At 34.8% G+C, this 72,089-nt stretch overlaps 3 protein-coding genes across 5 annotated transcripts in view; 2 read left to right on the forward strand and 1 right to left on the reverse strand.

The window, feature by feature from the left end:
- The first annotated feature begins 284 nt into the window (after positions 1-284).
- LOC145593798 (leucine aminopeptidase 1-like) lies at positions 285-29,972 on the forward strand. The gene is made up of 10 exons (XM_081650162.1): positions 285-607; positions 1,509-1,914; positions 1,998-2,192; positions 2,412-2,634; positions 3,214-3,340; positions 3,539-3,634; positions 11,546-11,623; positions 15,312-15,372; positions 15,777-15,964; positions 29,480-29,972. The coding sequence occupies exons 1-10, from the start codon at positions 383-385 to the stop codon at positions 29,609-29,611; spliced, it is 1,731 nt and encodes a 576-aa protein (XP_081506288.1). The 5' UTR covers positions 285-382; the 3' UTR covers positions 29,612-29,972.
- A 10,409-nt stretch (positions 29,973-40,381) lies between these two features.
- LOC145593799 (leucine aminopeptidase 1-like) lies at positions 40,382-55,204 on the reverse strand. Of its 2 annotated transcripts, XM_081650164.1 has the most exons (12): positions 55,015-55,204; positions 54,500-54,550; positions 54,343-54,416; positions 53,656-54,070; positions 53,365-53,559; positions 52,911-53,133; positions 52,274-52,400; positions 51,995-52,090; positions 50,919-50,996; positions 49,847-49,907; positions 49,446-49,633; positions 40,382-40,600 (listed from the first exon to the last, which is right to left on the reverse strand). In XM_081650164.1, exons 3-12 carry the CDS (start codon positions 54,406-54,408, stop codon positions 40,469-40,471), a joined length of 1,581 nt encoding a protein of 526 aa, XP_081506290.1. In that variant the 5' UTR covers positions 54,409-54,416; positions 54,500-54,550; positions 55,015-55,204; the 3' UTR covers positions 40,382-40,468. The 2 variants fall into 2 exon arrangements, with proteins under 2 accessions (XP_081506290.1, XP_081506289.1); XM_081650163.1 differs by lacking the exon at positions 54,500-54,550.
- An 8,180-nt stretch (positions 55,205-63,384) lies between these two features.
- The window catches only part of LOC145593800 (SWI/SNF complex subunit SWI3C-like), a 12,347-nt gene continuing 3,642 nt past the window's right edge, over positions 63,385-72,089 (forward strand). The window contains exons 1-7 of one of the 2 annotated variants that reach the window (XM_081650165.1): positions 63,385-63,520; positions 63,617-63,694; positions 63,779-64,318; positions 64,611-65,146; positions 67,270-67,633; positions 67,748-67,818; positions 70,049-70,152. In XM_081650165.1, coding sequence (XP_081506291.1) covers positions 63,676-63,694; positions 63,779-64,318; positions 64,611-65,146; positions 67,270-67,633; positions 67,748-67,818; positions 70,049-70,152 — 1,634 coding nt within the window. In that variant the 5' untranslated portion in view covers positions 63,385-63,520; positions 63,617-63,675. The remainder of the gene's footprint in view (positions 63,521-63,616; positions 63,695-63,778; positions 64,319-64,610; positions 65,147-67,269; positions 67,634-67,747; positions 67,819-70,048; positions 70,153-72,089) is intronic. The other variant, XM_081650168.1, reaches the window with a different exon arrangement.

The following is a 72,089-nucleotide window of genomic DNA, read 5'->3' on the forward strand; positions in this document are numbered from 1 at the left end:
ATTTAAATTTGCATAAGTATTGTTGCAAATTGGAGGAAATTTTGGTAAAAAATTAATATTAATAGTTGTTGGAAAAAACAAATGGGGTGAACATTTTGGGACTAAAATTTGCCCATAAAAGACTATCAAAAAGGGACGGAGAGAGTATTATTTAGTGGGAATGAAAAATGAAGAGATATAGACAAGTTAGGGGTTATACTGAGTAATTATGTGAATGAACATTAATTTCAATCCAAATTCATTTTTACTACCATTATTTATAAACCGGCCGTAAAGGGTATTTTTGTTTTTTAAAAAAAAGATTTCGTAGATAGCTCGTTCTTGAGTTGGGAATCGGAAGGTGGTGACTGGTGAGTAGTGCTCCAGCTCCAGAATAGGGATAATGGCGGCCACTGTAGTGTCTGCTGCTTCAGTGGTTGCATCGGCCACCGTAATTTCGAAGTTGCAACCTATGCAAATTATGAGACTATTTACTGCCTCTACTTGCATATCTACTGCACCGTTAGGACTCCACTCCCGCGGAAGGAGGATGATGATGGTGCACTCTCTCAGCAGCAGCAGCCCTACATTAGGATTCACTCAACCTGCTACCCTTGAACCTCTTCAGGTTTATCTCTCTCTATTGGCTTTTGTTTTCGTTTCCTTTAATCACAATTTTATACCCTGTCCAGAGAAATTGATTAGTCGTCGGCGTTGTTATATCAGTCTAGAATCACCAACAACCAAAAATTATTGTCTTTTGTTTTCGTTTCCTTTATTCACAATTTTATACCCTGTCCAGAGAAATTGATTAGTCGTCGGCGTTGTTATATCAGTCTAGAATCACCAACAACCAAAAATTATTGTCTTTTGTTTTCGTTTCCTTTATTCACAATTTTATACCCTGTCCAGAGAAATTGATTAGTCGTCGGCGTTGTTATATCAGTCTAGAATCACCAACAACCAAAAATTATTGTCTTTTGTTTTCGTTTCCTTTATTCACAATTTTATACCCTGTCCAGAGAAATTGATTAGTCGTCGGCGTTGTTATATCAGTCTAGAATCACCAACAACCAAAAATTATTGTCTTTTGTTTTCGTTTCCTTTATTCACAATTTTATACCCTGTCCAGAGAAATTGATTAGTCGTCGGCGTTGTTATATCAGTCTAGAATCACCAACAACCAAAAATTATTGTCTTTTGTTTTTCGTTTCCTTTATTCACAATTTTATACCCTGTCCAGAGAAATTGATTAGTCGTCGGCGTTGTTATATCAGTCTAGAATCACCAACAACCAAAAATTATTGTCTTTTGTTTTCGTTTCCTTTAATCACAATTTTATACCCTGACCATAGAAAAATCGATTAGTCGTCGCCGTTGTTATATCAGTTTAGAATCACCAACAACTAATAATTAAATTAACAGAACATTACCTGATTATGCTCTCAACAAGAAACTAATTCAAATTTGTCACAATCGGCTTTAGTTGACAATAATCAAATTAATTTAATTTACTGTTTGCAAGGAAGATATCATTTGCGGTTAAAGATATTGATGTGGCAGAATGGAAAGGAGACCTGCTTGCTGTGGGTGTTACAGAGAATGACATGAGCAAGGATGACAATATGATTTTTCAAAATTCTATCTTAAAGAGGTTAGATTCCCTACTCGGTGGTTTACTAACTGAAGCTTCTATTGAGGAAGATTTCACGGGCAAGACTGGCCAGTCCACTTTTCTTAGGCTTCACGGTTTTGGATCCAAAAGGATTGGTTTGATCGGACTTGGTTCGAACCCTCCTTCTATCCCAGCATACCGTGCTCTTGGCGAAGCTCTTGCCTCTGCTGCTAAGACTGTTCGAGCTCGTAATATTGCTGTCTTCCTTGCTTCTTCTGACCCCCTTTCCAACCTAAACACTGTCTCTGCCATCACTTCTGGTAACTGCTAAATGCCTCTACTCTTTTTTTTGAAATGCTTGTCCTATTCCTGATACTTCAGATATATTTATCGTCTGTCTCAGGTACTATTCTTGGAATGCATGAAGATAACAGGTTTAAATCAGACTCAAAGAAACCACTCCTTAAATCTTTGGATATTATTGGCCTTGGAACTGGCCTTGATTTAGAAAATAAGCTCAAATCTGTTGAAGATGTTTGTTCTGGAATTATATTTGGAAGAGAGCTGGTTAATGCACCTCCTAACGTACTCACACCTGGTTAGATGCCTGTTATGTTATATCTTATTCGGTTTCAGTTGAATATCTTTCCTTTCTATGTTCAACTACCTAAGAGGGTAGTGCACGATTATCAAATTCATGTCTTATCTGTTGTTTTTTTTGAGCTTGAGTTGGGTTTGGAGGAGGGGATAAGGAAAGAATAAACTACTAAGCTTTATGCCTTTATGACTAACTACACGTGTTCAATTTATTCCTCAGGTGTACTTGCTGAAGAGGCTTCTAAGATTGCCTCAATGTACAGTGATGTTCTGTCGGCAAAGATTCTTAATGTAGAGCAGTGCAAAGAACTGAAAATGGGATCTTACCTTGCGGTTGCTGCGGCTTCAGCAAATCCACCTCACTTCATTCATCTATGCTACAAACCTAGTGGGCCAGTAAAAACTAGATTAGGGATTGTTGGAAAAGGACTGACATTTGACAGGTGGGTTTGTGTTGGGATGGTTTTTTATCATTATAAAATGATGTTTTACCCATTGAAAACAGAGTGGTGCCTGATTTTGGAATTTACTTTAGTCATCTATGAGAATACCGTGGGAGGGGGTGAAGAGATGCTACTTACTGAAACAATAAAAAAAAAAAAAGAGCTGTTCAGTCTGTATGTGACTGTGGATTTGACTTTAAATGTCTCTTATCATGGCATCATGCCCTGGGAGGGGGTGATACTTCTTAGTATGTAAATGGTCTTTGTTGCTCATGCTATTAGCCCCATAAAATTTCTCTGTGCCCACAGTCCCTATTTGTCTGCCCTCCCTCCTTTCAACAAAACATTTCTTTGTCTAGAATTTGACAATTGATGGGGGTTTTTAATTGCATAGTTGCCTCTGATAATCTTCTCCTGAATTATTGACTTTATTCTTCTTACATTTCGATGTGTGTTTTGTAAGGTTCTTTTTCTTACCCATCAAATGTCAAGAGTGGTCTTTATCTGTACTTTCCTATTAGAAGTACATTTGTATTCTGAATATGGAATATTTCTCAGTGTATCACTTTGATTTTGTAGTGGGGGATACAACATTAAAACTGGACCTGGCTGTTCAATTGAGCTGATGAAGTTTGATATGGGCGGTTCAGCAGCAGTTTTAGGTGCAGCAAAAGCAATTGGTCAAATCAAGCCTGCTGGAGTTGAGGTAAGTCACCAAAAAATATTCTCTCACTTATTATATAGGAATAAGTGGAAAACGAAAAAAACAAAAATTCTTCTCCAAATTGTGTAAAGCTAGAATCCTAGAACTAGTTTAACTTTTAAAGCTGTGAATTTGTATTCTTCGTTTATATTTTCGAATACAATTTGTATATGAATCATTGAGGGTCTTGGACATGTGCAGGTTCATTTTATTGTTGCTGCCTGTGAAAATATGATTAGTGGGACTGGTATGCGGCCTGGAGACATAGTCACTGCTTCTAATGGAAAGACAATAGAGGTAGTTTATTGAAAGCAATGGGTTTATTATTAAATAATATGCATTTGGCATATGTGACTAAATTAATTTGGGTATATTCTTTCAAAAAATAAAAAATAATTTGGGAATATCTGTTCTATAGTGAAAACTATATGCTTTGAAAGCCCTAGTGCACGAGCTTTGGATTAGTCAAAAGCTAAGTATTTTACAATAAGATTGGCATCCTCTATCCTTCTGTGTAGTCTGAATGGGAATGTCAAATGTGCGCTTCCTTTTCTTAACAAACCACAGAAGGTGTTTTGTGGAATAGAAAGAAGAGTCCCTTCATCCGTATTCATCCGTATTATCTATTGAAGACTGCAATAAGATGATTTCAATACTCAAAGCAGAGGAAATTCATTGTAGAATCAGAGAGAATTCAGAGAAGAGAAGAGAAGAGAAGAGAAGAGAAGAGGGAGGAATATTTTCTGATTGCTTGAATGAAAATCGGTTACAGCATTACACCTTAATACATGCACTAATCAGTAGGCAAGAATCTAATACATGCAGTGTACCAAAATAACAGAAAGCTAAACGACAAAAAAGGAAGATAACAGAATGCCAGCTCAGCTAAGCACAGCAGCGGCCTAAGCACAGCAGCTCTAAAATAAGCACAGCAGCACTAAAATAGTAATATGCTTTATTACTCCCCCTCAAGCTGGAGAGTGTGAACAAGGAGAAGCTCCCAGCTTGGAAATATGCTTAGAATGCAACTTCACAGGAAGAACCTTAGTGAAAATATCAGCAATTTGCTCGGTTGAAGAAACTTTCTCAGGCTTGATTGACCCTTTTTGGACTTGATCTCTAACAAAATGACAATCAATTTCAACATGCTTAGTGCGTTCATGAAGCACTGGGTTGGCTGCAATAGCAAGAGCAGCTTGATTGTCACATTTAAAAATAGTTGGAGGAAGATTAGTAATGCCAAGATCATGCAGCAGAGCAGTAAGCCAAGACACTTCACAGGTGGTAAGTGCCATTGCCCTGTATTCAGCTTCAGCAGAAGAAAGAGCTGTAACAGACTGTTTCTTGGCTTTTCATGAAACAGGAGATGAACCAAGAAAGATACAGTACCCTGTAGTTGACTTCCTAGTCATTGGACAGCCACTCCAATCACTGTCACAATAAGCTGTAAGTCAGCAGCTGAGTTACTGGCAAGAAGAATGCCTTGAGAAATGGTACCAGCAAGGTATCTAAGCAATCGTTTAGCAGCCTGCACATGAACATTGGTGGGACATTGCATAAACTGAGTAAAAATATGGACAGTATAAGTGATGTAAGGCCTTGTAATGGTCAAGTATATAAGTCTGCCAAGTAGCCTTTGGTAAGGAGTAGGATCAGTAGAAGATCACCCTTGGTTGCTGTCAGCTTGACATGACTATCCATAGGAAGCAGTAAAGGCTTGGTATTCAACATCCCAAACTCCTTTAAGATGTCAGTGACATATTTCTTTTGAGAAAGAAAGAAAGCAGCATCACTTCTGTTAATTTCAATACCAAGAAAGTATCTGACTTGACCAAGATCTTTCATGTGAAAAGACTTAGACAATACAGATTTGAGGCACTCAATGTCATGGAGATTATTTCCACAAATACGCAAATCATCCACATAAATGTGAATCAAAGTAATAGAGGTACTCAGACTTGGATTGAATGAAGCTCATTTGAATCAAGGTGTAAGACAATTTGTGAAACCATTGTCTTGGAGCTTGTTTTAATCCATACAGAGATCTCTTAAGTTTACAGACATGAGATGAGGAAGACTTGGACACCGGAGAGGGATCAGAACATAACTGGATTCTGCTTCCTATTCCAGTATAACCTTGTGGCATTTTCATGTATACATTTTCCAATAAATCACCATGAAGAAATGCATTTGTGACATCCATCTGAATGGCATGCCACTGTTCAATTGCTGCTACATCAAGAAGTGTTCTGACAGTTGTCATTTTTGCTACAGGAGAAAAAGTTTCAGAATAATCAATTCCATACTTCTATTTGCAGCCTAGAATAACCAGTCTGGATTTGTGCCTTTCAATGGATCCATCTGGGTTATACTTGGTTTTATACAGCCATTTGCAACCAATAACCAATGGATTCCAGGGCATCTAGCTCTTTGTTCATGGCCTGAACCCAATGTTCATGCTTAACAGCATCCTTGAAGAATATGGGATCTTTGGCAGTGAGAAGAGCAGATAAGAAACATGTGAAATTTTGGTGGATTTCAGTAATGGCTAGGTTTGAGATGTGAGGTGGTTTGTTGGGAAGAAAATAATCTTTATGCCAGATTGGAATCTTGTGAGGTATGGTTGTTTTTCAGGTGGTGGGGAAGGTGAGGTATCTGAGGAAGGAGATGATGAAGTAGCAGGTGTAGATGGGTTTGAGTGAGAGATAGGGGACTGAGAATGAGTAGGTATAGGTGAGTGTGGAGTTGAAGAATTATCAGCTTGATTTTTTGGTATAACAAAGTCAAAATCAGCATAGATTTTAAGATCATTGTGAGTAACAGTCTCAGGAATAGGTTGCATATAGAATTGAGTAGAGGAAGAGTGTAAAGGAAAAATATGCTCATGAAATATCACATCCCTTGAAACAAAATTATGTTTATTGTTTAAGGTCTGCAGCTTATACCCCTTCTGAGTTGCTAGATAACCTAAGAAAATACAGGGCACTGCTCTAGCTTCAAATTTGTCAGTTGAGTGATCTGGGTTGGAAGCAAATGCCAGGCATCCAAAAACCTTGAGATGACAGTAATCTGAAACTTTATTGAACAAACACTCAAAAGGAGTTTTGTTGCTGAGAATGGTTGTAGGAAGCCTGTTAATGATGTGAACTGCAGTCAAAACACAGTCACCCCAGTATGATAGAGGCAATGCAGCTTGAAATCTTAGAGCTCTAGCCACTTCCAAGACATGTCTATGCTTTCTTTCCACCCTAGCATTTTGCTGAGGTCTCTTTACACAGGATGTTTGATGTATTATCCCATATTTTGCAAAGAAAATTTTGCAGGGACCATCATCAAACTCTAAGGCATTGTCTGACCTTATGACTTTGATGCTTTTGCCAAAAAGAGTATGAGCATGATTATAGAATGTTTCCAGGCAGAGAATTAAATTTGAGTTGCAGCAAGTACACCCAGGTGGTTCTTGTATGACCATCAACAATGGTCAGTATTTTCCTTTTGTGGTGACTCTATAAGGTCCCCATATGTCTATGTGAATCAAGTCAAAAGGCTCAGCAGCATGAGAATCACTCAGATTATATGGCAGCTTGGTAAATTTAGACATAGGACAAGTCACACACACTTTGGAGTTGTGTGAGGTTAAAGGTTTCACACATGGAATGAACTTTAGTTTTGTGAGAGAAGCATGGCCCAATCTATGGTGCCAAATAGCAAGAGAATCATGTGACTGTCAAGATAGTACAGTCCATTCCTCATTTGTCCTGTGCCCCTTATCTTCTGAGTTTTAGTGTCTGTAATAACACAATATGATGGATAAAACTGCACCTGACACTCATTTTCCTTGACTAATTTATGAACTGACAACAGACTTTGCTTGAAGCTTGGCACACACAACACATTTTCCAATCTCAGACCATTTGCAAGAGTAACACTTCCTATATGTGAGATTTTTGATTTCTCACCATTAGGAAGGTTAATGTTTGCAGCATTAACAGTCTTTGTATAATTATCAAGGTGCTGCAGATTAGGAGTCATATGATTAGAGGCTCCTGAGTCTATGATCCATACACCTGAGTTTACAGCATTATTACAAGTAATCATTCCTCAGAAATGTTCCAACTCATCATCAGTATCAGATCCCTTAGCTCGAGACAACAATTTTGGCATCATTTTGGCTATTTGATCAAGTTGTTGTGGGGTGAACAATAACCCAGAGTTGGATTGAACAGTTGCAGCTAGTTTTGGTTTGTGTCCACCTGATTTCCAGCGTTGCTGAGAGTTAGATACACCAGATTTTGGTCTATTTAGAGGAGCTGCAGATTTGTGTTTTGAGTGCCATGGTGGATACCCAATGACTGTCCAGCATCTGACAAGCAGTGCACACTAAGGACCTGTTAGGACAAAGCCATGTTTTCAATCCCAGGCTTGAGGTTTAGAACCTCTCTTTGAGCCTCCTCCTGCTGCATAGCAGCTGCAGCTGTTTCTGCAGATGGCAAAGGGATTCTGAGAAACAATTGGCTTCTTTGAGGGTTATAAACTTCATCCAATCCATTCAGAAATTGGAAGAGCTTTGCCTCTTCTCTCTGAGTTTGGATAGCAGTCAAGAGAGATTGCACTTTAGCAGTTGGGTTAGAAATAGTAGGAAGCAAATTCATGGAGTCCAATTCCTCCCATACAACATTCAACATAGTGAAATATTAATTTACAGGCATGGAGTTTTGTATTTTCTAGATCCATTAGTCAAGGCAAAACGTTTTTCCATATTAAGCCAAATATCTCTAGCAGAAGTCATAAACATGATTGATTTCTTAACAATAGGAGATACATTATGTGTGATCCAGGCAATTACCATGTTATTACAGGTGTCCCAAAGCTCTCCTTTCCGCTCATCATCAGTTGGCCTGAGCACAGTGCCAAGAACAAAACCCAGCTTGCGTTTAGAAGAGAGATTGATTTCCATGGTTCTGCGCCAAGATCTATAATCAGCAGATCCTTGGAGTTTATCAACTTGGACAGAAGCAGCACTGTCAGAGGGATAAAGAAAGAGAGGATTGAGCATGTCTTGGAAGCTGATTCTTCCACTTCCACCAGCCATTTAGAAGATATTAGAAGAAAAGAAAGAGAGATGATAGAATAGAAGAAGAGAAGAGAAGAGAAGAGAAGAGAAGAAAAAGAACACAACAGGAGAAGAAGAAGAAGATGAGAGTAGAGAGAAGAGAGATATATATGAGCAATCAATCTATATATATGAGCAATCAATCTGTAAGAATTTCCAGCACTGCAATGAGTGGCTCTGATACCATGAAGACTGCAATAAGATGATTTCAATACTCAGATGAAATTCATTGTAGAATCAGAGAGAATTCAGAGAAGAGGGAGGAATATTTTCTGATTGCTTGAATGAGAACCGGTTACAGCATTACACCTTAATACATGCACTAATCAGCAGAGAATCTAATACATGCAGTGTACCAAAATAGACAAAAAAGGAAGATAACAGAATGCCACCTCAGCTAAGCATAGCAGCAGCCTAAGCACAGCAGCTCTAAAATAAGCACAGCAGCACTAAAAGAGTAATATGCTTTATTATCTATCATCTTCACTATTTTTTTTTTTTTTTTAAAAAAAAAAAATCAAGTGTTGGTTGAAGAATGAGATCATTAGGAAGAAAGTAGGGGTTATATCTATTGAGTACAAGATGAGGGAAAATCATTTCAGGTGGTTTGGCCCTGTACTAGGAGGCTTGGAGCGTTGCAAAATGTTGGCAGTGGCCCAATCCCGTGGCCAATATATTTTTTTTAATATGGCCCCTGTAAAGTTTAGTACTATTGAACTCCCTTTTATGGCATAATTATTTTCTTGTTTAAGTGGTAAGTAGGTGTAATTTTTACACAAGGGGTAGAGGATGCATATAGGCTATAACGTAATTTTTTTTATTGATGTTTTTTTTGAAAAATTAAAACAATATTAAAAATTAATTACGAAACCATTTCTAAAAACTCCAGACTTCCACTTGCTTTCTAGAGACTTCGACTACTTCGCCAATGTCAGTTCATCTTCTCTTTTGCTTAAACCTTTCTTCAATTCCTCTTTAAATCTTTTTAAATTTCTTGAATCATCACTTATATGATATCAAAATTCAATTTTCTATATACAATTTCAACCCTAGAAATTCATCTTTATTTAATTGGTTTGTTTTCTTTGATTCTTCCTTTATTTTAACTAATTTCATTCATAATTTAGTGTTTTAGTATGATGTATGTGTTTTTTTTTGTTTTTTTTTAATTTTTTTAATTTTTTTATTATTTTCTTTTATAAATTTTGTGGGTAATATTTGTTTAATTCATGACTTTGCCCTTTCTATGATTTTTTTGGGTCTTTATTTATGCATTATGCTTAATTGCTTATACAAAATATTTTCTCCTATTTTTTTCGAGTAATTCTAAGCATGATATATAGTTGGACTATAGAAGGTTTAACAATGATAATTGATGATAATGACAATCACCTTGTATGTGAAAATACACAAGGTGGTAGCTACGGGGGGTTAGTCGGTTTGCCCCGGTAGATTTAAAATCCGGTTACGCCCCTTGGCGTTAGGATTGCGAGGGGTAGGGGAAGATCTTAGAAAACTTGGAAGAGAATGATTGAGATTTGAGAGTGATATTAGTGCTTTGGGGATTCAGGAAAAAATGGTGTTGGATAGGGCGATGTGTAGGGTGAAAATTCACACGTGAACCACGTGTCATGATTATATATATATATATATATATATATATATATATATATATATATATATATATATATATATATATATAGGGGAAGGCTCTCGTGAGAATTTTTCTTATGTGAGAATTTTTCATATGTGAGAACACTCTTTATATTCTAAATTTTTCCTTAGGTGTTCTAAATTAAATCAAATGTTCTAATTTAGTACTCACATGTTCTAAATCATAAATTAGTTAAGTTTGATGTTATAAATTTTAAATAACTTGTTCTAAAATTTTAACTTATATGTTCTAAATTTTAAAACGTGTGTTCTATAATTTTTAATTATATGTTCCAGATTTTAAAGCGTATGTTCTATTTTTTTTACTCGTATGTTCTAAATTCTTTACTCACACTTTCTATATTCTATATCAATTTGTTCTAAATTTTTATTCACATGTTCATAATCTTAAATCAGATGTTCTAAATTTTACTCATATGTTTAAAATTTCATAAAACAAATTTTATAAATTTTTAATCATTTATTCTAACTCTTAAATCAGATGTTCTAAACATATTACTCACACAAATGTTCTAAATTATTACTCATATGTTCTAAATTTTAACTTGAGTCACATGTTCTAAATATTAACTCGCATGTTCTAAATTTTCACTCACATGTTCTAAATTCTAAATTTTTACTCATATGAACCTATTCTCACCATATATATATATATATATAGGGATCCGGTGAGAATAGGTTCATATGTGAGAATTTATACTTATATGAGAACTGATTTAAAATTTAGAACATGTGAGTAAAAATTTAGAACAGAGTTAAAATTTAGAATATATGACTCAAATTAAAATTTTGAACATATGAGTAATAATTTAGAACATTTGTGTGAATAATATGTTTAGAACATATGATTTAAGAATTAGAACAAGTGATTAAAAATTTATACACGCCACTTTATGAAAATTTAAACATATGAGTAAAATTTAGAACATTTTATTCAAGATTATGAACAAATGATTAATTATAAAAAGTGTGAGTAAAGAATTTAGAACATACGAGTAAAAAAATAGAACATACGCTTTAAAATCTGGAACATATAATTAAAAATCTTAGAACACACGTTTTAAAATTTAGAACATATAAGTTAAAATTTTTAGAACAAGTTATTTAAAATTTATGACATCAAACTTTATTAATTTATGGTTTAGAACTTGTGAGTATTAAATTAGAACATTTGATTTAATTTAGAACACCCGAAGAAAAGTTTAAAACATCAGATTTAAAATTTAGAACATAAAGAATGTTATTGAATGAAGCACATGTCATCAATCATTTAAAAAGAAAAAAGATCAATCACTAAAGAGAGTCATGTGATTAATTTACAGTAATTACTGTGTTATTTTATAGAAAGTATTGTTTGCGTGTTTCACTTGTATGTGTTTCAATATCTAACTTCTGCTTTCCAATCATAATCCTGAATGCAGGTAAACAATACCGATGCAGAAGGTAGGCTTACTCTTGCAGATGCTTTGGTGTACACTTGCAATCAAGGTGTAGAGAAGGTATATTTACGTGGTAGATATTGTTGCAAATTGATGATTGAATGGATATGCATGCATGTGCCTGCAAACAAACATTAGGATGGAGAGTTGAAGTGGGTTGCTCCTCTACCCCTCACATCTAGCACAATTCATGAGTGTTCAATTCTTATTACCCCCAACCTTGTAGTGTTTTTGTGTGGATGTTTGTGTGATACTTTTGCTTGATATTTGTTTTCAATTTCATTGTTTTAGGGCCATTTTTAATTATGTCTAAAGAAGACTAAGGAGGTGTTTGGTTCATTGATTTTAGGTATGGGTGATTGGACCTAATCGGAGTTTTCCTCTATATATATATATATATATATATATATATATATATATATATATATATATATATATATATATATATTTATTTATTTATTTTAATTATCATGGTTAGATGACTTAGATCTAAATATTTATAAAAGCAACTTACTTCCTCCGCTCCAAATTAGATGACACAATTTGACTTTGTGCACTATTCACATAACTTGCTTTGCCTTCGCTTTGTGATTTCGTTTTGAGAAAAAATGCAGTCATGTGGGATTTAGTTAGATTTGTCTTAAACATCTATCTTTCAAATATCAAATTTTTATTATTATTGCTAATATGTAATCAAGGATATTTGCATTAGAAAGCATGCATGGACAAAAGTACCTAAATGGAATGTGTCATTTTATATGAAACAGAGGAGAAATAAATATGCAATACATTGGATCCTACCTACGTTTAATGCATTCTTAGTTGTCGCTGAAAGAGAACAAGCCTTTTGTTGAATATCTTATACCCTTACTCTTCTCGGTGGCAAGCTACGCACCATTGTGCGAGCTCGAAGTGATGAATATTAGACTCGCAGCTCACCCAACTCTACGGGATGTTGCATATTCGCTATGAATAGGGTTTGGTTTATTAACTAGCCTTTTGAAGAATACGATAGAAGGCGGCTTAATGCCCGCTATTTTAAGACATGATGCCACTAGTAAGAGATGCTGACATTTATGCTACTTCCAACACCCATTCTCATCAGCAAAATTAGCCATGCATCTCGACAATTCCTCTTGAGGAACTGCAGATATAACTTTATCAAGGGGGTTTTTCCATTCACCATAAATCCTTCAATAAATTTAGAATCTGCCCATTGCCAATTACCCATTAATCCCTATCCTTTAAGTCGAGTCATTGATTTTAGTGCTATTAATAATCCCACACCTTGCAACGATTATAACTTTCAAAAGTATAGAATTTAGAAACATTAAGTTTGAAATTATTGAATTAAAACAAACAAGTTGGAAAAAGGGGAATGTACATTATAGTATTATACATAGTACTTAAATTCCAAAAATGAATAAAGCTTACAGCAATTCAATGAACTAGTATTAAAAAAATCAAAAATTTTTTTTCTTTTATTTAAAACCAAAAATTAATAATTAACATACTTTTGTGGTTCCTACCTATGTTACATGAACTCAGGAACAGGTGTCGAACACGGACACAGGCAAGATCCATAATTTAAGAATTTTAGGACACGGGAACTCTGTCCGATATTTGGACACGTGTACGGGGACACATCAATACATCACTTAAATTTATATTAATAAATTATATGTTACAAAAGCTTTAACATTTTAATTATGTCTACCCTTATTTTTTTTATTTATAATTCTTCCTCAGTAAATTCTCCTAATAAATGGCAATCTTCTTCTCTCCATCTTCTGTATACTAATAATGGTTTTCGAATAGATAAGTTTTTCTTTCATGTTTCTTCTCTTTTTTCCTCTCCTCTCTATGGGAGTGTCCGAGTACACAGTGAAGGATTGGTGTTCGTGTCCGTGAAGTGTCTTGTCGACATAGACACTTTGCGATATAAGCCGTGTCCGATTAACATAGGTTCCTACCTGTTGATCTAAACAACAAAGCAATAATGTAATGCAAATTTTTTTTTTTTAAAAAAATGAATCCCTAAAAAAGGAAATAAAGACGATTATATATGTTGTTGTTATCGGCCCCAAGACCAAAGTAGTGGATTGGTGGCCGCCGGTGTATCCTCGCTAGTAGCCAACAATGTGCACAGTATTGGTTCTTTAGTGTTTTCTCTTCTTTGTTTTGAAAGAGGGAGTTAGGATGAGTGAGAGAGGGATGGTGGGTAGGGTTTTTGTTTTGAGAGGGAGGGAGTGTCTATGTAGGTTTTAAAAAAAAACTTTGTATATGGACCAAGAGGGAAGGAGTGGGTGTCTCCAAACCAGAAACCTAGACCGAAAACCCAAAATCACCTAATTTCAAACCTATTCTAATTCGAATTCAGGTCTCTTTTTGCACACCCCTATGAGGTATTGGGTTGGAATGAGTAAAACTAATACCTAGTTTTAATTTTTTTTTTTTTATAAAATTCAGTTTTAAACCTATACCTCAAACCTACTAGGTATGGGATTCAAAAACCCAAGAGGTGGGTATGGCTCATAAGAGTATTAAGAATCAAGTTCCAACCATATACCACTTTAGTTTTATTCTTTATTCCAAACCCATATCACCTTTTGTCATAAGGGTTTTCGTCTAAGTTATAAGTGACGAGCACCAGAGTCCAAGAAACATAGGTTGTAGAACAATAGAAGTCAAATTTTTTATTTTTAATTAGTTTATTAGAAATTTATGTCTTATCATAAACGGCCTATGCTATCTATTTAGATAACATTTTCAAAATGGTCAATGTTGAATATTATTTAGTCTTGTTAAGAACAGGAATTATGTTAACAACTCAAAAAAAAAAAAAAAAAAAAAAAGAGCACAAACAAAAGAGGACAAGCTTTCCTCTAAACCCTAAAATTTACACCACATCAGATAAATCACACAGAAAGATCAACACCTTCCTTGAAATTGCCATGAAAGGATTACACCATAGCAACTTCTCATTACTCTTGCCAAATCCTCTAAAACTGTTATGTCCTAACTTCTAATCAATTATTTAGTTGAGTTAATGCAAAATTAGCAACAGATTCCTAGCAAGTCTTATCTCTCATTGTTTAGAGATAACAGCAAAATATTTCATTAAATATATTTAATCATAATTGAGTGGGCTTGGAAGGGTTGCATACTTGACAATGTTGTTTGTCCCAACTATTAGGAGTATAGTTAAAAAGTAATTTACGCATAAAATTAGTAACTGCTTTTAGCTACTAAAGACAACTATGACATGTTAGGTCTACTTTTAAAGGAAATAATAACTATTATAGAGGAGAAAAAAGCATGCGGTCCTTGTCTACGTGGCCTCTTTATGTTTCCTCATATTCTTTATTCTTGTAAAAATGCTCACTTATTTTAATGGTGTAATACATAAGACATCACATAATTAGCCGTCCTAACTACTGTGTAATATTATGAAGAACTATTTATTTTTGCTGTTGTGTTAATTTAGTAATTGAGGTTTTTACTTCCCCCGTACTTGTATTGCAAATTGTATTGCCCCACGTTCTATGTAACAATGTGTTGAACTTCTTAGAAGGCAAGCTTACTACATTTTTACTCTTATGCATGGTATAATCCTAACGAGATTGTGAGCTAGGTGTTATGATCGTTTTTTTATTTTAACAGAAAATCCATCTTTGATCAATCCTTTTCTTTGTGTGTGAATTGGCATCCAAGAGATGCGCTTATTATTTTGTTCTATCTTTGGTAGATAATTGATCTCGCAACATTAACTGGAGCCTGTGTTGTTGCTTTGGGACCTTCCATAGCAGGTAAAGTGCATACTTAAGATCTTTCTTTGCCATCAACTAATTTGCCAAACATGGTTGAAGTGGTCTTCAAAGTTAATCAATATTGTTATTGTTTAGGCTTTGTTCTATTCACCTTATTTTTTCTAACCTTAAATTATTTTTGCTATACTTAATTATTTTTACCGATTAAAACTTATTTTTATTCATCTCTATTACATTTGTTCCTTGAACTTGTGGAAATTTACCGATTAAAACTTATTATTAGTTAACTGAACTTAATTTTGCTTATTTTTACTGAAACGATTTGAATAAAGTGAAGAGAATAGGGCCTGATTAGTTCCATAAGGCAAGGATTTCTCTCATCTTGTTGTCTTTGATTGTTGATATGATTCAGTAGCACTCACTCATCCCTGTTTGTTGTCCAGGTGTCTTTACACCCAATGACGCACTTGCCAAAGAGGTGTTTGCTGCATCAGAAGCTACTGGAGAGAAATTCTGGAGGATGCCTTTGGAAGAAAGTTACTGGGACTCGATGAAATCAGGAGTGGCTGATATGGTTAACACCGGGGGGCGTCAAGGTGGTTCCATCACCGCAGCTCTGTTTTTGAAACAGGTAGGCTCAATACTTTATCTTGCTTTTTTATTTTTTATTATTTGAACTTAAATGTTGCCCGTAGTGGTACTTTCTATCACCTTTACGTAAGCTTTTCCCCAAGCCATTACTGTTACAACTCCTTTTTATTTGGCTCTTCTTGTTATCTTCATTTTAGTAGCATTTTGCTCGATTATTGGCACCGATTTAATGATACAATATCGTTCTGCTACCACACATTTCAAGACTTCTTTTTTAATTCCTCTAAGGGGGAAGGTTGACCTTATTGGTTAATGGTGTATATTGTCAAGCATCCATTGTTACCTTATGTAGTTATGTATTTTTGTTGGTTTGTTGCTCCTTCAATTGAGAATGAAGGTAGTTTACCAATCGCTTAATCACCAATTCAAAATTTAATCATATAGTCCACTAACAAGGTAGTTAGGAAGCAAGGTCGAAGGGAAACAACAATTTTCTATTCTTAATCAATTAATATAATCTAAATTATTAAGGAACGAGTATGGTTTGTATAAAGCTAAACTAAAATAGTAATTGAACTAAATAAAATAATCAATAGTAAAAGGCTTAAGCTATAGATTCACCAATGAATAATACTCCGGGGTAAAACATAACAGTCAATATTTTGATTAATCACATTAACAAGCTCTTGCATTTATTAGTCACATAATTTAGAAATAACAAGATTTCGCATTTATTAGATCTAATTTTACTTATTGAAACTAACCTTAATATCAAAATTACATCTCTCAATTCATAAAATCAATATTGCGATACTTGTACAAAATCAAACCTAATTACATAGAATTAAAACAATCAATAGGAAATAAATATGCAACATCAACAATCACATATTATCCCTTCATATTAATCATGGATCCCAAAAACCCTAGAATTAAACTACTTACACTACTTACACATTTAAATCTAAATTAATCATAACAATTCCAGTAAAAATATTGAAAGCAATAACTAAAATAAAGTAATAAAAGGGTTAAGAAATAATGCCAAGCGAAAGGAAATCTTAACTTGTTATTATAAAAAGCTTGAATTCAACAATAAGATTAAAAAGTGCTCTAAAACTAAGAATCTCTCCAAAACTAAAGCTGGAAATTAATTAATGAAAAGCTTACTTAAGAAATTGGTAGTCTTCGTTTTTATAACAATAACAATCAGGCTTCGTAAGAAGACTCAAGTGCCCAATCGGGCAAATGGTCTCCTAACCAGGCATGCCTTTTCTCTTGTAAATCTCTAGTGATCTGCCGAAAACAAACTCGATTTTGCTAGCCATTTTTAGGATATTTGAGTTGTGCCTTGCCATTTAGGGCCTTCTTCAGATTAATTCGTGACTTAAATTATCGTGGCCCTTTTTCTCCTAAAACCAAGCCCTTAATCAGCGAGTCTTTGTATTAGCAATGCAATCCGACTCTAGTATTTCGTAATGGTCCAAAATGATCGGGAATCACCATAACTTTGGAAATTCAAAAATTCATACTATTTCTACAAAATAGCACATATTAGCAGTAAAAATTCCATAGAGCTCAAATTAACATTAAAATGATTGTGGGACGGGGAATAAAACCGTAATATAAATACACACATCACCTTCGGGCGTGCCTTACTTCCCAAATATTAGTGTTATAACTTTGTTTTAGAGGCTTTAGACTACTTAACAAAAATATTTGCGTGCAATTCGAATAGGCCCTTGGTATAATTGTACAAAACCTCACTTATGATATTTATTAATGAAGCACTTAACAATAAGATCAATATGGGTCTTGAGATTTTTGACCCTTTAATGTATCGATGGTTTGAAATAGTGTTAATGAATGAAACTTGCAGAAAGTCTTAGTTGGTAACAATTTATAAGTTTGATCTTTAGAGTAGTGGCCATAAAAGCTTATTAAACAGTTTAGATTCTTAGCAAGAATTCTTTTCAAGCAAATCTTAACAATTTGATTTTTATTTCACTAATCTAATCCAATATATATATAAATATAGGAGGCATTTTTCGGGAGTATTCGACACGCCACATAACCGATAAAAACTTAGAGGAATAAATCATTTTATTATTACAACTTTATCCAATTTACTTTGAATAATCCCAACTTTCAATTATACTGCAATAATCCCAACTTTTATATGCATTTTCTTTTATCAATTCCATCTGGTCATCAACCTATTATATCAGGGACATATATGTCAATACGAGGTTGGTCCAAAAAATAATTTTTTTTAAAAAAAAATCAATAAAAACTAAATCCAAGCACCAGCCCACAACCACCCCCTCCAAGCTACCCAAAACCACCCCGAACTACCCCCTTCCGACCCCTTCCACTACCCCCACACCAAAATCCGGCACCCCCTTCATAGCACAACCCTCGAAACCATCCTCTCTCGAATCTTAACCTTTTAAAACAGACCACTTCCTTCCCATCTTCTTGAAATCGACCCCCCTTCCCCCACCCCAAAAATTGCCCCCCTTTCTTCCCCTCGACCATCTTCAAAATTGGTCCCCCCTTCCCTTTTAACGCACTACATAAGCGGTGTGGCCACCCTTTCCCCATTCCTAGCACCTCCACACCACGTGTCATGTTAATTGGATTAAAAAAATTTTAAAACTAAAATAGATGAAGCCTTTCCTTTAATTAACCTTTTAAAAAGTTTTAGGTAATTATTATAAATAGTGTTTAAACAATTATACTTTAGATGAAGCCTAAAAAGGCAGTTGGCCAAATGGTATACCAATAGAGGTGTGGAGGTGTTTAGCTAAGACAGGTATTGATTGGTTAACAAACCTCTTTAACAAGATATGGAGGGCTATAAGGATCCCACAAGATTGGAGAAAGGGTACCTTGCACCCGCACTATAAAAACAAAGGAGAAGCGTAAATTTGCTCTAACTATCATGGGATCAAGCTTATGAGTCACACTATGAAGTTGTGGGAAAGAGTGATTGAACATAGGTTGAGTGTATGCACAAGCAATCAGATAACCAATTTGATTTTATGTCCGGGAGATATACTATAGAAGATATCCATATGGTAAGACAAATAATGGAGTTATATAGGGCAAAAAAAAAAAGATCTCCATATGGTTTTTATTGATTTAGAGAAGGCAGATGACAAGGTGCCAAGAAAGGTACTTTGGTGGGCAATGTTAAAGAAAGGTATTCCATGAAGGTACGTGGACTTGGTTAATGATATGTATTTGGATGTGTCAATATATATGAGGACATTTGCAAGGTTTTAAAAGATTTTCCTATAACAATTGGATTGCATCAAGGGTCTACATGAAGCCCTTTTCTTTTTGCAGTGGTTCTAGATGAAGTAATTAGGCCAATTTAAGATGAGATTCCATTATGTATGTGATTTGCGGATGATATTGTTTTGGTGGATGAAACTAAAGATGGAGTAAATGTCAAATTCGAGCAATAGAGGCCAATGTTGAATCTACAGGGTTTAAGGGTTTAAGCTAACTTAGAGTAAGACTGAATATTTGGTATAGCGCTTTGGTACACAAATGAGCTTAGTTTTAAAAAGCGTGCCTTAGGAGTGCCTAAGCGCTAGGCTAGGCGCAACCCAAAACGCCTCGGTCTTCCTAAGCAAGGCGCATTGGCGCAACGTCTTGGTCCCCTCATGTTTAATAGCGAGAGAAATAGTAGATATGAGTCAAACAATAACGGAAAATCATTGTTTGTAACAAAAGAAAACCTTACCTGGTCTTTAGGATGCTATTTCGAGCAAAAACCCTCAGTAAATTAGTGTGCGAACATTTACACCCCTAAAAATATTTGTTTATGTATTTTCGTTCATTAATGCTACCGGCCGTTAAAGTTGTGATATAGGGCCAAAATGAAAGTGCTCCTTGAATATGTCTAACTATGGCGCACACGATGCGCGCGTTAGCCGACCTAGTTTTTATTAAGTGTACTTTGCTACACTTCCACGTAAGGCTAGGGATTTGCACTTCATGTGTGTATGAAGGAAAGAAAGGGCGGTTTTACAACCCATATTTTGTTAGCATCGTTTTTGGGAATAGTAAAGTTAGTTATGGTATTTCTTTGCCATGAAGTAGAATGGTATTAGATGGAATTTGTTAGGAATTTGTTAGGAATTTGTCAGGAATGAATTATGATCATTTGTAATGGATAGGGGTACAGAGGAAAGAAAAGGCTTTCAGAATATTGTATTGATACACTTTGTTGCTATACTTTATTACTAATACATCTGCATTCTGTACCCTAATTTTTTCCTTCTTTCCGACACATTTTTTCTCTTAAAGCTTTTGTTTCCATTTCCTTATTCTTTTCTATCTCATTGGATCTGATTTCTAGTATGCCTCATAGGTTCTTATCAAAGAGGTGCGCACCTTACACATTTGCTTTGACCCCTAGGCTTTAGGACCTTTATAGCCTCTATACTTTGAGCTATTTTGAATATCGGGATTGGATATCATTATTATTTGAAATATACTTCTCAAGAATGTGAAATGATATAGCATAGGTTGTGTAATGTTAGAATGTTGAACCTGTAAGTGATGATTCCATGGTTTGGTTGATTTCAGAGATAATGTTATTTGTTTGAGGTGGAAAGTTGGAATATATGGGGAAATTGGCCAACGAAGGATCAACCATTAATCATGGACACTAGACCTTGAGGTGCATCCTCATCCCAAAAGAACATATAGTTAAAAATTAGTTGACTAGGATGTCCACTGAATTGTTCTTTAGAGAAGGAAATCTAGGTTTGCAGGTTAGAGCAGTGTAAGCAAAACAATAATTCTCCCTTTTGTGATGGGATCAATTTGGTTCAATTGACTCGCAATTTTCATTATTCAACACGGAGCATCCAAACGATGAAAGAACATATCTTGTCTTAATCTGCTAAATAAAATCCCTTTCATAATGTATGAACACTGACTAGGAGAACAATATAATGATTGCAACCTACCCTACCTAGAGATGCTTCAACATACATGAAAGAGTAGGCTAAAGAAAATGTGGATTACTTCCTCTATTTTATGATACAAGACTTGAACTCTTTTCAATTCACCTTCAAATATTTATTATGGGAAATAAAACAAAGTTCAAGGCTTCTAAGTTCATATAGTGTAAGACAATATAATAATGACCAAGCACACAAATTATGACTTGTATTTTTAATCCAAGTCATTTGGAATTTCCTTCATCCCACAAATATTGCATCATGGAGGGAAGGATAAGGAATTTGGTAGGAGAGAGCAATAAAATGGCAAAAATGTCCTTGTCTTAACTAATAAGTATATGCAAATAGGGTGGGGGACACTTCACATGGGTTTTAGTAAGGGTAATTTGGTAAATGTACAAGGTATAAGTTTCCTAAAAGGGAAATGGTGTAATAAATATGAAACTTCATAAAAAGGTAAAAGGTGGAATATTTGTGGAAATTGAGGATGTAATTTCTAAACCTCAAATGTGGTCTTCTCGATGAATTCAGATTCAATCCCATCTTTAGTATGTACCACACTTCAACTAACATGACTTTTGCATGGTTTCATTGCAGCCTCAACAATGCTACTCAATTTTACCCTGTTGCCATATGGTGAAGTTACCAAATCTTCTCTTCACACTTTTTGTCCCCAACCTTCTTTTGGTCCAACATCTCCTTCCTAAAACAAAACACTTCCCTTCCTTAAATTTTCATCGACTTCCTTCAACCTTTTCTTTCCCACTCTGCTCCATGAAGAGTTGTTAGAGTAAGTGTAACACCCCCGATTTACTAGCTAATAACAAACAATAAATAAAGGGAAATAGACAACCTTTAAAATAAACCGCGGAAGCATACACCTAAATCAGAGGTATTATCGCCACACTCGACAACCTGTTAAGTGTTAAGGCTTACAAAATCCCAGTAATTACAACCCAACAAATCTAGGTGAGTTATTTATACAACTTTACAAAGTCGATATAAACACACTAATCGAAACACTTTAGCTCCTTTAGCTATGATCACTTCATTAACCTGCTTAGACAAATTGCTCACCATTAAGGACAAATTCCAAAATAGATCGTCGCAGGGCCACTATAAGAAAAAGACATGGCCGCAAACACAAGTAGCACAACAAAACAACACACACGTCTGAGTAATCACCACATATCAGAATATAGAGTATAATTGAATAATTGACAATACTAGCTCAATTAAACAATGTAGTTCGAAACTACATTACACATTGTACTATGAAAAATAACCTTTATCAAATCAACCTCGAATAATAATACGAACCTTTACTCAATCAATTCATATAACCCATAAGTGTGCCATGCTCGTTGTTCTATACCTAGCCTTGGACATGGGTAATTCGAATAACAAACCAACAAGTATAAAAACTTGAATACTCTCAATAACCAGAAAAACACCATAAACCGGACCACATACGGGCCAATTCCCACCGTAGGGGACCAAAGAAAAATAAATAATAAAGAGTGTACCTCATTCTTAACTCATGTTTATCATCCTCTTACCATAACGCCGAGCCTTAAACCAAGAACATAACAATAATTCTCGACCTTTTGATCTCATACTTGATCAAATAACCATTCACAAGCTAGTAAATAATATCTCAATAATAGCACATGTTCCCAATTAATATAACAATTTGATTCATAAACATCTTAACTCTTAGGGAAATAATACTAATATCCCAAATATAATCAAATCTCAACCCAATATAATAATTTATATGAGTAACCCTAAAACCCCAATAATAAAACTCCCTAGAGTAACAACATTAAAAACCCTAGAAAAATAACACGATCAATCAATACAACAATTAAATTTTATAATACAATACACTAATCACATATATATAAATCTTGGTTAAACAAATAATAATTCATAAAATTTATACAGAATAATACAAAGTACAATCAATACAAACAATAATTAATAATCAAATAACTCCAAGACGACGAATGTGATTACCTTCAAACGAAGCAGATTACTCGATCCAATTTGACATTGTATACACAAGAGACCCATTGCAAAACTACTTGTGTATACTTGACCACACTCGAGCCGTAAGCAAAATTCACATTGGAAGGTGAAAATTATTTGATTTACATGATCAAAATAATTATATGGATGATAATACATCATAATAAAAGATTCATCAGCATGTTTGGTTTAGAAATCACACGTAAAAGTGAAGGAAAGCAATTTGGTACCTTCACGGCTAACGAGTTACGAGTTACGGCTGATGATGTTTTATATATATGTATATACATATACATATACATATACAAATAGGGAAGGGATCCGGTGAGAATAGCTTCATATGTGAGAATTCATACTTATATGAGAACTGATTTGAAATTTAGAACATGTGAGTAAAAATTTAGAACATGTGAATAAAAATTTAGAACATGCGAGTTAAAATTTAGAACATGTGACTCAAATTAAAATTTTGAACATATGAGTAATAATTTAGAACATTTGTGTGAGTAATAAGTTTAGAACATCTGATTTAAGAATTAGAACAAGTGATTAAAAATTTATAAAATTTGCTTTATGAATTTTGAAACATACTAGTAAAATTTAGAACATCTGATTTAAGATTATGAACATGTGAATAAAAATTTAGAACATCTAATTTAAGATTATAAACATGTGAATAAAAATTTAGAACAAACTAATATAGAGTATAGAAAGGGTGACTAACGTATTTAGAACATACGAGTAAAAAAATAGAACATATGCTTTGAAATCCGGAACATATAATTAAAATTTTTAGAACACACGTTTTGAAATTTAGAACATATAAGTTAAAATTTTGGAACAAGGTATTTAAAATTTATGACATCAAACTTAACTAATTTATGGTTTAGAACATGTGAGTACTAAATTTGAAAATTTGATTTAATTTAGAACACCTAAGAAAAAGTTTAGAACATCAGATTTAAAATTTAGAACATATGAGTAAAAATTTAGAACATAAAAAGTGTTCTCACATATGAAAAATTCTCACATAAGAAAAATTCTCACGAGAGCCTTCCTATATATATATATATATATATATATATATATATATATATATATATATATAGAGTTTAAGAATATATAAATCTTATAGCTCATAAAAGAGTCAACTAAATGAGATTTTAAAAATTTATAAAAATTTATTAAATAAAAAGATATAATTTAGAATATAAGAAAATTTTAATTTTTATATTTGATAAAATTACAAAATACACGGGTATTACAATCTACCCTCCTTAAAACAAGTTTCGTCCCCGAAACTTAAAATAAGAAAATTTAGGTTAATACAATCTACCCTCTTTAAAACAAGTTTCGTCCTCGAAACTTAAAGTGGATAAATAATTTGTAAATTTGAAAGAGAATATAAACTAAACCAAATTTTTTCTTAATAAAATATATAAATAGAGTGCTGAAATATTAGGTGTATTATAGTAAGATTTTTCAAGGTCTTACCTCTGTAAACAATGGCTTGTAGACTGTTAGAAGAGTTGATGTTCCAACAAGCTTCACCAAGAGAAATTAGAGATTTTTTTAGAGATAAATATATGGAGAAAAAAGGAAAAATTGAAAAGAATAATCTCACCTTTGCTTAACCTCCTCAAAACAAGCCAAGCTATGGAAATTCTACCTTTGCCCCCTATTTTCTCAAAACAGTCTTTTTGCCGGTTTTTAAAATTATAAACTGGTTTTAGAAGGTGACTTGCCACATGTCACCTTCTAATTGGTTTTTATCTTAAAATAATTATTTTGGAAAAAAAAATAAAAGTTATAAAAAAAAAAACCAGCCTGCTGCTCTCCTTTTTCGTTCCCTTTCCCTGCGCTTCCCCGATTTTACTGAACCAGCTCCTTCTCACCGCCGCTGTGCCGTCACTTTCTCCTCTCTTGCAAAATTTTTAAGATCCGGTGGTTTAGGTTGTTTTTGGTGATGGTTGGGGTTTATTTTCGTATGGTAAAGGTTGTTTATGGGGATGAATAAAGAGGTTATGGGGGGGATGAAGCTTTCATTGCTTCCTTATTCTTTAAAATCAGATTTTGTAGGAATTTCAATTAATTTAACTTCTATTAGCATGAAAAATTGATTGATTTTGGTCCCTTTGTTAGGTTGGATTTTTGAATCAGATTTTTGGGTTGTTTTGGGTTTTAAGGTGGTTTCGGCAGTGGGGTTTTGGGTTTTAAGGTGGGTTTTGAAGGTTGGGGTTTTGGGTTTTTGTAACACCCCCGATTTACTAGCTAATAATAAACAATAAATAAAGGAAAAATAAACAACCTTTGAATAATACTGCGGAAGCATACACCTAAATCGGAGGTATTACTGCCACACTTGACAACCTATCAAGTGCTAAGGCTTACAAAAATCCCAATAATTACAACCCAATAAAAACTAGGTGAGCTATTTATACAACTTTACAAAGTCGTTATAGCATACTAATCGAAACACTTGAGCTCCTTTAGCAACGATCACTTGATCAACCTGCTAAAACAATCTTGTCTGCTCACCATTATGGACAAATTCCAAAATAGATCGTCGCAGGGCCACCATAAGAAAAAGACATGGCCGAAAACACAAGTAGCACAACAAAACAACACACACACGTCAGCAAAAAGCTGAGTAATCATCACATATCAGAATATATTGTATAATAGAATGATTGACAACACAAGCTCAATTAAATAATGTAGTTTAAAACTACATTACACATTGTACTCTGAAAAAAAATAACCTTTATCAACTCAACCTCGAACAGTAGTACGAACCTTTTACTCAATTAACTGATCATACCCAATAAGTGAGCCATGCTCGTTGTTCTATACCTAGCCTTGGACATGGGTAATTCGAATAACAAACCTAGAAGTATAAAAACTTGAATACTCTCAATAACCAGAAAAACACCAACCAGAGCACATACGGGCCAATTCCCACCGTAGGGGACCATAGAAAAATAAATAATAAAGATTGTACCTCATTCTTAACCCATGATTATCATCCTTTTACCAACATGCTAAGGACTAAAGTATATTACGCTGAGCCTCAAACCAAGAACAGAATAATAATCTCAACCTTTTTGATCTCATACATCGATCAAATAATCATAAACTTGATGATAAATAGTATCTCAATAATGGCACGACTTTCCAAATTACATGACAATTCGATCACAATATCTCAACTCTAAAAAAAAATACTAATAACCCAAATATAATCAAATCTCAACCCAAAAACATTACTCTGCATTAACAACCCTAAACCTTGAAACAATACTCCCTATAGAAACAACATTAAAAACCCTAGAATAATAACACAATCAATCAATATCACAAAATAATACGGCAATTAGAATCATATTATACCACACACTAATCATGTATATATATATTATGATCATATATAATTCACAAATTATAAAATATACACATAACAATACGAAGTACAATTAATACTAACAATTTATAATCAAACAATAAAAAAAAAAAAATTAATTACGGCAATGTGATTACCTTTCTTATTGATACCCACACATAGGGACATATTAATAGCCGGAAAAAAGAGAACCTACAACTCCAAAATTCGAGGGGCAAGCACTGACGACAAACATTGTGGATATCAATGATGATCAAATTAATATAAATTAAATCATATGATAAGGGTACTGACAACATGCATAATATGGCTAGCAAAATATCAACATGCATAAATAAAAATAACTATTTTTTTTATAAAATATAATATATTAAATCATAAAATATTACAGTTTTAGAGAAGTTTCGAGGTGGGGGAGTAGGAAAGGGTGGTTTTCTAGGGTAAAAAGGCTTGTTTTGAGAATAGGGGGCAAAGGTTGGCTTGTTCCCAGAATTTTCAAAACTTGGCTTGTTTTGAGCAAATTGAGCATAGGCGGGATTATTCTTTTCAATTTTTCCAAAAAAAAAATTCTTATAATTCTTTTATCTTCAGCCTGTCACAAATTGGCACATATGTTATCCATTTGTTCAAGCATTTTCTTAATCGTGTATGCATTGTTGAATGAGGACTTGTTAACAAACACCTTTCGTAGAACATAGCCTTCCATACAAACTGACTTTTTTCTTCCCTTTTTTTTTATTTTTTTTTCCTTTTTACTATTGCCATTTCTCACTACAAGGAGGTTAGAGGAGTTAAATCTCTTCTTAAGAGGAGAAATCATAAGTAGTATCCGATGTCATCCATTGCCTATACATTCAAGATTTTTTAAAAAGAGATTTGGTTTGACGAGAGTAGTTGGGAGACAACACAATTATGCTCTTCTTGATGTTTATTCTTAGCCAAGATTTGAAAAATAATATCAAGGAGTGCTTCATGGCTAGTTGTACGTATCTTGACGGAAAACAAGAACTTTTTTTTGTGATAAATGAAAGGGATTGATGTTATCGAAGGTCGCAAGCAACCAATGGAAATTTAGTATCCTCTTTAAGTCTCAGGAACACCCAAAGAATGTATTATTGACCTATATAGCCTAATAACTAACCCTTACAACTTGGAACCTACCTATACTATAAGCCCAAAACACCTAAAAATGATATCCATTAATAATAAAGACAAATTAAAATCCCACTTGTAAGAGCCCTTCTTCAAGAGTAAGGTAAAACTAAGAGTTCCTAAATAAAGTTACAAAGATAGTTATTAGGAGTCTCGACACTTCAACTAGATGGGTGGGCTCGTTCCTACTTCAAAGAGTATGAGATTCAAAAGGGATGTGGAATGTGTTGACATGAGATGTAGTGACTTGAAAGGCATGCCTACAAGCCTTTAGAATCAGGTGGGAGATAGTGCCCATGCAAATAAAGCGTAATGGAGATATGGAGTCTCCTTACCTGATACCTGGAGTCTAGAAAGAGTTTGAGTGTTTAGCCATTTCATGAGAATTGGAAAGAATATAGAAGAGATGCAGCTCATAATAAGCTTTATTGAGGTTTCATTAGAGAATTATGGCAAATGTGCTGTGATAAAGTCCAGATTTAACCTTCATGGGCTTTCTGAGAATCAGTAATAGGGTAAAAAATCCTTTATTTTCCTTTTAATTGGAATTCATAAAATGCAAGACATCAAAGGTCATGATATAAGTTACGCTCAGTCCCCCTTCCATGTAAAGAAATGATGCCAAGGACATGATACTTTCTTATGTGATCTACAGGTGAGGAGATGATCCCCAGGATTAATCATGTGCTTTTTTGGATGAAAATGAAGTCGATTATTTAGATATGTTTTTGAACTCCCAAAGAGCTTATGTTAATAAGGCTTGAGGATTCTTAATCACTTCCAAAAGACTGTCAGTCCTAAACTGTTTTCAATTGCCACTCTTTGAAGTCGTAACCCATAACCAGTCCATGGTACACCATGGCATCCTTCATGCTGAATGTTGATTGCTGGAACGCAAAACTAATGAACTCTAGAGCTTGCCATAATGAGTCATGTCAAACTACCGCTTAAGGTGATTTCACAACCACTATTCAACAAAAAGGTTTCAAGGCATAAATTTAATAATTTAATCACTGTCTTACTGCACATAATGCCAGAAGTGTCTTCTCTTCACTTCTGATCATCTGGTCTAATTCTAACAAGATTAAGTGCTATGAAGGAAATTTCAAATAAGGTGACCATAAATCCATAACATAGCCTAAAGTCGCATATTGTTGGTCATTGACTAGCACATGATACATTTCTAGGTGTCATGTGGTTGTGTCAATCAATCAATCCATCAAAGCCTTAATCCCATAAGGAGGGTCGGCTACATAAAACAAAAGTGATTATTCCATATAGTCATCCACAAAGATCTTCCTCTATCCCTTACAATCAAATACCTCATTCTCATGCAAATCTATTTGCTTCATATCCTTCCTAATTCCTTCCAACCAAGTCATTTTCTGTCTCCCTCTAGTTCGTTTAAGCTCTCCATGATCCCACTCTTCTACTCCTGTACCACTGCACCCTGGGGTCTCCGTCTTACATACCCGAAACATCGCAAACGATTCTCCCTTAGTTTGTTTGCAACGCCTGCAACACCCACTTTCTTGCGATGTCATGTGGTTATGTCCAAGTCAATATTTTTTCCTACTCTATATTCTATAAATATTGCCAATTACATATCTGGTGGTTTAGGAATATGGAACTAAATGAATCCTTAGCTGAGGTAGCAGGCCAGCTGCCTGCTGGTGGAACAATTGTTACTTTCCTGCTTGTCATAACATGATTCAAGACGTGTTTCCCTATATATATGTAGGAAGTTGGTTTAATGTATAGATGATCTTTTTAGTTTAAAATGTCCTGCTCATCATAACATTCCTTAAGACCGTGTTTCCTTATTTGTATATAGAAAGTTGCTCTAATTTTTTGCTGTTCTTTTTTGTTTAACAAAGATCCCGGTTCAATATTTAAGATTTATTGCAAAAAAATCATACCTGATTGTATAATATGTTCTTTTTGTTTATCGCTATTGATTTTCAATCCTGACTTTACAAGTACTTTTCAGTTTGTGGATGAGAAAGTTCAGTGGATGCATATAGATATGGCTGGCCCAGTTTGGAATGAAAAGAAACGTTCAGCAACAGGATTTGGCGTATCTACATTGGTGGAGTGGGTTCTGAAAAATTCGACCTCATAGCGGTATAAAAGCGTTACTAGAATGATACTTTGGAGTAACTCACAGTTCAAGAGAGTTATTTTGCTTTCAGCATGACCATCCCTCAATATTACAAGTTGGTTGGAATGCAAGCAATGCAGCCCTTCCACACCCTAATTTTCCGTTTTTTTCAATAAAATTCATTTGTACTGATATTTTATGAAACATTTTTTTTCACAAAAAGTGATTATTTTTTCGTGCTCCACAGAATTCCAAAAGAAAATAAGAAGTTAATTGGGGTCTTTGAAAAGCAACAATCTTTTATCCCATAACTTGACCCACACAATATATTCTGTACTAATTCTCACATGTACTTAATTTTTTAAATTTTTATGCTTTATAATTTTTTAATTGTTTTATGCCTTATAATTTCATGCACTAAGGTGAGCGAAGGCTCAATAGTGGGGAAAAAACCATAATAATGACGTTCAGAAACCCTTATTTACTCCAAGAGTCCACCTCCGCCACCTGGTTAGACATCTCTATTGCCTTCAGGAAATGGCAAAAATATAAGAAAAGATGATTTTGACTAAACTACAGCAGTCAAATTTAAAGCTCTCAAGTGTGAGGTTTTGATGGTTAAACTTAACCATCTAGAGTTTTCAGGGTTATTTTTAACCAAATAAAGCCATAATTGAAAAAAAAAAGGTAAGTTTAGGATTTAAAATTTGAGGGTAGTTTGGGTTCGCGATGGTAGTCGTTGGTGGTGACTGGTAAATAAGGGTGGAGAGGATCGTGGTGTTGACAGGTTTTGATGGGTGGGGTGGTGTGGGACTGTGGGTAATAGTTTGTGGTTGTCGTTGGTAGGGGGGTAGTGGGGGTAGTGGGGGTGGGAGTTTTGGTTAAGGTGTTGACAGGCTAGTCGTTGCATGACGCGCGTGACTGCTTACAGCTAGTGGGAGTTTGTGTGGCAGTAGGTGTTGTGTTGAGTGCAGTGGTGATGTTGAGGTGATTATAAGTGCTATTGTTGGTGGGTAACTAGAGGGGATGTGAGGTGGTAACTGGTACTGAAGGTAGTGACGGGGATAATGGAGAGGAGAGAGAAAGAAGCTGACAGAGGAAAAGATAGAAAAGAGGGGGGGATTTTTTAATTTTAATTTTAATTAATTACTATTAGGATTTAAAAATTAAAATTTACTTCTAAGTTAAAAATAAAAGTAACAAATAAGAAAGTGACACATGACTTAGTAACCGGTTTGATGGGTAGAGTGACTTGTTAGGATTGGTAGAAGAAAATCGATAGCAAAGGTTAAATTATCTTATACTTCGTATATAATTGTAGAGTCAATTCACCACAACCCCCCCTCCAAATCCCCAAAACACAAATAGCATGCATTTGAGTTTTTTTTGCTTTTTTTAAAAAAAATAAATAAAAACCAATAACGACCAAAGTACCCATCCCACTATATTTTTATTTATTTTTTAACTTTGAAAAAAAAAACATCAACAAGGACAATAACTACTCATCCCACTTTTTTTGGAATTTCTTCAAGGGAAGGGACAATTAATACGAAGTAAAAATTTAATTTTTTTTTTTCCAATTTGTGTTATTTTCTTTCGCGTATAATATATGTCTTGCATTAGCACAGATATACAATTCCTTTATCAACAATCATTCACTATAGCATTGTAAATCCCCACCTTTCAATCATATGCATATTTTTTGGAGACTATCCTACAAACAATTTCCACTTCTCTAATCATCAAAACAAGACTGGCCTCACCGAATAGCTACTTACAAAAGATAAAAAAAATATACCCATGACACTAAGGGCCTGTTCACATTTACTTAATTTCAATTCAGTTCGGTTCAGCTCCAATTATTCAGTTCACTCCAATTCAGTTCAATTCAGTTCTAGTTTCCTTCTCTTATAAAATATTTATTTCAACTCAGTTCAGTTCAGCTCCAATCAGTTCAGTTTAGTAAATGTGAACAGACCCTAACTGAGTAACCCATATAACACAGAACGAGTAACCTCAATAGATTTAACAAAGTAGCCCCCATAATAGCTGATCACATTGTGTGGCCACCCACATATAAGACTAAGTTATAGAGTTTTTGAGCAAAGCAGCGAATATCAAATTTCAGCAGAGTAGAACAAGTATCGGCAGATTACTAATACTCAATCGAGAAAATTTTAATAGAGCATTGTAAAGCTGATCAGACCACAGTAAGTTTTAAAAAAAAAAATGGCCTAAGTTACTACATCAAATCAATTTCCCTTTTTGAAATGTATTTTTTCTTATATTATACTCTATCCGTTACGTAATGTTAGTCCCATATGGAATCAATCACATAAAATAAGAAAACAAATATATTTGGAATCTAACATTAAAGTACAACATAATTCATAATTAATTTACCTTATTTAACTTTTTTTGATTTTTTTTTTAAGCACAAGTCATAATTGCAAAATTTAAGACAAAAATTTCCTTACTTAGAGTCATGTCATCAATCCACAATCAATTAATTCCAAAAAAGAAGTTATAAATGAAACACACTCAAGATGGGTAGATTTTTTTGAAACGCCCAAAATAGTATATGGGACTAACATTATGAAACGGAGGGAGTATTTAATTTTTTTTCTAATATAAAATATATTTTGTGCATTTTGTATTGGTATACACTAGTCTTACATATAATTTGAGAGACGTTCTCACGAGAATGCTCCAAACTCCCAATCCTAAAGTCAATAACTACCATCCCACTATTTTTATTATTTTTATTTTTATTTTTTATTTTTGGGGGGGGGGGGTATTATAGACTACTACTAATATTACACTTTTTTTAGAACACTAAAAACAATTCACTTTGTGTTTTTTTTTTGTACGTAGTATAATTTATGCCAGTGACAAGCTAAAGTCATAATCACCAAATCAAAAGTAAACTTAAATCCTCTAACTATGTAGATAGGGAAGAAGGGTCAAACCACAGGGAAACAAGTCAATTTATTCCTAATTAATTAAAAATAATCTAAATTATCAAGTAACAATTTGTTGTTATTAAAAGGCTATACTACGAAGAATATGAGTAGGGAGAACAAAATAGGAGGAATCAAATAAAAAAAAGACCTAGGGCATAGGTTCACCAATAAATAATATTCCAGGGTAAAACATAACAATCAATCATCAATGCATCAATTAATCAGATCATAAAGGGCTTTCGCTACGTATTATTATCACAAAATTAATTTACCGGTATTAAATCTCATCTCTCGAATCCGACCTAACCATTTATAAATTAGTCCGCCTATTGAAACTAAGCCTAAACATCAATTCTCATCTCTCGAATCTCGAATCAATATTGCTAAACTCATACAATTAAACCAGGCCTAATCTAATTGCATAGTATTAAATCAATCAATAGGAAATTAAATAAGCATTGACAATCAACAATCATAAAATTACCCCTTTATATTATTTATTGGATCCCATAAACCCTAGAAAGAAATCTACTCACACATAATTAAATCTAAACTAAACAAAGAAAATAAACAAGTCATGAAGGAATAAAGAAATAAAATTGCTGAAATTAATAAAGAAGAAATCGTTACCAAAATTAACGGAATTAAGGAGTTGAGTCAAGGACAAGAGTAAAGTTGTTGAGAGAAATCTAGAGAGAGAAAAATAAACTAAGTAGAGAGATAATAGAGAGTAAAGACAGTACTAAACTTGCTTAACAAAATCATTTATATTAAGCAAGAAATCCTAAACTAAAACAAAGTAAACGACGCTTAAAACATCTATCAGGGACACGCGCCCGGTCAGGCGCCACACCGCCCGGTTGGGCATGCCTTTTTCTTCCAAGGAGCTTCTCTCGCGTCCGGTCGGGCGAGAGCTCGGGCAAAGGATGCTTCGAAATTGGTTCCGCCCCGCTCGGCCGGGCGCGCCTTCGGGCGGAGGCATCTCTGACCGGGACGCACACTGTAGGCATCTTGGTCTTCGATTGGGCTTCAATTCTTCAGCCCAATCCGTATTTCCTCTTCGGGTCTTGATTATTCGGTCCAAATGCATCGGAATCTCAATTGCCGGGCACTAAATCACCGGTTCGATGACTCTATCCCGCCTTGGGCTATAGAAGATGGTCGTGCTCCTCCAATGCTCGTAGTCGCTCTATAAAATTCCGAGAAAATGCTCCAAAAGTGCAATCCCGTACAAAAGTCAACAAAAACTACGAAAACACTAGAAAACACCAATTAGTAATAAAAGTGGCTCTAAAGAGCCAAAAACACTACTAATTATGACCAAGGGACGGGGATACAATACTATGTAAAATAGACACATCGGCCACGCAGTAACATGGGTATACAGTTCATTTATCAACAATTCACCATAACACTCAAAATCCCCAACCCTTCAATCATATGCATTTTTTTATTTAAGAAATACCGTCCAAACAACTTCCACTTCCCTAATAACCAAAACAAAAAAAAAATATACAACACGTTTTTTGCGGTACCGGCCTCACCGAATAACTGTTTCCAAAAGAACAAAGTAACTCCTACATCACTGAACAAAGTTACCCATGTAACACTGAACCGATAACCTCTATAGCTTTGACAAAGTAAACCCCATAATTGCTTGCCACATTGCGTGGCCACAGACAAATAAGAGTAAGACCTTCTGTTAACCTTCTGAGCAGGGTAGAAAACATTAGATTTTAGCAGAGCAGTCAGCACGGAAAAACAAGTGTCAACAAATTACTAATATTCAGTAGAGCAGATCTGAACACAAGTCCACAACAGACCACAAGAACAGGGTCTAAGTTACAACATCAAAATCAACTTCCCGTATTCTAAATATATTTTTTTTTCTTATATTATACATTTATCTTTATATTATAGTATATATTGCGTGCATATTGCACGGTACTCTAATCTTATACTATATAATTTAAGAGAGGTCTTTAAAACCCCAATGCTCAACTCTCATGCATTTAGGGTTTTTTCTTTTTTAATATATGGATTATTTCACGAGAATAATCCAACCTTTGTCTCATTCTCCCAAAATAATCCAACCTTTCGATTAACCCTAGATAATCTTAAGTTTGCTATTTATTCTCTCGCAGCAACCCTACCAGGTCACCTTACTCATTATAGCCCGTTGCAATCCCTGTGTCACTTTCTCGTTGGTTATTTTATTTATTTATTTTTATTTCACAAATTTTGATATTAAAATAATAATAATTATAATAATAATAATAATCCTCCTTTCTTCCTCATCTTCCTTCCATGGCCTTTCCTCCAACCCCTTCCACCACCTAGGCCAACAACATTGTGGCGCCACCCCCACCACCACTACCACAAACCTCAAAACCCCCACAACTTGACAACCAACTTATAACTCCACCCCCCCAACCACGAACAATCCCCATCCACGACCCTACAATCAGACCCCAAAATGTTCAAATCCCCCTCCCCCCCTTTGACCTCCCATTTCCTTTCTTTATGGCTGCTTTCATTGGGGCTTTAATTCCAAGCTTCCCATACTTCTTTAATCATCATGAATCAGCAACAATAATATAATCTACCCATTGAATCAGGATGAAACAAATTAAGCCATCCAAAATCGTCAATTCCATACATATGGTCAGTGTCGATACGGAGATGTGGGTGCGTTGCGGTGCTTTAGATTGGTGGTCCGTAGGTGGGTGGTGGGTAATTCATGTGCTGCTGTAGTGGTGTGATTAGGTGGTGGTTTCGGGTTCTAGGTAAGTGGGGTAAGGATTTCGAGGTCTGGGTACTTGGGGATGGGGTTTTTGGTGGTTACGGGGTCTGAGTGAATGGAATTGGTGGTTTCAGTTTGGTGAGGTGAGTGGTTTCGTGACTGGGTAGCAAGGGGTGGTGGTGGGGTAAGTGGTGGTTGAGGTGGTGGTGGCAATGGCGAAAGGTTCAAGGAGGTGATGGAGTTGAAGAGAGAAGGAAGGAAGGAAAAAGAATTAAGAGAAAAAAAAAATACCTGAAGTTCAGGTAACTAGTCAAAAAGGTTCGCTAGAAGATAATAAGTACTTCCTCCGTTTCTTTTTACTTGCAACACAGCCTTGAGGCACGTGTTTTGAGGTCGGGTTTATGTAATGTAAACGGATAAATTATTCATTATAATTTTTACAAATGATACTTAATCTTATTCTAATCTTCGTGTAAAAATTATATTGATAAAATCGCTCGTTTATTATCACTAATCATCTCCTAAAACTGCGTGCCTAAAAGGTGTGTTGCAAGTAAAAGAAAACGGAGGAAGTATTAAACTTAAGATTATTCTAGGTTAATCGAAAGATTGGATTATTTTGGGAGAATGAAGCAAAGGTTGGATTATTCTTGTTAAATTTTCTTTTAATAAATGAAAAAAAAAACTAACCATCCCACTACTTTATTTTTATTTTATTTTTTTTTTATCATATTTTTAAAAAATCAGTAACTACCCATCTACTATTTCCTTTTGAGAGTAAGGTATAGCTCAAGTAGTTACAGATCCCCTTCCGATTTCAAGAGATCTTGGGATCGATTCTCATCACTCGCCCTTGTGGCTCTCTAAACACCAAAAAAATCTAATATTTCCTTTTTATTTTCCATTTTGTTTTTTTTCAAGGGACTACTACTAACATTTCACTTTTTTTTTTTTTGTTCGTAGTTTGATACTTCCTCCGTTTTCTTTTAGATGCAACACACACTTTTTTCACGGTATTTAAGAAATGTGGAGTTCACATGATATAATACACTTTAAAATGGGATGAATGGTTGTTACTTGTTAGGAGTGTAATTTAGTGGGTCATGTGTTTTAAATAAGGAAATAATTTAGTTTTTCCCTAAAGTAACTTACCTTTTATAGTGTGTTGCAAGTATTGTGAAATTTCCTTTTTAGGGAAGTGTTGCAAATAAAATAAAACGGAGGAAGTATATGATATGCATTAGCACGAGTATACAGTTCCTTTATCAACATAGCACTCAAAATCCCCAATATTTCACTTTTTTTTTTCTAAAATACTATGTACGGTTGTACTAACGTTGGTACGTAGTATAATATATGACATGCATTATCATACAGTTCCTTTATCAACAATTTACTATAGTACTCTAAATCCCCAATCCTTCAATTATATGCATTTTTAGGGACTATCCTCCAAACAATTTCCATTTCTCTAATCATAAAAAAAAATTAAAAAAAATAAAAAAATAAAAAGAATTAAAAAAATAAAAAGTACAACACGTGTTTGCGCGACTGGCCTCACCGAATAACTAATTGCAACAAAACCAAAGTATGTAACTCCTAGAACAAGACACTACTAACCCATATGACACAAACCGAGTAACCCCTATAACATTGAACGAGTAACCTCTATAACTTTGACAAAGTAAACCCTATAACTTTGACAAAGTAACCTCCATAGCTAACTTTGATAAAGTAACCTCTATAATAGCTGGCTACATTGTGTGGCCACCGTCATAAAAGAGTTAAATCCTATTTTTTTACATACTTCTAAGCAAAGCAGAGAATATCATATTTCAGCTAAGTAGAGCAGGGAGGGCAAAACAAGTGTAAGGGATTATTAATACTTAGTAGAGCAGCTAAGCAGGGTTCAACAGAGCCGACCAGTCCAAAACTAACCACAGAAGCCTCAAGTCTAAGTTACAACATCAAAATCAACTTTCCGTATTTTAAATACTATCTCCGTTAACTATGTAATCCCCCGTAATTTTGGGAAATTTAAAATTAAATTTTAACATATTTATGTGAATATTCAGTAATGATTATTTATTTAAAAAATTTATTTTATATAAGCAAATAAATTTAATGTTTATAAAGTTAATAAAATTATTTTATTAAATTATTTCTCTACCCTTATTTTCAATTATGAATGATTATGCAAGTTCAATCCACTATTGTAGCCCACTTTAGAATAAAAAAACCTTGAACTTTTATTCTAGCCCAACTCTTTAATTCAACTCTTACTTAAACTTATAAACCAAGCCATATAAAACCCCCAAAAACCCACAAACTTCCTCTCCCTTTCACGTGAAAACAAAAAAAAAAGAGAAAACCCCTCACTCCTCTACTACGTGAAACAGGAAAAAAAATAAAAAATCAAACCTTGTTGCTGCCGCTGCCCCAGCCACACACACCACCTCCGCGCCGCCCTGCCGCACCATCGGCCACCCAACGCGCCACCTGCAGCCCCCCTTTGATAGTAGTCTCATTCTTCCCTTTTTTTTCTCACTTATCTTGTTTTGTTATTTTGATTTAAAGCTTCAATTTTTATTTGATTTCAATTCTAATTTATTGTTATTATGGTTTGATTTTATATATAAGTTATAAAAGATTATAAATTTATGAGTTTTAGCATGTTTACTTTGTTATATAAAATTTCAGATTATATATGTTGTATAATTTGGGGTTTAAACCTTGATTTTTTCATGTTTTAGGGCTTGATAACGTGCTAATCAAGTTATCTAATTATACTATGTTTAAATTACATCAAAGTATGATTATTTTGATTATATATAAATTTTCAGATTATTAAAGTTTCAATTTTTATGATCAAATTGTGTTAGTTTCATATTTTTATGCTTCTAATATAAAAAAATTGATGATTGTGGGTATTTTATGATTAAAAAGCTTTAAACTTTAAAGTCTAATCTTAAGATTAAATTTTCAGATTCTATATTTATTATTTTAGAGCCTCTAATTACATTGAATTGGTGTATTTTTGGGTTTAAAGCTTACTAACTTAATCTATAATACAGATAATTTCAAAAATTACTATAATTCCAAGATTTTATGCATAAAGTTAATTTTCAGATTTTTATAAAGGTGTAAACTTGCTGTAATTTCATGTATAAGGGTATATTTTAAGGTTTTATGAAGGAAACTTAAAGAACTATATATAAGTTTTTGATTTTAATAAAAGGGAAGGTTTTAAAATGTTGTTTAATTTGATTTTGAAGGTTTAAAAGTAAGTTAGTATTGCTGTAAATTTGGTTGGTTGAGTATTGATTGAAATCTTATTGTTTGGTTTAGGAGAGGTCTTTATAGGAAGTGATTTCTAGTTGGTTAAGTGGCCAACCAATTCGTTTACTCAAGGTACGTACGAGTTACGAAACCTTGCCTTTAGAAGCATGTTTAGGAACGAAACAAGAACTTAGTATCATGTATAGAGAAGACTGGGAATAATTGTTTGGTTATACATTGTGATTTCCGAATGATGTGCACTATTTTACGTGGCAAATATTATTTATGTATTAACTTTGCAAGGTGCAATTAGAGGCAAAGGTATGTAAGTATGTGGAATGATTTATTTATTACTCATTCATGATTATTGAAATAGGATGAGTAAAGGAAGAATTCAAGTCTTATAAGACGAGGTTAAGGATTTGGGGTGCCCTATGCACTCAAGGTGTTTATACACCGAGGTAGTTAAAAGAATAAATAATAAATGTTGTTTGTCACTCATAAATCAAGAAATGAAATTGAAAACTTGTTTTACTTGATTGAATTGATATTGGATTTATTGTATTGTTTGCATATGAGTCATCACCAAGTCTAAACCTGTAAATCACGTAAAGTGCAAGATGGATGAGCAATAAAACTCTGGATTGGTGCACTTCTGGAGTAATGACAATCAGGGGTTGGGTACATGGGGTATTAGCCGTGTACTTTTCTCGAGGCCGTCTGATCTACGAGTCTCTTATTTCAAATATTTTTCTTAAAACTAGGAGTTAGGTGAGATCTCATACTAACTACGGTCACGGAGTCGCGCCCGTGGTCGTTGGATGTTTATTGATGTTTCCGAAAAGGAGGCATGGGTTTTTCTTTATTGATGTTCTAAATAGAGCATGGGTTGGACAACCTTGTCTATTGCTTAATCCAATGAATAAATTGAAATGAGTTAGCTATTATTACCTAGTGAAGTCTTAATAAAATTGATAATTGAGTCGTGTGTTGAGTCTATAACTTAATGATGCATGAGGATTGATAATTAGTAGCATGTCATGGATTTCTTATTCTGTTTTGCAACTCATATGTACTCAGCTTTGCTGATTGCGTGCTTTTGTGTGTGTCTTTCTTTGGTCATGGCCTTCGCCTTTCAATGACCCTGTGATGATCCAATTTTTACACTTGTAATATTGGGGAGCAGATTAACCACAGGTTCTTACACATGCAGCATCCGCATCAGGGTTGTGGGGTTTTGAGTAGAGTGTTGGTTATTTTGCACAATTTATTTTGCTACTACCTTTGAATTTATTTTTAAACTCGGTTTTAATTTTGTTCAATTTCTAGTTTGGATTTTGAATAAGGGCCTTAATGGTTCCAACTTGTAATACTTAACTTGGTTTTATTCATTGGTTTTGAAATTTATTTATAACTGATTTAGTATTTCCGCTGCTAATTTCTGATATAGCCTTAACGTTTGAACACGTGGCGGTAGCACGCCAGTAATTCTCTTGGATTTTGTTCAGGTTATTCACAGGTTTAAAGAGAGAATTATTGGGGTGTTACAAACTATTACTTGTATTTGCAACAAAGGGGTATTATTTGTGAAATATAAAATATTCCTTTGTTGCAAATAATAGTTAACGGAGGTAGTATATTTTTGTTATATATCCCGTGCATTTGGATACACTCTAGTTCTAGAAAAATCAAAAGGTAAAATATTTTACGAGAATCGACCAAAGGTTGATTATTGTTGTTAAATTTTCCAAAAAAAAAAAAAAAAAAAAAAAAAAAAATTGTCATACATTGAAAATAAAACAGGGATGAGATGTTTTAACTCTTACTAGAACTATAAAATTATTTTGAGCATTATCCTGGCATGCAATACAATCAGTTTCAACTGGTCACCAATTATGAGGTTGAGTTTTTCAAAACCCACTCCACTAACGTTGATACGCCAAATCCTGTAGCTGAACGTTTCTTCTCATTCCAAACTGGACCAGCCATATCTATATGCATCCACTGAACTTTCTCGTCCACAAACTGCAAAAAGTAACTTGTGAAGTCAGAATTGACAGTCAATAGTTAAACAAACAAAAACGAACACTTTTCACAGTTAGGTCTGATAATTTTACAATAATCCTTGATCTTAAACCTGTGAATATGAAACTAAATAGGATCACCTACATCAGAGAAACTCCCTATGTGCACAATAGGGAAACACATTGAAGTATTGTGTATTGCTTCATAGCCCGCGAAATAGGGTATTCACATTAAGGACTTTCAGTTTGGGGTAAGATAGCAGTTACTTCAGGCAATTAAACGAGGGCTTTTGCTCGAAACTGTAACGTGGACTGGACAAAAATTAATTGGAAAAACTCTATAAATTTAACTCTAATTGTTTATCTTGAACAAATTTAACCTCGGTTTTCTAAGGTTCACTTGTTCACTTAATCATTAGGATTACTTCAAGTCCATTTTTATACGAATGAAGATATGTTCTCTCTATGCCAATTCAAATTTTATGCAGATGATGAATGCTATCCAAGATCAAGACTTCTTCCCATGGTATTCCTTCTGTAAATAACAAAATGGTTACCAAGAAATCACAAAGCTTTCATAACTTAAGAGTTCTCAAGAGTGAATTTTCTTTTTTTGGTCGGAGGGGAACCCAGTACAACTCATATACTACCTCCGTTTCTTAGTATCTGCAACTTTTACTATATATGGACACTTCACATTATGTGCAACATTTACCAAACTTTCCTTGTTTAGTAAAAAAAAATTAATGAAATGACAATACTACCCTTGCTTAAAATTTCTTAATTTGAATTACAATATTTAATCAAAACCTATTACTATAATAATTTAACTTAATTAAACTAAGCAATTCCACCCAATTTCATTCAACCCAAACTAATTCATTCAACTAAATTCAGTTAATCAATTCCCCAAATCCATCAAAATATTCATCTTTCACCATCTTTCTCTCTCCTCCATTAGATCTACTCATCATCTGTTAGATCATTCATTGTCAAAATAATCAAACCCACTTCGGTGCCGACTCCAACGACCTTACTCCAGCGCAATTAACTAACCTTCATGACTCCATCTTTGATTGATTTCACCCCGACTACAGTGGTACCGTTGATCTCGAGGAATTTATATATGAAATGAAGAAGAAAGTCCTTGTGGTACGTACTTTTTTGGCTGAATCTTTCATCTTTTTTGGGATGTTTTCAAAGACTGGTACAGTGGTACCATTGGTGGTCGGGATGGGATTATGGTCGTGTCATTGAGTTTCTCCGAGAGTGTGGGGTGATTTCGTGAGATTGGGATATTTTTTGGTGCAGTTATGGTGGTTTTAGAAGTGTTGTATATGGTGGGTTAGTGGTGGTGAAGGTGAGTCTCAGTGGTGGTGAAGGTGGTGTAGGTGGGTCTCAGTGGTGGTACGTCGGCAACGGTGATGGGGTGGGTGAGAAGGCGGTGGTTTATGCTTGAGTGAATTAGTCTTCCTCACTTTCTCTCTCCTACCCTTAATTACATATAGATCTGGCAATCCTGACCCAAACCCAATGACCCGACCCATGACCCGAAACCAACATTAAGAAATTTTGACTCGGAGTTAGTGCCAAGCCCCAAAATTGCAGATAATAGGAAACAAATGTAGTATATCATGATGAATTTCCAAAAACATCAACATCAAACCCATCTTCTGGCGAACCACGACGGTTGTTGGAGACTGATTGCAAGAGAGAATGGCAAAAGGGCTGTGATGTGATGAAGGGTGGGCAGCGGGACATCACCTTAAAAAAAAAAAAAAAGAAGAAAAAAAAGGGGGGGGGGGGATTTAAATGTCTTGCTATTCACGAAGAAAGATGGTACAGCACAGGCGGAGATCCCTGTATTCGATGATGGGGATGTTGAAACCTAAAACCATGAAGGTATTGGGCCCTATTGGCAGGTCCGTGAGAGGGAAGTGGTGATAATAATTAATTCCCAGGCTTAGCATAACTCATCTCCACCAATATCATGACGTAAGCCTGAATTATAGCCAATTAAGGTAAGGAATTAAGAGTATTGTTGGGCAGTGGCGTTTTCACACAAGAAAAAGGGACCTGCCAAGCGGTACAAAGTACAATAGCCGCAAAAACTTGGGCCAGGAACTCTAACCACTAATTGGTTCGAGTAAAATCATAAGACACTGGCAAAACAACATTTCAAACCCAAGAGGGGCACTGCAAATTCTTGGTGACGTCCTTTGGCTTAAATTATGCTCTGACAACCTTACAAGCTCTCATCAATGATGTATTTCAGCCGATTTGAGGAAGTTTGCTAGTCTTTTATGATAATATTTTGATCTATAGCGCTACTCAAGAAAGCCATCTTTGAGCATATGAAACTGGTCCTTTCAAAATTGGGAGAACATCAGATGGCTGCATATCAAAACAAGCCCAAATTTGGGAAGGAACAAGTATTTCATAGAGTGGAGTAGACATGGAGAAGATAAAGGCTACGGTCGAGTGGGTTGTCCAATGAAAACTAAGGGAGTTAGAGAAAAACTAGGGTTAACCGGGTATTACCGAAATTCTTCTCAAGAAATGCCTATATTCCACACTTATTGACCGAGCATAATGCAAAGCATATTACGCAAAATAGTAGGAGAGCATAATGGAGAGATGAAAACGTATTTGCGAGTGGCAGCCGGATGGAATTGACCGTGAATACGTAAGGATATTGAAGCTTAGCTGAAGCTAAGCACAGCTTGATAGAAAAATAAATAGAAGGTTTGCCATACTAAAAGTAGTAAATACGATAATGTTAGTAGTGGAAAGAACATCAAAGTTTGTTCACTTTAAAGGTCTCAAACATTGAAATTTATGCAAGAAATAGTCGAATCCATTGGTTTCCTTCATTGTGTCGAATCGAGATCAAGTGTTGTTTAACTTGCAAAGGACAGAGCTCAAGAGAAACACATAGATGCATATTAGGAAGATACTAGTAAGTATATCTTTTGGGTGGTTATTATAGATAATATTTAGTTATTATTTATCTTTTATTATGATAGATTTAGTTTAGAAATTAGTTTATCTTTAGATTTTAGATTATTCCATAGTTTATTTTGCCTATATAAAAGGCTTTAGGTTGTAACGTTTTTGTTAGAGATTTGAGTTTTGATAATCATATCAAAAACGTGAGCTGAACTTGGGTTTATGGTTTGTTTAACCTTGTCGTTGTCCTAAACTTTGATATTTCAACCTGAGCCTTCAAATATCACCTCTCCCTGGGAGTTCTATCATTGTGTCACAAAAATTCTCTAGTTCGTTTTTCTATACAACTACAATCATTTAAAGATTGTTTTTTTTTTAATTCAAGAAACTCAAAATACCTACATAAATACGCATCACACATACCATCCCAAACAAATGGACAAACAAAAATATCTAGAGCCGAATTTCCCTATCATAACTCTTAACTACCTCGATCGACATGACACAATTTAGGGTAGTGTATGGAAAGGATCTCGCAAGCCTCATCAAGATTAGCAAAGGGCGGACAAGCAAAGAAGGGAAGAGAAATTTTAGCTTGGATCAATGAAGAGCTTCACATGAATCTACTTAAGACGCTAATAGGGGATGAAAAGCAATAAGGACAAGCAAAGAAGGGAAGACGCATTTTAGCTTCATTTAAAGCTAGAGGATGATGTGTACTTAAAGCTAGACGATGAAGAACAACTGGAAAGAACTCCCAATGATAGCTACATAGGAAGAGGCCTCCCTCATCAATAATCGTTTTCCGTCGTTCACTAAGGACAAGTTAAAGCTTCATAGAAGGGGAGATGCAATGAGCAAGGACAAGTCTCGATGTAGCTAGAATACTTACGACAACCAGGGTTGGGCAAATAATCTGATCTAATTGATCCATGATCCAGTTTCAAGTTTTTCGGATCGAATTCAGATCACTTATTTTGGAAATTTGGATATCTGATCCAATCCAGTTCTCTTACAAAATAAGAAGTAATAAAGGTTTAAACAAAAAAAAATCCAAATGAAACAAAACCCAAACCTCATTATGTTATTCACCTTCCCTGCCTCCCTTAGCCCTCACCGTCACCGCCCAAATTCAGCCAGCCCTCCTCATCGTGAGTTGTTAGTTCGTCACTCTCACTCGACCATCTACACTCATGAGTCATCCCTCTCACTCGACGGTTTATACTCTTTATCTTTTAGGTGGTTAGATTTTGGAATTGTTTATTGGGTTTATGAGATTAACCGGATTATGTAGTGATAGTAATATGATAATTATTTTGTGAAATGTGATTATGGGATTTTAATTGAGGTTTATAGATCTATCATCTATGTTATGTAGTATTTTTGAAAGTATTGTTATATAAAATGAATTTATGTACACATTTTTGTTATAATCTACTCGTTTTTAATTTGATAAAAAATAATTTATTTTGGTCTATTTTGTTTTAAAAAATGGTTTTTTAAATTAAATCAATGGTACTACAGTACAATATGAATTTATTTATGAACAGGTGCTGCTGTCACTGCCAAAAAAGTATGGTTTTTTTTTTCAATTAGCCGGTGATTTCTGGATCGAATTCAGATCGGTTTTTTTGCCGATCCAAAATCAGATCGGATCGAATCATATATCCGAAATGGCCAGCCCTCGATGATTACAAGCGAAGGAAAAAAGAATGACTAAGAAAGGCATTAGTGGAGCAACAATCATCATAATAGAAGAAGACAAACGATTAGTAGGAGGGTAGGTAGGATCCCTTTGATAGCATGAAGAAAGGGGAAGGGGAACAAACAAGAGTAGCTTATGAGTGAGTGAAACAAGAGACTAAGAGAAGGTGACCTAAAGTTACCAATTTAGACAGTAATCAAACAACCTTTCCTAGCTCTTTTTAGCTTATTTTCTTTATTAATATGTTCATCGTAAGCAACTAGAGAAGTAAATAGTTACACTACGATAAAAACTTCAAATTCGCCATACTTTAGTATGGAAAGTACCGAAGATGGATATAAAAGTTATACCATTACGATGCAAAGAATTTGATTAAAAGTTAACTAAAAGAGGTTAGATTATACACAAAGGTATGTAAAATTTGTCTTTTGATTATTATTATGAGTTCAAAATTTGTTATAATACATATTTTGCAAGCTTTATCAACATTATATTCTCTTACCTTGTCTTATACTTCCTTTGTAATTTTTTACTTCAAACACTTAGTTAAAATGAAAATGCCACAATACTTACAACCTATGTTACTTGGACTCGGGTACCCATGTCCGATACGGGTACGTGTCCAAGCGTCCGACTCGGCTTTTTTGTGAAAAAATACCATGATTTTGAGCTTAAAGTGAAGTGTCCGGGTGTCATACCCATGTCCGAGTGTCAAGAGAGTCTGACACGGGTACATGAGGTGAAATGAAGAGTCCGAGTAACATAGCTTACAACATAATATAAATGGAAAGCTTTTACAACAAACTTACAAATTTCCCCTTATTTGATCGAACTAATATTATTTTCTTATTACCCGCTCTCATCCTAATTCCCCGTCCTCTTTTAACAACTTTCTCATTCTATCTCTTCAACCTACTTTCACCATCTTTTGCGGTTCAACACTTCAACCCACCATCTTCACTACAACCACCACCATCCTCACTACAACTACCAACCATTCTCATGGAAAACCACCGGCACCCTCACCACTATTATCAAAACATCCACCAACTCTACAATCACTACAACATAGGCAGCCGCAACTGCAATCGCCTCCGCCACACAACTCTCTATATCTACAACTCATCTCACCACTACCCTAATTCAAACCCCCAAATCATCACCACCTACCGTACCTATGCAACTTCACCATTATCTAACCATAGCCATAACCATGAGGGTGATGAGTTCTCTCTCCTCTAGCCTCTCTTAGCTTTCAATTTTTTTAACGTAGATTTTGATTATGTTTGTTTAGATTTGAATTTCACAATTTAAATCTGAACTTTCTTATATATGCTATAAATTAAGATTTTTCATTAATATGAAGATGATTGTGAGCATTTGACGGAGGTGGTGACGGTTTATTTGTGGTGGTGACTTTTGCAGTTGAGGTGAGTGGTTGTAAAAAAATGACAAAGGTGACATTGATTAGGTAGTGATTGTGGTCGTGGTGGTGGCTTCCACAATGATTGAGGCGATATCGTGGTGCCTTATACTATGGCAGGGATGCGATTATGAAGTGGGTGAGTACCGAGTAATTAGAAGAATTAGTTTAAGTGTTTAAAGTCATGTGGGACCAAATTTCTCGAACAGTGTGAAAAAGGGTATGTTGCAAGATTTAATAATTAATAACAAAGGAAGTATATCATATTAGCCCTAAACTTAGCTTTGTTTTGAGGAAATTTATGTTTATTAGGCTACTTATCCATGTTGACTAAATATCATTCACCAAAGGTGATTGCAATCAATAAATTTTATGAACCTTATTAATGTCCTTTAATTTTTTTTAAATTAATTTATCAAATCTCATGTTATTTATTTATTTGTGTAACTTTGTGGCATTCGTTGTCGCTCTTGGATAAATGAGGGATAAAGGAGAGTTGTGGTAGGTCTATGGCACTAAGCATAATAACTTAGTCACATCTTACGGACATGAATCGAAATTTGGATATATTGGGGCGTTCCTTTCTTGGCAATGTGTTACAATTCATAGGCATGGTGTAATTGAAAACATGGGAGAATTTCCATCCTAGTGTCAAATATGCATTTCGTGACACAAAATATCCGACCAAGAAATTGATAAAATTAATAGAGGTTAGGAAGAGGAAAAAATAACATTATGTGCGTAAAAGTGACTAAGTGACTTAGACACAACGCAATATATATAGCTCTAAGCGATTATAAGCTTCGCTAAATGGGAATGGATAAATGAGGAATATAGTAGGTATCATATTGATCCAAAATATGTGTGATCGAGGTGTCTAGAAAGACTGGTCAAATTATGAGCATTAAGCAAGTGATACGGTGGTAACTATTATAAGTTTACATGCATCACAAATAGGATTGGATGACTTATAAGACACGAATTTTGGGAAGTTGGTGAGTAATTGGACATTGGTAATGATCTCAACGAACATGTGGGTTTTATGAGGGATAGCTTTGAAAGTATTCATGAAGATTTTGTTACAACGACAAGAATTGAGTTACATTTGGATTTGCATTAGTATATCAATTGGGTGAAATGAACACTTGATTTGATATCCCACCTAGTGACTTGTATCAGTGTAGATGATGCTAAGTCAAAATGACTTCTTTTTGGTAAGGAATGCTTGGAGAAAAAGGTGTTTAGATTTCTATAATAGGAGATAAATAAGAAACTCGTAGTAAAACATGGTCGATGCAAAATTAAATTAAGTTTTTTTGCAAAGACTAGATTTAGTGTAGAGTAAAATGGAGTATAAGATTAAGGAAGTAGCGAAAGAGGTCGTAAGAGAATCTAAAGGAAGCATGACACTAAGGACAAGTTGAACAAAGAAGTGCAACAAGTGAACGAGAATTGCTATAAAATGTTTAAGAAATGCAGAAGTGCAACAAGGGAAGCAAAGAAGCTTGTACGAGATGCAAAAGTAAAGGTGAACCGAGACCTATATGCAAGCTTGGATACGAAATATAGGTGATAGGGATATAAAGACTTGTTCACATGAAAGATAGAAAGATGCAATACATTGAAAAGGTTTAATGGTTAGAGACAAGGAGATAACGGATAAATAGAGGCTTAGTTTTAAAAAGCGCGTTGTTGAGGCGTAAGGCGACGCGAGGCGCAGGCCAAAACGCCTCAGCCAACGCGTTTGCTTCCTCAGCGTACAAGCTTCTTTGCTTCCGTTGTTGCATCTCGGTTAAACGTTGTACGCGTTTGCTTGGATAAGTGATTTTAAGTTGCAAAGCAACCCGTAAATTAGGGTTTTCAAAAATTAGGGTTTTAAAATTAGGGGTCAAATTGCAGTGATATTGTTCAATTAACAAGGGGCTTTTGCTCGAATTATCTTTCTAAAGACTGGGTAAGCTTCAATTTGGAAAAAAAATGTATTTTTTTATACAAAAACTGATCCAAAGCCCCTTTTCTCACGCTTACGCGTTGGCTGAGGCGGTTTGAGGCGCGCGCCTTCTGGAATGCGCTGAGGAAGCAAAGAAGCTTGTACGAGATGCAAAATCATTACCTTCTAAGACTATCCTTGAATTTTCCACAATTGAAATCACTTGAAACCTTCAATTTTGGGGCATCAAGTCCCATAGTGAAGGAATATTATTTCATTAGTAGTGCTTCATTTATAAACATCACAACAAAGTTTTGTACAAAGTACAATTAAATCATGAGCCTACACTTTTCTTCACGAGGAAATATCTTTTTTACAAGTCATTTGAACTAATCTAAACCCAAATATTACACTAAGATTAAATTGGGGGAAATAGGGTATGTCCTTCAATGGCAAATTTTATCTCTCAACTCAAATGAAGTATCAACAGCAACCCAACGATTATGAATAGACAAACCCACGTGATATTGTACACCACTAACCAATAAGATCAACCTTCCCCCTTAAGAGGAATAATCAAAATAGTAATCAAAATATTTGTGATAGCATAAGATATTGTAGTGTTAAATTGGTGCAGGATGCTACTAAAATGAAGATAACAAGAAGAGTGAAATAAAAAGGAGTTGCAACAGTAATGGCATGATGAAAAGCTTACTGAAGTGATAGAAAAGTACCACCATGGCCCAACAGTGACTTTCAAGGTTGTTTTAAAGATTAAAAATAAAGACAAAAGAGGGAAGGGGGGGGGGGGGGGGGGGAAGATAAAGTATTCACTCTACCTGCTTCAAAAACAAAGCTGCTGTGATGGAACCACCTTGACGACCCCCTGTGTTAACCATATCAGCCACTCCTGATTTCATTGAGTCCCAGTAACTTTCTTCCAAAGGCATCCTCCAGAGTTTCTCTCCAGTAGCTTCTGATGCAGAAAGCACCTCTTTGGCAAGTGCATCATAGGGTGTAAAGACACCTGGAAAACAAGCAGGGATTGAATAAAAAAGCCAGTAGGATGGGAGAAACTCTTCTATTTTTTAAAGATACAATGATTAATGAAAGCATATTTAACTGATATCCTCACATTATCAGGCTAAACAATAAAAATCTTGATGCACTATGATGACAACATCAACCACAATAGGCAAATTAGCTACTGGCAGGGAAAGATCATAAATATGCATTTAACCTGCTATGGAAGGTCCCAGAGCAACAACACAGGCTCCAGTTAATGTTGCGAGGTCAATTATCTGCCAAAGAAGGTACATCATGATGATTAGTGCATCTCTTAGATATAAATTTTACACAAAAATAAAGGTTTGTCAAAGATAAGTTTTTCAGTACTACTGTATAAAAAGTCTTGACTTGACTTGATGTGTGTGTGTGCTGTTACCTTTATTTTATCTGTGTTGTTACTAATCAAAAGGGGTTTAAAGAATTATCTCGAGGTAACTCTTGTATTAGCTTAGCTTAGTAATGGATTTTCAACTCATTACATTGAAAAACCTTTATCTTAACCCTACTCTCCAAAATGGGGGCTTCCATAAGTTTCTCGTGGGGGTTTTTAGTATGGTAATAGTCTCTCAAAGGTACCCACAGTGAAGGGTACTGAGTCACTTGTAAAGGTAACTCTGTTGTGTCTTAGTCGTCATAATTTCCTTCCCCTATTGCCTAACATTCAGCTCGTTTAGTTATAAGCCAAACCTTACTTCTTTGTGTTTTCTTATTCAATTCCCAAGTTCAATGCAATATGGGATTTATGCAGCATGTTCGTAGGGCTTCTTTGTGTAGTTCTTCGAACTTGCTTCGTAGCTTGTAATTTTTATTCTCATAAAAAAAAAAAAAATGAGTCTTGTTTGGATGTTTTCATACATTATGAAGTGGCAAGTTACCATTAATATAGTTTATTTAGTTTACATGAATAATCAATCATGCACTTTTTCTTTAAAATTATGAGGTGGCTAAAGATTTATTTTCATATGTTTCATTGTCTTTTATTTGTTGTGATACCCAGTCTTTTATTCATGATGGGCTAAGGTAGCAAGGGGCTTCTAGGATTACTCAAAACGGGAAGTTAACAAACAAGAGTAAATCACGCACAAAACCATTTCGGATGGTGATGGTAACATTTTGAGTCGATTAAAGGTACGGGAGCAAGCCACTTCAACTCTCCATTCACATATGGTTTGTGTGTGCGTGCACTTGTTCATCCATTTACTAATCATTTTCATGATACATAAATATTGAACACCTAACTATACCTTCTCTACACCTTGATTGCAAGCATACACCAAAGCATCTGCAAGAGTAAGCCTACCTTCTGCATCCGTATTGTTAACCTGCAATCAACAAAATGATTGACAAGCTGAAGTTAGATAAATAATAAATTAAAAAAACATACATGTGACACATCAATACAACCTAAATGTTTATAAGGACACTAGACAATCATATCAACTCTTCTTAGTGCATATCACCAATGCAGAAGTGCAACATACAAGCTAATTGCCAAGACACCCAATCTTTTTCACTTTGAAGGTGTTTGTCAGAAAGACAACAATCCTCTCCACACTGGATGCATCAAGATGGAAGAGACCAAAACAAGAAATTAAGAACCAAGAGACGACCTAATGATTCACTGGAAAATCCAAGATGAACCCAGTCTTATTAATCCTGTCAACCTTCAATTGATGCAAGATTTCAAGTCATAACAGTATTTAGGTTGGACAACCAGAATGTCTGAGCTGTCTAATTTTTTATAAATAATTTGTTTCAATTGTCTTCTTAATTTACAAAAACTCCCTCCAGTTCCAACAATTGTTAAGAGTCCCTCACTCCCTCTGATTAGGAAGCTATTACCTAATTATCCAAATTCCAAAATATACAAACAATATTGCATAAATATTTTTAAACAATAACAAAATAAAGCATTGGTAATACAAGTGACAGGCAATATAACAGTAAAAAAATAAATAAATAAATAAAAATAAAAATAAAAATAAAATTAAAAAGTTACAGATGTGGATTGATAATATGTATGAAGGGAGTATTCATTCAATGTAGGAGATCCACAAACACACTCTCTGCTTAGTAGCCTTAGAAAAAGGATGTACACATTTGACACTCCCATTCTTAAGACCTCTTAATTGAGAAGTCTAGACAGGAAGTCAATGTTGTTCTAAAATCCTTGGTTTGACAAACTATCCCAAAATCCCATTGATGAGCTTTAAAGGCATATAACCCTCACTAAAGAGCAGATATACCCAAAAAAAAAATAGTCACATAGGCCAAACTAATATTTTGATACAAAGAAAATCTTGTCACATTCCAAAATTACCTCGATGGTCTTTCCATTAGAAGCAGTGACTATGTCTCCAGGACGCATACCAGTCCCACTAATCATATTTTCACAGGCGGCAACAATAAAATGAACCTGCACATGCCCAAGATCTTCAGCATTTCATACAAAAACTGTATCCCAAATGGAGAGTGCAATTTCACAGCTGTCTTTAAGTTGAACTGATTCTAGGCTACTAGCTACACTCAAATTTGAATAGCATTTTTTTGTTCTTATTCCTTTATATGTGATAATGTGAGAATAAGTTTTGAGACTTGCCTCAACCCCAGCAGGTTTGATTTGACCAATCGCTTTTGCAGCACCTAAAACAGCTGCTGAGCCACCCATATCAAACTTCATTAGCTCAATTGAACAACCAGGTCCAGTTTTGATGTTGTAGCCCCCACTAAAAAATCAAAGGGAAGCACTTAAGAGCATGCTAATATCAGCATCCAAATGCACTTCAACAAGAATATACAAATAGAGACAACTATTGACCAACAATCAAAAAAAGAGATAACCTAAGTAAACAAACAACATCAAAACATAAGAAGTACAACATTAATCATCCTGAAGAAGAAAAGTATCAAAAGCACCTACACACTGAAACAGCCCAAAATTGTGGATTTATAGGTAAAGAAATGTAATAGAGGTAAAAGCATGGTCAATGAAGGAAATTAACATACGTACCATCACCTCCCAAGGTATGATGTCATGAATTCATAATAAGAATCATCTAGAGCTAAATCCCCACAATCACATACAGGATATAAAATCAACTTATTTAAGTAGCATCTCATCATCCCCTCCCATGATAAAACCGTAAATAACTAAAGTTGACTCTGCAATCAGACACAACTCAGTTCCAAAGGGTGAAGCAAAATTTAATCATATCAATTCATCCCCACAAACTCACCTGTCAAATGTAAGTCCTTTCCCAACAAGCCCTAATCTGGCTTTAACTGGACCGCTAGGTTTGTAGCACAGATGAATGAAATGTGGCGGATTTGCTGAAGCTGCACCAACAGCAAGGTAAGATCCCATTTTCAGTTCTTTGCACTGCTCTACATTAAGGATCTTTGCTGAAAGAACATCACTGTACATTGAAGCAATCTTGGAAGCCTCTTCAGCAAGCACTCCTGAAGAATATATTAAGAACTCTTGTATTTAGTCCTAGAGGCATAAAGCTTAGTAGTTTATTCTTCTTATCCCCTCCTCTAAAGCCATCTCAAACTCAAAAAATATTTAGATAAAAAATGTACCATTTGCCCTTGGAAATTCAATAAACTTGCACCAACCTCTTAGGTAGGTGAACACAGAAAGAAAGGAAGCTCAATTGGAACCTAACAAAATATAAGAGCCATACTAACCTGGAGTAAGTACATTAGCAGGTGCATTAACCAGCTCTCTTCCAAATATAATTCCAGAACAAGTATCTTCGACGGATTTAAGCTTTTTCTCTAAATCAAGCCCAGTTCCAAGGCCAACAATATCCACAAATTGAAGAAGTGGTCTCTTCGACTCTGATTTAAACCTGTTATCTTCATGCACTCCAAGGATAGTACCTGTCACAGACATTTCACTACATAAATATAAAGTATCATGGACTGGACAAGTGCAAACGACAAGCATCAAAAAAGGAATGAAGTTGAGGCATTTACCAGATACGATGGCGGAGACAGTGTTAAGCTTTGACTCTGCTGAAAGCCCCTCAGAAGAAGCAAGGAACACAGCAGTAGCACGAGCTTGAGCAGCCTTTGCAGCAGTGGCAAGAGCTTCACCTAGACCACGGTATGCTGCCAGAGAAGGAGACTCAGAACCAAGTCCAATCAATCCTATCCTCTTGGATCCTAATCCGGGAAGCCTAAAAACAGCAGATTGGCCAGCCTTGCCCGTAAAATCCTCCTCAACAGAGGCTTCAGCTAACAAACCACCTAGTTGGGAATCTAACCCCTTTAAGATAGAATTTTCAAATTTCATATTGTCATCCTTGCTCAAGTCTTTCTCTGTAACACCCACAGCAAGCAAGTCTCCTTTCCACTCTGTCACATCAATATCTTTCACCGTAAATGATACCTGCAATCAAATTTCAACAGTTAAGAGTTTAGAATCTACAAGTGACACTTATATTCATAAGGAAACACTAACTAATATTTAAGTCTGCTAAATGAGAGATCCAACCAGCAAAATAGAGCACGGTTTGTGATTAAGAAGCAATATAAAAAAAAAAAAAAAAAACAAAACAAAACAAACAAAAGAAAGTGGATAAGAGCAAACTTTAAAAATGCAGGCAAAGCACAAAATGCAAATGAGCTTCAAAATTTTGCTGATAATGATGAGAAATAAACCTTAATAGGTTCAACGCTGGTAGGTTGAGTGAGTCCTAAACTGGCTTGACTGTGAGAGTGTGCCATTCAGCCTCCTGCGTGATATAGGCAACATAAAAATAATTTAGAAGGCGTTAATTGATAAAATTTATAAAGCAGTGGATACAACGATGGCCACCTGTATTGTAGCCAGTGACAGATTTGAAATTTTAGGAATGAAAGACCACCACTGACCACGTCCCATAGTGCCAATTGTCAGCCAAAACAAGAAAGCAAGGTAAAAAAAATATCATATCATACAGTTTTATTCAAAAACACGTAAATATTCAAATCACAAAAAAAATTTTACAATTGATTTAAACTTTCATAGTTTGGCACAATCTACAATAGCATCTTTGCTACATCCAAAAACAAATCTCTCCAGATAAGTTTAATTACATTATAAAATACATCCTCTTTTCAATTTTGATTCCAATTACAATTCACATGATTTGATAATCACATTTATTCTAACTTCAACAATAAGATATAAAACAGCTCACTGATTTACCAAAAAATCCGAAACTATATTACAATTTTATCCAAAGTTGGCTAAATTTCTAGGATCAACAACCAATTAAGCAAATGCAATCAAAAGCATTTCAGGAAACAAAATTTATGAACATGAACTTTTTAATTAATAGAAACCCTAACCTTTTTCAAATGATGATGAGCAAAAGGTTGTCGCCTCTCGGAGAGCTCCCGCCGACTCGAGGACTTGTGGTGGTGGTTACGTGGTTGTGACAGGCAATGGTTGCGGTCAAGCGGGAGACGTAGGTCGGCAATTCGGTAGCTAGTTGAGCCCGAGAAAATCCTGGGAGACAAGGGAAATGTAGAAGTTACGAAGTACAAGTAGAGTAGTATTTTTTGAGGAATAGTTACGGAGTACTCGTATAGTCTTATAGTGGGTTACTCGTTAGAAACCAAAGTAATTATACTCCCTTCATTTTGCGTTAGTTGTAACAGTAGGCTTGGCTTATAGTTTAAGAAAATTATAAACTAGACTTAGGGCTTGTTCTCATTGACTGAACTGAACTGAAATGAATATTTTATAAGAGAAGAAATTTAGGAGCTGAACTGAACTGAACTGAATTGAGCTGAACTGAACTGAATTGAACTCAGCTGAACTGAATTTCAACGTAAGAGAACAGGCCCTTATTAGATAAAGTTTTATTAGTAAGAGATAGAATTAATAAAATAAATTAATAATAATAAAATAAAGTAGTGTGGGTGGGGTTGATAGGAAAGAGAAATAATAAAATATTTGTAAAAGTGGAGTTAGTGGGAGAGAAAATTATAAAAAATGGTGGATCCTTTTCAAATAAGGAAATAACAACTATTCTGGAAACAAGGGGGCACAGTAGAATGGAGCGAAAGACAACAACAATAATAATGGGAGTACCAAGTGAAGGCAGGAGCTGTATGAAAGTTGAATGTAATGAGTAGGCATGAAGCTGATTCCACGAAAGATATTACAATTGATACCTTTTCCAATCAACTCTATTCTTGTTAAAGTTTTGTTTGATTCTCGTGCAACTTTTTCTATCATTTCAAAGACCATTGTTTCAAAACTATCAAACTGTTTAAAACACAGCAGATGTGGTAGACTTATCTATAGTTATTCCTACGGGGGGGGTAGATAAGTGTACCAAAACCTTTAAGGATGTGCCTTTAGAAATCGAAGGAAAAGTGTTTCTGTCTGACCTGGTCGAGTTTGGATTGAGTGATTTTGATGTCATCTTGGGAATGGATTGGTTGAGCAAGTATAGTGCAGAAATGTTGTCGATCACGGAAAGTAAAAATGAGTACAAATATGCAAATGACTTGGTAACATGTTGGATGCATGATGAGACCAAGTGCCCAAGGATCATATCTGTGTTGAAATTGGCAAAGTACATTAAGAAGGGACATCCAGTGTATTTTTGTAGTGTGAGGAACATGGAACATGAAGAGACAACTAAACTGGAGGATATAGAAGTAGTGAATGAATTTTTAGATGTGTTTCCAAAGGAGATCCCTGGAATGCCACCTAAAAGGGCAATTGATTTCACAATAGAACTAGTCCCAGGAACAGCACCAATTTCCAAGGCAGCATATCGAATGGCACCTCCAGAATCGAGTGAGTTAAAGGAGCAATTGCAGGACTTATTAGAAAAAGGATACATTAGACTAAGTGCATCACCTTGGGGGAGCGCCAGTGTTGCTTGTGAAGAAAGATGGGAGTATGAGATTGTGTATTGGCTATAGAGAGTTAAATAAGGTCACCATATAGAACAAATACCCGCCCATTGCCAAGGATTGATGACCTGCTTGATCAGCTGAGAGGCGCAACAATGTTTCTAAGATTGACTTAAGGTCCGGTTGTCATTAGCTTAGGATTGCAGATGGCGACATTCCCAAGACTGCATTTAGAACAAGATATGGACATTATGAGTTCACAGTGATGCCATTTGGATCGACAAATGCTCCAGCAATCTTTATGGATTTGATGAATAGGGTGCTCCATCCATTTATGGACAAAGTTGTTGTAATACCCGAATATTTTATGATTTTATAAATAGTTTATATTTATTTATTAAATAACTTTCCTATTCTCATATTTTTATTTTAGAGTTCGGAAAGTTTTAAAACCCTATTTTAATTTAAATATGACTCTTTATTTTTTTAAGCGTATACACTACAAGATAACACGCAAATAACGACGGAAATTTTTCGTCGGAAACACCGTGTTTTCCGTCGGAAAACCCGTTTCCGACGGAAATTCCGTCGCAATCGGTTGTCGCAATACCCTTTGTCGCAAAAACAGCTTTTTCCGACGGAAATTCCGTCGGAAAAATGGTAATTGGCACCGCTCAATGGCCACCGGTTTTTAAAAACTAGTGGGTTAAAAAAGGGGGAAAATGAGCTGGATTTTAAGAAAAGAGTATTGCCACTGGTTCAAACCGAACCTGTAATCCCCCGTATGTTTAAGTATTTTATAAATGAAATTTTATTTTATTTATCATATTTATTTTTATTTTTCCATAATTTAATTAAAGTTTCAAATTATTAATTTGGGTCAAAAAAAAATTATTTTATGAACCTATATCCTACAATCCATGATCATAAAAACAAAGCCTAACCCATTTGTTTATTTAATTGGCCCATTTTTTTCATGAGGCCTAATTCTATTCTACAATTCTCTCCTATAAATACTCCATGAATCCCCAAAAATTTCCTACACAAAAAGGTTAGTCTTATTTTCTTTCTCCTTTGTTTTATTAATTTGTGTAATTATAATTAATATTGATTTATGGGTTTTGATTTTATTGTTTGAAATTAATTTAATTCATATCAAATTGTATTTTGATGATTGAACTTTATAATTTCAGATTTCATAAATGCCATAATTTTCAGATTTTGTAAATTTTATAACCTAGGGTATTTAATTATTGAAAATCATGATTTTAGGGTTTTTATGAACAATTAATTTGGGGCTTTTATAGTAATGATGTTTTAAAAGTTTGGTGATTACAATTACTGATTAGTTTAACTTAATTCCAAATTATTTTGAACACGTAAATTCGTATTTTAATATTTACATTTTCGTTCGTTAATATTAATCCCGTTTTAATCCCGATCAGGTTCTGAACTCATCCTATTTTGATAAAAAAAGTAGTGTTTTCCATATGGATGAGCACCACCCTTTTGTGGCCAAATTCAGCCACTAAATATGATTTTTGAGCAGTTTTTGATTTTTAACGAAGTTTTATTTTTTTTTTATGCTTAAAATTTTATCCTTGAGTTTGATGAATAAAATTAATTATGTTTAAATTTAATTAAGCATAAATATATGTTTTATTGAAGTTTTAAGAGGTTTTTTTTATCATATTATATTGTTGGAAATTACTTGGGTTAGTAATATTAATTGTTGGTTTTTTTTAGGAAGTGATAATTTCCTAGAAGACTTTTAATTGAGTATAAAAGTGACGTGTTAATAAAGTTTTGAAGGGTTTTTAATTAATTAAAGTGCTGGAAATAGTTTCTAAGTACTACTTTTGATGTTTTACAAAGAGGGTTTAATCACCCATTAAAAAGGGAGATTATTAGGGGTTTTTAAATAATTTTCAGATTTTTATTAAACTTTAAACTTGCTGTAATTTCATGTATAAGAGTGTATTTTAAGGTTTTTATGAAGAAAATTTAAAGAACTATATACAAGCCTTTAATTTTGACTAAAGGGAAGGTTTTAAAGTGTTGTTTAATTGGATTTTGAAGGTTTTTAAGTAAGTTAGTATTGCTGTAAATTTAATTGCTTGGGTATCGATTGAATTATTGTTGTTTGGTTTAGGAGATCGAGGACTTTATAAAAAGGTGATTTCTAGTTAGTAAAGTGGCATACCAATTCGTTTACTCGAGGTACGTACTAGTTACGAAACCTTGCCTTTAGAAGCATGTTTAGGGGTGTAATGAGAACCTAGTATCATGTATAGAGAAGACTAGACACAATTGTTTGGTTATACATTGTGATTTTTGTATGTTGTGCACTATGTTGCTTTGTAAGTATTATTTATGCATTTATTTTGCAAGATGCGCTCAAAGGCAAAGGTATGTGAATATGTGGAATGATTTATTTATTACTCATTCATGATTATTGAAATAGAATGAGTAAAGGAAGAATTCAAGTCTTATAAGACGAGGTTAAGATTTTGGGGTGCCTTATGCACTCAAGATATTTATACACCGAGGTAGTTAATGGAATCAATAATAAATGTTGCTTGTCACTAATAAATCAAGAAATGGAATTGGAAACTTGTTTTACTTGATTGAATTGATATTGGATTGATTGTATTGTTTGCATATGAGTCATCACCAAGTCTAAACTTGTAAATCACGTAAAGTGCAAGGTGGATGAGCAATAAAACTCTGGATTGGTGCACATCTGGAGTAATGACAATCAGGGGTTGGGGTACACGGGATATTAGCCGTGCATTTTTCTCGAGGCCGTCTGATCTACGAGTCTCTTATTTCAAATACTTTTCAAAACTAGGAGTTAGATGAGATCTCATACTAACTACGGTCACGGAGTCGCGCCCGTGGTCATTGGATGTTTATTGATGTTTCCGAAAAGAGGCATGTGTTTTTCTTTTATTGATGTTCCAAATGGAGCATAGGTTGGACAACCTTGTCTATTGCTTAATCCAATAAATAATATAAAATTAGTTAGCTACTATCAACTAGTGAAGTCTTAATAAAATTGATAGTTGAGTCGTATGTTGAGTCTAAAATTTAATGATGCGTGATGATTGATTATTAGTGGCATGTTAGGGATTTCTTATTTTATTTCGTAGCTTGTATGTACTCAGCGTTGCTGATTGCGTGCTTTTGTGTGTCTTTCTTTGGTCATGGCATTCGCCTTCCAATGACCCTGTGACGATCCAATTTTTACAATTGTAATATTGGGGAGCAGATTAACCACAGATTCTTACACATGCAAACATTCACATCAGGGTTGTGAGATTTTGAGTAGAAAGTTGGTTATTGTTCGCAGTATATTTCTTTTGCAAGTTTGAATTTATTTAACTCGGTTTTATTTTTATACTACTTCTTCTAGTTTGGATTTTGAAAATGGGCCTTAATGGTTCCAACTTGTAACACTTAATTTTGGTTTTATTCGTTGGCTTTGAAATTTACTTTTAACTGATTTAGTTTTTTCGCTGCTAATTTCTGGTATAGCCTTAACGTTTGAAAACGTGGCATTAGCACGTCAGTAATTCTCTTGGATTTTGTTCAGGGTACTTACAGGTTTGAAGAGAGAATTATTGGGGTGTTACAGAACCGGTGGGAAAAATATTAATCCCAACGGTTTTGAACCGGTGGCAAAAGATAAAAAAAACCCCTTTATAAACCCCATAACCCTAACCTCCTTTTCTCTCCGCCTCATTCATTCCTCCTCTCCCTTCTATCTCCTCTCCCTTTATGCCTTATTCTCTCGTCTATTCTCCTTCTCTCTCCTCTCGTCTGATCTCCTTCTCTTTCCCTTCGATATCCTCTTCGATCTCTCTTTTCGATCTCCTTTCTCCTTTCTCCTTTCTCTTTTCGAGCTCCTATCTCCTTCTTTCTCTATTTGAGCTCCTCTCTCCTTCGACATTCTTTCATCTCCGCAACAACACCACCACCGCCGCAAAGCCACCACCACCACCGCAACATCACCACCACAAAGTTCGACATCAACAACAATTTCGTCATATTTTTCGCACTTTCGCTCCCCTCGTGATGAAATTTAAGGTTTTCAGGTCCAATTCAACCGAGTTTTCATGGTCGAATTCGACCTTTATAACCCAAATTCAAGCTAATTTCGGGGGGTTTTGGTGGAATTCGAGGTAAGTTCACTCTATTTCTCATTCTTATTTTGTTTTATGTTTAATTTTGTTTAAATTTTTTGGGTCTTTAACTATGTTTTAGGTTTTTGTTTCCTGGGTAATTTATGGGTTTCTTTTTTCTATTCGATCTCCGCTCGTCTTTTTTTTTTTGGTTTTTGTTTTATGGTTTTATTTTTCTTTTTTCTTTTTTTTTTCTGGGTTTTTGTTTAATTTCTGGGTTTTTGTTTTTATTTTTGTGGGGGTTTTTTTTTCTGGGTTTTAAAACTGATTTTAATCGATTTTTGGGTACATGCATAGTGTTCTGGTTTTTTTTCGCAGCTTATTTATTTTAATCAATTTTTTTTTTGTTTTAATTGATGCATGTGTATTGTTTTAGATGTTAAATAGAAGAATCAAGATGCACGAATATTGATTTCGATGTTGTATGGGTTTTTTTTTTTTATTTTAATGTGGTAATTTTTTTTAATGATTTATATTGTAAGTTTTTTTTTTTTTTTTTTTTTTTTTTTTATATTTATATGTTGTAATTGTTAGATTATATTGATTTATATTGTAATTTTGATGCCCGTAATTGTGATCTATATCGAGCAATTAGTAGATTAGAAAACCGATCAGTAATAAAATTATGATTTGCGTTCTTACATTTAATTGTTTGATTTTTTGTGGCTTTTTTTTTCTTTGAGGAAAAACGAGCACTCATTAATAGCAATCAATTTGATTATATTTCAAGTGAATAAAACAAACAGAAAAAAAAATTACATAGACTGTTGCCACAGGTTAACCGGTGGCATTAAATTTAATATAAAAAAAAAGAGACGGGAAGTGAGTATTAACCGGTGGCAATAATAGTTTTTGCCACCGATTTTAAACCAGTGGCTGTTTATTAGATTATTGCCGCCCCTTAAATGCTAGCGGTTCAAAACTGGTGGCATAAGGGGGTTTTGAACCGGTGGACGTTTGTGTTTTTCTACTAGTGAAAGTACCCTAAATCATATCAAATAACAAGCTATCAACAACCTATTATATCACATGTCAACAGGTTCAAAAGTACCCTAAAATCATAACAACTAAACTAACTTTTAATTATGATTTTAATTCCTATGTCAACTGGACGCAATAGAAGCCCAAGTCCTCTCTTTCTCCAACAAACGCCGCCGTATTACCATCGATACAACACCAAAATCGGAAAAACAGAAACCTTAATCGCCGAATCAAACGAAGAAGAAGAAGCTGGCACTACAGCGCTCAAAGGAAGCAAGAGTCTCACATGACAGAAACATCAGCAAATTAGCCTCACCGGAGGAGTCACTTAGTCTACTGTGGCAACCACTGTAAGCGGCAACCGAGGAGAGAGAGTGAAGAAGTGGTGGTGGTGGTGTGGGGATTTCAAAGCCGTCAATAATCTTGTGATTCCGTTGTCTGCGGCGGAGACATCACCGCGTGTGGGGATTTTGAAGCAGGTTTTGTTGACGGGATGAAGATGAAGTTGAAAATCTGGGTTCTCAAGTCTGGACTCATCGTGAGTACGTTCTACCCTACAGTTACCTAGACAAATTAATCATTCCTTTTACCCCTCCTATTACCCCCATCTTCCTCTACTTTGATTCCCCAACCCCCTAAAAAATCACTCATACCCCAATTTTCCTCTTCACCCAACCTTGACCACCCTTACCACTACCTTTAACCAACCTAGAAAATACCATCCACCACTTAACACTACTACCCAGCCACCAAAATCGCCGACCAGCCACCATGACCACCACCCAGCCGCCAACTCCACTTCTAACCGCCACCAAAACCACCACGAAACCCGTTGTTCACCAAAAATCATCCTAGACCCACTTGAAGAACCCACCCACATCCAAAATCGCCCAACACCACTCGGAAAAAACCCAACCACAAACACCAAACACACTACAACAACCACCTCACAAATCCTAATTTTCTGTATAAACACCCCTAACTACCCCATAAATACTCCCTTAAGTACTTAACAAATTACAAAAGTTCACCGAAGTAACAAAATAATCTAGGGTTAGACTGGTTTATTTTTTTTTTTTTTTTTTGGTAAGGAGAAGGGCCCTAGCGGGCTGGAACTTCTCATAACTTCTCATAGGTCCTCCTAGCCCGGGTTAGCGAGCTAGACAATTTAGAAGAGTGGGGGGAAGATAAGGAAATCCCACTCCCCCAAATTGTCACTAGTGAGAATTGAATCCTAGCCTTATGATTGGAAATTTGGAATGCACTCTCCCTTCCACTAGCCCAAGTTTGGTTTGGTGGACCGGTTTATCTATACTATTATGGTTTGATCTAGATTCGAACCCGCAACCTCTAACAAATAAAGTTTTGCACTTACTATCGAAACCAACTTTTATTAGTGTTTTAAGTTTCACATAATTAACATTATATATTCCTTTCAAATTAGAGGTTATTTAATTTATTTATTTTTTCACAAGATTAGAAAATAAATACATATGAGGTAAAAAAACCATAACATTTGAGGTAACACCCGAATCACACCCAGTTGAACATAATTATCAAATTAAAAAAGTTCAAAGTACAAAATAGCACTCCGAGGCATTACCCGGGACACACACTAGTGTATGACTAAAAAAACGATATACCCCTTTTACTGTTGATGTATACGATTGACATGCGTGTCAACAATTTTATTTTTCCCTTTTGGAGCTTTTCACTTTTACGCTGTACCCCTTCTCTCTCCTCCATTGAAGCGTCCTCTGAGTTCTCCATTGAGGCGGCTTTTGAGCTTTCTCTCCTTCATTGAAGCAGCTTCTGAGGTAAACAAAATTTTTTTCGTCTGTAATCATCAAATATGAATTTAGCAAACCTAGGGTTTAGTTTCACACATATTGTTGATTTGGTTGCCAATAAAGTCAATTTAGGGTTCTTTTAGCGTGGATTATTGAACTATTGGCCATAATTTGCTGCTACAATGCCAACTTCTCCATCAGGTAAAGTAAATTCACTCCATTTCATTTCTCTTTTGTCTGATAATGCTCTATTTTTTATATTATTGTTTCCACTAATTTGTGCAGACGCACGGCACAAAAGGCGGAAAGCAAGGGGGCCAAAAACCATGAAACGGCACCGTAGCGGTGATGAGGAAGAAGAAGACGAAGAAGAAGAGAACGAGGTTGCGGCAGAGGCAGATGAAGACGAGGACCTCCACCCTAACCCTAAGAATGCCCAAAATCCCAGAATTAGGGCAATATCTGGACCTGAAGTGATCTCTGGAAGTGGCATCCGAATCTCGGACTTCCCTGCTGCCATGAAGTATGATGTGAACAGGCCCCATTCGCTTGTGCTAGAAATTGCTGCTGCTGAGAGAGAAAGAGAAATCAAGGGGCAGGGGCAGTGTTTGGGTGGAGGTGCCAATTTGGAGAATATATCGTACGGGCAGCTTCAGGCATTGTCTGCTGTGCCAGCAGATAACCCTGCTCTTTTGGGTTTGGGTTTGGGTTCAGGTTCAGGGGACCAAGAGAGTTCAGTTGTGATTACTCCACCTCCCATTAGGGAAGGTAGGGGTGTGGTTAAGATGTTTTGGGACAGGCTTCATGTTCTCCCCTTTCACGCAGGTGTATTTCTTGCCTTTCTTCTCTCCAACAAAGTATCATTTTTTTTTTTGTTTGAGTTGCCTCTATGATCTATGTTCAGATGTGATTTCACTATTTTTGTTTTGGTCGTTTCCTCTATGATCTATATTAGGTTGTAATTTGCTGATAGGTACTCATCACTATTTGTTAGCTCAATAACAATATTATTCTAGCTAACCCAAGTTATTGCTTGGTTTTCTATGAAGTTGGTTCAATTGTTTATCACAATTCAATCTCATTTGTTGTTGACCTTTGGCTTCTTCTTCATCGACAGAGTGGTTTCAACCAACAACAGTGCACAGGTTGGAACGGCAAGTGGTGCCTCATTTTTTTTCTGGCAAGTCTGCTGAACACAATGCGGATAAATATTTGGATTGTCGTAATCTAATTGTTGCCAAATACATGGAAAACTTGGAGAAGAGGTTATCAATTGGGGATTGTCAAGAATTGGTTGTTGGTGTTGATCACGAAGATCTCAGCCGAATCTTCCGTTTCCTTGATCATTGGGGGATCATTAACTATTGTGCTCCTTCGCCTCCTCAGGAGTCTTGGAGTTTTGAGTCGTATTTGAGAGAGGATTCAAATGGCGAAGTTCATGTGCCATCAGTTATGTTGAAGTCCATTGATAGTTTAATCAAGTTTGACCTTCCAAAATGTAGGTTGAAGCCTTGTGATTTGCCCTCGTCATTTCCCTCAACTTCCCCTGATCTTGCTGACTTGGACAGTAGAGTACGGGAGATGTTATCGGAAAGTGACTGTAATTTTTGCTCTCAGCCCCTGTTAACTGCATATTATCAGTCAATTAAGGAGGTAAATTGCATTTTTTTCATTTTTTTTTGGCTATCATAGTTACCTTGCATTTATAATTTCTGATTTTTGGCAATCATGGTTACCATTTATGCTATAATGAGGCACAATCTTTCAATTTTATTCATATGCACTTTAGCTTTGCGATTTTATGCTACTCCTTTTATTAATTGAAAGGTACAATACGTACTCTTATTTTCTGTTACCAAAATGGAGGAACTCCTTGTGAAAAAGTATCTATATCATAGCCCTATTATGTTAATTGGTCAAAATATAATGAGGGATGGACTTTGTTAAATCATTTAATATAGTAATTAAAGAACTGCACTTGAATTTGAGTCATCTGGATGTTTTTTGGTCCATTTTGCTGACATTTGTAGCAGAATTTAGAATAACTAATTCTAAGTTTTATGTCAAATCAACTTTAGAAAGATAGTAGTGAAAGGGAATGTGACATATATATGATAAAAAGATACAATAAATTCCAGCTGTTTGATTTAAGGGGGTGTCTGGTTTCACCTTAAGAATGTAATCAAGAAATGGAAACAGATGAAAACCCTTCCATTATACATGTTGTATGTTGGGTATTCTAAGTAAATAGGAATTATTGTTGTTTGGTTAGTGTAATAATGATCCCCCCAACAAAAAAAAAAAAGTTATCAACCATCCTTACCTAGTACTCTCTCCTCCTCATCTTACCTGTCAACTTGATCAATGCTTACACCAACTTCAATGCTTCCGCTGGAATTTTTTTCACAAGATCCAGATTGGTCATTGTACATCAAACATCAGACTGCTGATTTGCATATGGTGGCTTCTTGCCCTCTAATTTTAACGAAATAAATAGATGAATAGTTGTTTGATAAATAAAGTTTTCAACTCTTTTTTATTTCCTTTTTAAAAAAACTCAGAATAAGCATCTACATCCAAGCACTGAGCCACTGACCATGGTTGATTAAGAGTCCAAGTGGGAGGGATACTTGAATACATTTTATTGATGAAGGAAGGGCTTGCATTAAAGGAGGGAAAAAAAAACATCTTTGCGTATTTGAAGTCATATTGATGTTAATGATGCTTGTTTTAGTTTCTTTGGTTTAGTGTTTGACCCACCTCGATCTCATGGGGTACCCATGACTTGGTGTCGCCAACCAAGCTAACATGAGCTGTTTCAACTCTCACCTCTTTATTATACTCCACGAACTATTCCATGTTCAAGATGGAGTTCAATTATTTATTAAATCCCATGACCTTTACATCTTTAATTACCAAAGTGGTGCATATACATGTGCATGCCATTGGGTTGCTTGCTAGTTTTGTTTTCTAGGGTCATGCTCCCTTGACTTTCTTTAAATTGACTCTTTTGTTGTGAATAAAGAAACCCCATAATTTAGACTATTTCTATAGGGCTATGCACCATGCTAAGCTTAGTAAATGGTTTAACTGACCCTAAAACATAGACATGCTTTTAGAAGCCTCAATCTGTTTTGGCTATACCCTGGATCTGCCAGGGACGTATTGAGGAAAAATGGACTAGATGGAAAAAGAGTTATCCCAAGCTTTAGTGCTTGTAACCTGTCCTCTTTCTAAACTGGTGACTGCAACATACTTTTCGGTACTTGTCCTAGAAGACTTAGAAGCATGATTATGGGGCTATAGATTGTGATTCATTGCTGAACTCTACTGTAATGTGAATTGTATCAAGGAAGAGGCCTATTATAATCTATGGTTCAAGTTTTAAGATAACAAAGGTGAGTTTTGTATTACAAAATGCCATGTAAAGGGAAAGGAGTAATAATTTATCACTGTAAGCCTTGTCCTTAGCAGGTCACTAAGTTGAAAGAAGCTTCCTGCATAGCAAGTTATGGCCTTGTACATATATCTTTTACATTTCTAATTGCTGGTTCTATGTGGGTAATGAATTAGAGAAGAGGAAAAAACATGATGAGCCTGTTTCTTTTTACTGGCATGTTTGACTTAAAGATATGCCTGATATATTATCTTTTTTAAATTCCACTTGATGAATCCAAGACCCTTTATATCCGTGCCATTTTTTCGGAGGTGGCATGGCCTTGTTGTTTGTCTTAGTTTCATGCAATTTTCTTCACCTAATAATCTTTCGTCAACAGGGTGATACAATGCTGTGTTCTAATTGCTACCATGAAGGGAGGCTTATTATTGGTCATTCAAGCATGGATTTCACTAAGATAGATCCTTCAAAAGAATATGGTGATCAAGATGGAGATACTTGGACTGATCAGGAAACACTTCTACTTCTTGAGGCACTTGAAATGTTTAATGATAGCTGGAATGAAATAGCTGAGCATGTTGGAACTAAGTCAAAGGCACAATGCATTCTTCACTTTCTTCGTTTGCCCGTAGAGGATGGCTTACTAGAAAAAGTTGAAGTTCCATGTTCCTCTGGTCAAACTAATGGGTCGGTTATGGACAATCATGGTAGACCGTGTCTGAATGAAAATGGCGTTTCTTCAGGTTTTTATACTCCTTGTGTATTTCCTCATGTAATCATTGCTCTCTTGCAATATCTGCATTTGTTTTGTTTCATGAAACTCAATGTTAATACACACCCATATGTCATCGGTTCAGGACCTCAGGAGCATGATTCTTCTGAAAATAGGTTTCCATTCGTAAATTCTGAAAATCCTGTCATGGCCATGGTATGTGCATACTGTTCGTTTTTACTTGCTTTAGTTCTGATTTTTCTTTCTTGCGTAACAATCAAAATACAAATGGCTTTCCCATACATTATTCTGTGCGCATATTTCATTCTTATGGATTAATTTGCATGTATATGCTTTAGGGAGAAAGTCTCCACCCCCGCTGTCCCCCCCGCGGAAATACTAAATGATTTGATCTAGACCTATTTAATGGGGCAGGTCAGGGGTGTGGTCAGATCTTAATGGGGCAGGTCAGGGCGGGCCTTGATAAACATTTAAATAGATCTGGGCAGGTCTAGGGTCATCTGCCCTGTCCTGTTTTGGACTTAAATAGGCTTCTTGAATTGTTATAAAAACAAAAAAAAACTTTTCAACACCTAGGCCCTATTCACTTCACCTTAAAAAAATAATATACAGTACAGCAAAAATAATTTCAGTGCAGTAAAAATAATTTCAGTTTAGTAAACTTAAATAAGAAATATAATAGAAAATCAGTAAAAATAATTTCAGTTTAGCAAAAATAATTTCAGTTCAGTAAAAATAATTTAAGTTAAACAAAAATAATTTCAATTTAGTAAAAATAATTTCAGTTCAGAAAAAATAAGGTGAAGTAAACGGGCCTTAAATTGGTGTTAATTAGAATTTTTAACATTGAGTCATGATAAACTTGTTGCTCAGCTCTCACACAAATAGGAGAGAGAAGCTCTGCTGAAAACACATCAATGGCTGAAGAGGCGACGACAAGGGTTTTTTTTGGTTCTGTTTTCTCTCTCCTACATACTCTTGTTACTTTTTTTTTTTTCTCTTCCTCTAGTATTTTTCAGAATATTCCAACTCTTAATTCCAAACTAAGTTCATCTATAATAAATAATTAATACATAAAAAGAATTCGTCGGTTTTAGTGTTTCATCACCTTTCATGTATTATTTTCTCATTGGAGTTAAGAAAATCGAAATCTGAAAACCTTTCAGATCATAGATACATAGATTAGAATCTTAAAGGCATTTAAAGTGGGAGTTCTGGGGGTCATTAACAAAGAGAGAGCTGTTAGATAAAATTAGTTAAACCTTAACATATACTAAAAAACATTAACCCTTCTCAACAACATATCTCCATGTATCACATATCGTTTGTATGTGTGCACCTGCAAAATTTTAACGACAAAATTAAAAATCAAAATAAGCACAATTTGAACTTGGGATTGGGTGAATGACTAATAGTTTAAACGACAAAAACATTAGCCTTCGTTTTTGTTGTTTAAACTTTTTTGGCTACCTTTTCCTTTTACTAGAAAGTGGAACCTATATTACAAAACTAGAATTTTAGAAATATGAAAAGTGCTTACTTTTTTGGCCTCAATGAAAAAGTTGCTAATTATTATTGTTATATGTGCTCCTATAAAATAACAAGTAAAACCCACTTACGTTAAATCAGCGTGATCTATTTTAGTAATAGTTAAGTGATATGAGCGAAGGTGAGTTGAAACTTCATGTCTAAAACCTATTCATCTAAAGATTTTTAAAAAATTGATGTATTGATGAAACTAACTGAGTATTGTGTAGATATGTTAGTTTATAAAGTTTGTCTCTCTTTCTCTTTTATATTTATTTTATTTATTTATTTATTTTTATATAATTATTTCGAAATGATATTTTGATTTTTGGTGGGTTAAATAAAATCGAGGATAGGTTCAAGGGTTATGAAACAGAATTAGGAGTAAGGAGTGAACCTTTAAGAGCTTGCTCCGATCCATTACCAACCCATATAAGGCCGCTCTATGTGAAATTGACATATGTGTCCACAATTTTATTTTTCCCTTTGGAGCTTTTTAACCCATATAAGGCCGCCCCAATAAAAGCTTTACCCTTTTACAAGATTTACCGTCTCTCCCGTCTATGATAGTGCTGGGGTAGGGGCCTTAGTTGGGCCCCGGTCCTTTGAACAGGTCTAGTTTGAAGTATTTGAAAAACTTTGATTTTCTTTATCCCCCCCCTTAATTTAGAAGTTGGTTTACCATCTTGATATATTGACAATGACACACATCATAATCCTCTTTAATTCTTTTTTCTTTTTTTTTTTTTTTTTTTATTTATTTATTATTTTTTTTTTTTCTATACCCTAAATTTTTTTGTTATTTAATGTTTTAACTTGTTTGGAGTTAACATTCTAGTGATTTTGTTTCTTTGGCTTCATAGGTTCTGATCTCTGATCTGTAGTGTACATTTTCCAGGTTGCTTTTTTGGCTTCTGCTGTAGGTCCTAGAGTTGCTGCTGCTTGTGCTCATGCTTCTTTGGCAGCCCTTGCGGAGGATGATGGATTATTGCATGGTAATAGGTGAGTGTGTCTTCATATTTATCTGTTTTATTTTCACTTATGTTTTCATATTTTAAGACGAAGTGTTTCCCATAATTTCATAAGCTCTTCAATCATCAATAACATAATACTAAAAGAGACACCGGGAGTGACACGTGTCACACCATGGTGCTGCTTATTCCCTCCAAAACTCTCCTTCCCTTTTTGGTTAATATTTTACTATTATAGAGTATAGTATAGCTATAAAATAAATGTTGTGTTTAACAGCTGCTTTTTTCGATATAAAGGATTAAAGGTGATATATTATTTGTAATTTTGTGTATGTTTATACTTTTGCTAATAATTTTAGTGGAGATTTTAATTTGTTGTCGATTGATTTTTGATGTTTATTAAAAATGCATTTATAAATAATTATTCACTAATATGGCCACTAGACCTACCCCCCCCCCCCTCGACTAATTAATCCATTTTTTAGATAATTTTTTGCTTTGCCTATTAATATAGATTATGACATTATAATTTCTATATATTTGATGTGTATGTTTTATCAAATTTTATTTGTTGGATATAATTAATTTTCTTTAAAAAATTAGACTTATTATGCATGGCACGGGCTTTAAGCTAGTATTTAACAATAGTAATCTTGTATTCAAATTTCAAATTACATGTGCAACTAAAGAAGCGTTATGGAAGGACACATTAAATATTTTATTTATGTTAATAAGAAATTTCACTTCAGTTCAGCTCTAATAAGTTCGGATCCTAATTTCTTTTATAAACAATTCATTTCAGCTCTATTCAGTTCCATTATCTTAAACAATTCATTTCAGCCCCAATCAGTTAGTTCATTTGTTGCAACATTTGCCATTATGGGGTGGTTCACATTTCTTGCAACAAACTTATTTTTTCCTTATTTGGAAACTTTTTCTTGTCAAAATGACTAATATACCCTTACTTTAAAATTTTTAACACATAATGCTACACATAATTACAACCCATTATGACCTTAATCTAAATTAATTATCTATGAGATTCCACCCAAATAATCAGCCCCATTATCTTTCTCTCTCCTCCTCCATCTCTCATTTCATCTTCTTCATCTCTCATCTTTTATAATCCAATAAATGGTTCGTCAGATTTTCTTCAGATTTGGTTGTTAGTGGCTTTGGTGGGTCGTCGTGGTGTCGTGGTTCATCGTTCTTAGTGGATTTGGTGGTTTGTCGGGATCGGTTGTTTTTTGCTTTTTGGTGGCTTGTCGGTGGTTTCTTCTGATGGGTGGGTTCGGTGGTTTCGTTGGGGGGATTTGGTAGTTTTGGTGGTGTCGGTTTCGTTGGGTGGATCTGGTGGTACGGTTGTGGCATTGGTGGTTTCGGTAGTGTTGGTCGTGTCGGTGGTTTCGCAGGGATGGAGGAGGGGTTTTAGTGGTTTCGTGGGTTTGGTGGCGTGGATCTGGGTGGTTTTGGTGGTTTCGGGTGTACTAGATCTAGTGGTTTAGTTAGTGTTGGTGGTGTCGGTGGTTTTGCAGGGGTGGAGGGGTGGTATTGATGATTTCGTGGGTTTGGTGGCACAAGTCGTTCTGGGTGATGGTTGTGGGTGGCATGCGTTTGTTGGTGGTGGTGCTGGACTTTGGTTGTTTAATTGCTTTTTTAGTTGGATTAATTATTCACCCTTTCTCTTCCTTAGTTACATCATTTGCATGCTCGTATTTTTTCATTAAGTATGCTTAAAAAGTTTTGACTTGGGAACCGTGCTACCCCCTTTGTTGCAAGAAATAAGAAACAGAGGGAGTATAAAACATCAATTTTTTATTATTTATGTATACAATTTATACTCTATGGTGGAAATAAAAAAAAAACAAGGGACACCAGGAAATCACATGTGTCATTGCTGGTGTGTATTTTAGTGCTCCTTTCGTCCCTTAATACAAGGTTATATTTTTTGACATTATTACCCCCTTT

This window comes from Chenopodium album, chromosome 19 (genome assembly GCF_948465745.1).
Source record: "Chenopodium album chromosome 19, dcCheAlbu1.1, whole genome shotgun sequence".
In the NCBI taxonomy this organism is placed as follows: domain Eukaryota; kingdom Viridiplantae; phylum Streptophyta; class Magnoliopsida; order Caryophyllales; family Amaranthaceae; genus Chenopodium; species Chenopodium album.

Excerpts from the sequence above, each read along its gene's own strand:
- LOC145593798 (XM_081650162.1), top strand. The coding sequence starts at position 383 with ATGGCGGCCACTGTAGTGTCTGCTGCTTCAGTGGTTGCATCGGCCACC. Across the intron at positions 608-1,508 it reads CTACCCTTGAACCTCTTCAG|ATATCATTTGCGGTTAAAGA; the intron begins GTTTATCTCTCT and ends TTTGCAAGGAAG. Across the intron at positions 11,624-15,311 it reads GCAATCAAGGTGTAGAGAAG|ATAATTGATCTCGCAACATT; the intron begins GTATATTTACGT and ends TATCTTTGGTAG.
- LOC145593799 (XM_081650163.1), bottom strand. The coding sequence starts at position 54,408 with ATGGCACACTCTCACAGTCAAGCCAGTTTAGGACTCACTCAACCTACC. Across the intron at positions 49,634-49,846 it reads TCTGGGACCTTCCATAGCAG|GTGTCTTTACACCCTATGAT; the intron begins GTTAAATGCATA and ends CTTGTTTTCCAG. Across the intron at positions 40,601-49,445 it reads CAGCTTTGTTTTTGAAGCAG|TTTGTGGACGAGAAAGTTCA; the intron begins GTAGAGTGAATA and ends TACTTTTTGCAG.